The 72089-nt window shown below is 37.4% G+C and overlaps 1 protein-coding gene across 1 annotated transcript; it reads right to left on the bottom strand.

Annotated features, from left to right (window-relative positions):
* Positions 1 to 22145: 22145 nt before the first annotated feature.
* Positions 22146 to 48937, bottom strand: BPNT2 (3'(2'), 5'-bisphosphate nucleotidase 2). The gene is made up of 5 exons (XM_033126166.1): positions 48411 to 48937; positions 36095 to 36257; positions 34461 to 34556; positions 26845 to 27006; positions 22146 to 25368 (listed from the first exon to the last, which is right to left on the bottom strand). The coding sequence occupies exons 1-5, from the start codon at positions 48795 to 48797 to the stop codon at positions 25097 to 25099; spliced, it is 1080 nt and encodes a 359-aa protein (XP_032982057.1). The 5' UTR covers positions 48798 to 48937; the 3' UTR covers positions 22146 to 25096.
* Between the last annotated feature and the right edge of the window lie 23152 nt (positions 48938 to 72089).

Below are 72089 nucleotides of genomic sequence, written 5' to 3'. Positions count from 1 at the left end.
TCAGCCCCGTCCCAGACTTTACATACCAAAAGGCTGCATTTTAGCAAAATCCCCAGGTGATTCACATGCACTGTAATGTATGAGAACCAAGGGATGGAACAAATGAAATAGCCAAGACCCACCATCTGGGAAAGAGGTGCTGTGGTCAGAGAAAACTACCATGATTGTAATGTGAGCCCCAAACTAATAGTTAAAAAAAAAGGGGAGCATCCAACTGTAGGTGATGGTTGGTGATCGGTCTCCCAGAAACAGTGTGGTCACTTCCAGGGGGAACAAAAGCAGGCATTCATTTAGTTAGTGGTGATTATTAGTTTTTCGAGCTATCATACTCTGGCTAACTGGGTAGAAGTCACTGGAAGAATGGTGGTGGTAGAACACACTGGGAATACTGATGGTGATGGACGTGACACCTAGTGAGCAATTAGCATTTCTGAGCCTGTGCTGAGGACTTTACTTGCATTGTTTAATTGGACACTGGCAATAATTTTTAAGGTAGTGAAACTGGGGTATAGCCAGATGAGAACTGTACGCAAATCAAGGAAATATTAAATTGGTGCAAAAGTAATTGCGGTTTTTGCGTTTATCTTGAACCTTTTAAACCGCAATTACTTTGGCTCAACCTAATATAAAGTAGAGAAATCAGGATTGGAACCCAGATTCTTAGTCTAACATGGGATAAGGCAAATTAGTGCCAGAACATATATTAAGCTAGAAAAGCAGTTCTCAAACTTTTGTGTATATATGAAATATCCTTAGATGTTTGTTAAAATGCAGATTCCTGGGCCCCAATGCTAAATTTCTGAATCAGGGATTCAATCTACCGTAGGCCCACAAATCTGCTTCTTAACTGTTACCTCTAGGTGATTCTGAGGTAAGGGGTGCAAGGATCACATTCAAAGAAACACTGCCCCAGTGACAGTGGAGAATGTTGGCTTTAAACTGTTTTATAGATTGAGTTTACATGTGAGATATTATCTCAGCAAAAGACTGCAGCTAACAGATGTTTGAAAATCGGTCTGACACACTTCCCAGACCCACCTCCTGCCATGCTCAGCCTGGGACACAGAATTCCACAGGGTGGCTCTTCTTTTTACTGAGAGACCTGGGAAATGGGCAGGGACATTTGAAGATTTAATGATGCTCCATATCAGGATTTTTCTGTAGCTTCCTATTAACGGAGTCGTTAATAGTTGCTTTCTTTTATGGAACACTCACTACCATTTTTCAAATATTCAATTTCTAATTTTTAAATTAATTCATCTAAATATGCTCATACTATTTACATTAAAAAATACATCAAAGTATATGACTTTAACAAATTAGATATCTCAAAGCGTTTAAACACTAATCGAAAACTTAAACTTTTTCAGAAATCAAATATGTCAGTTGTTCTTAAATATTTTTAATCCCTTAAAAGGCAAATAAAACACTCATAAAGTATTACAATAATAAAAAAACTTTCTAGTGGCACTAAAAATGCTATTGCTCTGGATTTAAAAGTGCATCTTTCTAGTCTCGATTCCATTCTTACACTCATCCTATTTCTTCCTAGGGATATTCTTGCTAGTTGCATTGTCTTTCCCCCAAATTCCTGTGTTGAAATCCTAATCCCTAGTTCCTCAGAATGTGACCTTATTTTGAAATGAGGTGGTTGCAGGTATATTTAGTCAAGATGTGGTTATACTGGAGTAGAGTGGGCCGCTAATCCAGTGTGATTTGTGTTCTTATAAATGGAAAATTTGAACACACACAAGGAGAATACCATGGGAAGATCAAGGCAGAGATCAGGGTGACACTTCTACAAGCCAAGGGCTGCCAAAGTTTGCCAGCAAACTCCAGAAACTAGGCGAGAGGCATGGAATAGATTCATCCTCACAATTCTCAGGAGGAATCAACCCTAATACTTTGATTTGGGCCTTCTGGTTTCTGTGAAATAATCCATTTCTATCGTTGAAGATACTCCATCTGTAGTACTTGGTGATGGCAACGCAGGCAAACTAATGCAGGTATAATTTTACACGTTTTAGTCAGAGGAGTCAGGGCAAAACTCAGACCAACCAGGGTTGTGGGTACAGGTTGGCAATAGATGACTGAGTCCATGGAACTAGACAAAATATTTATTTCTAAGCAACAGAGAGTAAGGGGTACCTCCCTGGAATTTTTGGTTATAAATGTGAGACTCAACTTTATGATCTTAAAAATTGCTAATGCAGAAGTCAAGGATATTAAATAAATTCATCCAGGTTTTTAAACATATTTTTTTGTTTGTTTGTTCATTATAATATAGAATTTTTAGGATGTAGACCATTATTTTTTAAAAAACCACTTCTAAATGTTAGTCCTTTGAAAGCACAAAAAATTTTTTAAATGTCTTAATTACTCCAGGACTATTTTGTTCTTCCCTTTGAATTCTGTGGATGTCTCTAATCAAAAATATCATCTCTGTTTCCACAGAACTTCACCAGGGACTCAAGTCCCCCCAAAGGAGGGCTGGTGTTGACTCCAGGGTATTTCTGCCCTATTCTGTCCCCCATTGTTACAGGGCTCTTTGGTGCTTACACTTTGCCCATTAGATTAAGAATTGCCCTAATTATTAGCTCTGACAAATCAGGAGTATTTTGGTTTTTTACCACCTCAATCTTTCCTAGTAGTTAGTTAATCTGAGTGTCTCATCTTAGCGCCACATCTGCCATATGGACAGCCCACTATAGGACTTGGGGCCTCACATTCTCCTCTTGCCAGGGTGGAGCTGACCACTAGGGATAAGTAAGAAAGCCTGGGACCTGGGCCGTTGGGCGCCCAGTACTCAGCATACTCAAACCTACAATATTCACTGTTTCCCACTTGCAACTTACCTTGTCCACCTCCCGCCACACAGGTTCCTACAGGCCAGTAGGAGTACGGCCATCTGCTACTTGGACTAACAGTGATAATGGCTTTGCCTTGACTCCTGTAAGTCTACCTGTAAGTCTACAGAAGAAGAAGGATCAGGGAACTTGATAAGGATATATGTCCCTGTATTCTGAGCATAAAAACAAAGGCGCAATACAATCTTTTGATTGCTTGCCCCTCCCCAGCCCAACACTTCACAGAAGAGCAAGGCGCTAAAAAAGTGTTCTGTGTGGCCTTAGGCAATGGAGGAGGACGTCTGTGGCTGCAGAGCTGAGATGTTGAGACCTGGGCCTTCAGGCAGGAAAGAACAAGTGAGAAACCTGAGGAGACAATGGTTGTCAGCTGCTCTTGGCCTTGGGCACTGACTGGATATGGGTGGGCTCCCCTCACCTCATCCTCACAGATAAATAAATCCTTGTTGATTGGGTATTAGTAGCTGTTGTTTCCTTTGCCTGACTTTTCTTCTTTTCTTAACAGGCCCTGTCTTGTCCCATGAACAGGACAGTTCGTGACAGGTGAGGGCATATGTCCCAACCAAACCAACCACAATCCTCTCCAGGACTTTTCTGTAGAGTTGGTATAGAAAACTATTCCATACAGGTAGGGTCTGCTGGAAGAAGGTGGATCTGGGCTCACTGAGAGCCATATTCCCATCTTGTGGAGAAAGAGTCTTCACAGGGAGACTGGAAGGAGAGAATGAAGACAACATAAGAGCAGAAAGAAAGAGCCAAGGGAGAGAGAAAGAAGGAGGGAGAGAGATGACCACAGCATTTAAACAGTCGATCCTTAACCTCATCTTTCTTACACACTTGAGCCATTCTCTCCTTAAGTTAATTTGAATTAATTTCTGTCTCTAAAAAGCAAGAGAGCTCTGCCTAATAAATACAGCATGGGTCAAAGGCCTTTGGACCAGACAGGTGTTCAGAGGAGAGAGCGCACATCCTCTAGGACTGTGTGACTAAGATTGTTCCTTATTTTATCTCATTTCATCTTCATAACAGCCCTGTGGTTGGTGCTGCAGTTGTGCCGTTTACAGCTGAGTACCTTGCCCAAGACCATTGCAGCTAATAAGAGGTAAGGGGGTTATTCAAATGCAGACACTGCTGCCCCAGGGTCCTGATGGTGGACTTTTATACTCAACACCCATGTCTCTGGAAGCTCCCAACTCCTGTCCCTGACAAGGCTCAGTAATAAACCACTATTCTTGAACTGTTGAATTACACAACTACTGGGTTAGCAGATCCACCCTGTCACTCTCCAGGGGTCCAGGGCTATCACTATTGGCAATTCAGCTCTTACTGTTAGCAGCAGACCTTACACTTTTGCATGTTTCCTTTTGTTGAGATATTTAATCTGCTGAGGTTCCCAAGATGTATTTGGCTTGCAGTCCAAAACAACTGTTTGACACACTGAAGAATGTTTTATCACTTCTCCAGAGAATTAAAAAGTGTTTTTGAGAAAGAACATTTCCCTCCGGCCCCACGCCACTCCACTGCTTACCTACCAACAGCTGCTTTAGGCAAAATTACAGCCACTTTAAAAAATATTTTTCATGACAATGTTCTCTTTGAAAAATGAGGTCTGGTCCTCTGCCAATTGGAGATTTGATGTAACCAAAGATCTTAATCCAGCTAGAGAACGAAATTCACTGGGAACAGAAAGAAAAACTTTCACAAATGTGCTATTTGCATTCCTACTGTGAAATAAGATCTGACACAGCACATATCTGGGGAGAACTCCCACCAGAGCTGTGGAAATCTTGTTTCACGATCGGAAATCTGCTTTGGGAAAGAAACACTCTGCTCTCTGTCCAACAAGATGGAATCCTTTTTTCTTGATGTTCTCATGTTAATCCCCAAAGCAGGATTGGCTGGCAGACAGCGCTTGCTGGGAGGAAGGGATAAAGTTCTAGAGAGTAAAGGAAGACCACGGAAATGCTGCACATCAGTGGATTCACTGTGAATCGTGTTTCTTCTCCATTTGCTCCAAGCTTCTAACTGTTCAAGAAAACAAATTAAAATTTTTATAAGTGGCAAATGATAAAGAGAACAAGTATAATCCTTAAAATATCAGATGATAGTTGGCACTCACAGGGTCATCCCTCTTTTAGGAAAACTTGAATTCATGTTGAAGTGCTTTGAAAATTCTGCAGTGATAGTCCTGATAAGAGCCACCCACATCAGTTAAAAGGAAAAAGGAAATGGTTCTTGATGGTATTAAAGAGCTGAGACATTTAATATTTCTTTCTGTGCTTCCAAAATACTAAAATTTTAGAAGCCATTTTTGAAATCATGTAGTATAGAATTATCTATTATTTATTTATATATACAAATGGAAGCATTTGTAATTTAGTTATGATTTTGTTTACTTAAAATCCGTGACTTCTGCATCAGTCATTTCTACGATCATAAATCTCCAAAATGCAGAACCACATTGAGTTTCACGTCCATAACCAATAAGTTCTTGGAGGCATCTCTTATTATCTGTTGCTTAGAAAAAGTTTTTTTTTATTCAGTTGCAGAAATGTTTTTGTGGCTTCTTTTGTTCGATAATCTCAACCCGTGGAGACAGACTATTCATCTGACTTGATGAAATAGGTTTGGTATAGTGGCCATGAATTGTTGAGATGAAAATCCTCTAAATATTTTCTCTCTGACCCGTGGCATCCCCCTCAAATGTATATGTCTTAATTTAGAATTCCCTGTCCACCTGTAAAACACATATGTCTCCACCCTACAAGTTTTAAATCCCCTAGTTGACCTGCTACAGAAAAGGGGAGTTAGGGAGTAATCTCTGTTCACTATTTGAGTTAAATATTTGGTGCCACAATTTCTAGTGTGTATGGAAGAAGCAGGAATCATGATGCTCAGACAAATTACATGGGCATTATTCACCTGAGCACTGGAACGTGGACCCAGAGCTCAGTCTCATCTGGATACCAGCCCCCAGCACCCATGAGGCTGCCCCTGCTAATGGACATAGTAAGGAACTCATAAAACAAACATCTTATGAAATCCCACATGTTCAATTTATTTCTAATTTCATGGCAGTAATAGTAGCATTAAGAATAGTCTTACAAAGGCTACATCCATCAGGGGGAAAGACTATGCAATTAGAATCTTCATAAATGCTCGTGATATACTTGGTACTGAAAAATAATTCAGAATTACTAATGTGTATAAATATAGAATATTCACATGTAGATAAATTACACAAGGAAGGAGGAAACTTGCACCACAGAGTTCTAATATAAAACCAAATTAAAATAAATATGTATCAACTGATGAATGGATAAATAAAATGTGGTATATTCATAAAATCGAATATTATTCAGCTGTTAAAAAGGAATGAAGTACTGATATATCTACAACTTGGGTGAGTTTTGAACATGTTATGCTATATGCAAAAAAAGCTAATCATAAAAGATTATATATTGTATGGTCTCATTTATGTGAAATGTTCAGAAAAAGGAAATCTACAAAGAACAGATTAGTGATTTCCTAGAGCTTAAGGGCCAAGTGGTTGAAGGGAAAAGGGGAAGGGACTACTAACGGGCACAGGTTTCCTTAGGGGATGATGGTAATATTTTAAAAGTGATTGTGGTGATGGTTGCACAACTGTAGATACACTAAAATCCCCTGAATTATATACTATAAATGGGTGATCTGTTATGGTATGAGGTGTGATCAAAACATACGGTGAATGGTTAAGTTAAAAAAAAAAAATTATTACAGTAAAAGACACATTGCCATTAATCCCCCTCAAAATACTCCCCCTCACTTCAAACACACTTATCCCATCGTTCTTGCCACTTTCTGAAGCAGTTCTGGAAGTCCTCTTTCGTGAGTGTCTTTAGGTGTGCTGTCGTGGCTGCCTCGATGTCCTGAATCGATTCAAAACATTTACCTTTCATGGTCATTTTGACTTTGGGGAAGAGCCAGAAGTTGCATGGTGGCAGATTCAGTGAATAAGGTGGGTGAGGACACACCGTAATGTTTTTATTTGACAGAGATTGCCATACCAGAAGTGATGTGTGACACGGAGGCTTTTAGTTGTGATCAATACGGTGAATGCTGCTGCTGAGTGCCATCCAAAGGAAATGCAGAGATCTTCAATGCGGGAAGCAGCATGTCGAACTTCAGTAACAGTTTATGACAACTTTCAAGGTGTTTGGTGCAGTCAGTCTGGTGTGAGCTACGGTTAAGAGAAGGAGTGTTTAACATGTGCCGTAAATCATCCTCCATCATGACAATGCTCTGTGTCACACATCGCTTCTGGTATGGCAATTTCTGTCAAATAAAAACATTATGGTGTGTCCTCATCCACTTTATTCACCAGGTCTGACACCGTGTGACTTCTGGCTCTTCCCTAAAGTCAAAATGATTTAGTACATCGAGGCAGCCACGACAGTGCAACTGAAGACACTCACAAAAGAGGACTTCCAGAACAGCTTCAGAAAGTGGCAAGAACAATGGGATAAATGTATTTGAAGCAAGGGGGAGTACTTTGAGGGGAGATTAATGACAATGTGTTGTTTACTGTAATGCATTTCTTAAGTTTAAACTCACCATATTGTTTGACCATACCTCATATATGAATTATATCTCAATAAAGCTGTTATATTAAAAAGAAAAAAAAAGATGACTTAGGGATCTATACTTAACTTTGACTCCAACGTTCTCAAACATGAGCAAGCATCAGCACCACCTGGAAAATGTGTTCAAACACAAGTGGCTGGACCTCACCCTATTGCTTCTGAGTCAGTGGTTCTGGAGCAAGGCCTGAGAGTTTGCATACCTTAGTTCCCAGCTGACTCGATTGGGAGGGTCTGAGTGCTACACTTTGGAAACCACTGTTCTAAAACAACCAACTTTTGAAGTAGGAAAGGACTTGCCACAAGACAAGCCTGGCCTCCCACCTATGTCTGCAAGGCCCATTGATGTTCATAGGTTAATGCCTGAGAGGATAGAAGATCTTGCAGGGTATCAGACGCCAGCCAAATCAAATAATATTGTAGCAGGAAATAAAATCCATCTAGCCTCACACTGCAACATCACAACACACTATCAAGGACAAGGCTGGGCTTTGGGAGTTTTTTTATGAACAACAGTGGAATTGTTAGTCCCTATTATTGGAAGAACAAACAAAGCTTTTCAGGGAATAACATGTTCTCCTGTGACCCCTGACTAATAAGGGAAACCCCAGTTCTCTCATACATCATTTTTCTTTCAGGTCAGGGGTTAAGTCATATCTGCCTTGCACCCTTATTAGAGCCTTTATTTAATTAATATATTGCTTTTCATACTAAAAAGATATTCTTAGCTGAAAACAAATATATCATGATTTAAAAGATCAGCAGTTATTTTGATTATCTCTTTCCTTAATCTTTCCTCCCTTTCTGTGTCATGGTTCCAAACTTACCAGCTATGTGACTTTGACCTCAATTTTCTTATCTGTACAGTGGGGGTATGATACTACTTCTGAGGACTGTAAAGAAATTAAATGAGATGGAGAATGCCTAGTGCTTAGAATGGTGCCTGCCTCATAGCGATACTCAATATAGTGGCTTCTGGTTCTTGAATTTCCTCAAGTTCTCCAGATCATGGAGCTGCCATGCTGTATTTTAATACTCAGTTAGCATAACTGCATGCCCTAAAGTTTGTGCCTGTAAAATGTATCCAGTGGATAGTTCTGAGAATCTGAGGGCAGCATATATGTTCTCTAAATCAGTCTGTTTGTCACTTGCTATCTCTTGCTTCAGCCCAATAGACTTGTGTTTGGGTCACTTCTTTCTATATGTAGCTGTTTCTCCTTGAACTTAATTTCTTTGCCCAAGGTGCCTTTCTTCTCAGGATGTAACCTGGAAGACAGGAAGCCCCTTAGCAATTAATACCTGAGCCTGGCCTATTTGTCAGGGCCACAGAGTCCCTGAATGACAAATTAGCAATGGTTGAGGAAGAGTTTGATGAGGTCCTTAACTGAAAATAACTAAACTCACCTTACTTTGTTTCAACCTAAAAAGAATGTATTAAAGAAAAATAGGGAGCTCCCAGAATCTCAGGAAGGGCAGAGAATCAGGGTTGGAGGCTACACAGCCAGGAACAATGCCCAGATTATACTGTGGGACCTTCAGTAAAGACCCCAGAGCCACCATCACCGGGCACAGGCGACATAGCTCACTGCACACACAATTTGCCAGATGCTGCCTTTCAGAGCTTTGCCAGGACTGACTCTAAAAGCAGAATATTTCATTGTCACCCTCAATTTAATTATTTCACACTGTGCAGCCTTCTTCATGTCACTGCCCTCGAGGTTGGGACCACATGTGAAATTTGCAGAGTCTAAGTCATGTATCAGTGTCCTGGTGGCAAAGAAGACTGGAAGCAAGAGTTTCTCCTCTACCATGTGAAGGTGAAGCCACAAACAGAGGAAGTGGGATCCAAAATTTTGGGCAGCAAGGAATCAAAACAAATATCCATATAATGAAAGGTCCTGAGGACAGCCTTCTAGAGTCACTTGAATACCAGTAAGATGAGGAGAAAGACGCGGAGAGTCCCACATGACTCCAAGTGGGCACAGAAGGACTTACAGGGCGGGTGGACACACAGACTGATGACCAGAGTCCACAGTGGGATATCAGGACAGTTCAGACACAAAGACCAACACCCTCAGACCCTGTGTATGGTTGCCTCAGCAGAGACCAGAGGGTGGGAGAGAATTGTACTCAGAGCAGATGCCCATCCCCACTGCCAAGATGGTAATAGAAGCTTCTAGCAGCTTGTTCCACCATAAGGAAAGCCAAAAGCAGAAGGAGAAGGGAGAACTCTCAAGTGTGACAGCATATAGATCCCAGCAAGCCTCTGAAGTGACCGTGTTATCTTGATTTGGCAAGTGTGGAAATAAACGAAGACCAAGCAAATGCAAAAAGCACAGCAAAGGTCATTTATTCTGGCCACTGTCACTTGAGTTTGGAAGAGACTCAAAGACAGACAGAGGAGGGGGAAAGCTTTGTAGTAGAAAAAAGGAAGGCTTTAGATATGCCCCAATTGGAGGCTGTTGGCCTAGGGAAACTGTGGGCAGGCTGACTAGACACAGGGCATTCTAGTGATTGGGGAGGGGTGTGTATATTTGGCTTTTTCTGGTTTATCCTAATTGGAAGCAGAGACATAATTTAGGGAAGCTGTCAGTTATTAATGAAGTCCTGGTCATTTTGGGCTGATTGTTACAGAAATTATTGTTTAGCTTCCTGGATTGTCATTAGAGATAGCAAGCTGGCTTCCTGCAAGCCTGACTTACAAACACTGGCTTCCTGGGTTGTTTATTGTAGATAAGGGGTCAGTTTTCTGTGTAAGTTGCTGCAGGTTGTGGCTTCAAGTTCTATTTTCAAATAGGGTCAAATCATTGTCCATTTGTATACTCTGTTTCTCACAAGTTTAACTCCTTTCTCCATTAACCAGAAGAGGATATCCTTGAGCTCAGTTACAAAAATATTTACATGTTTGCACATCAGATTTATAATTGCAGATGCTAAGCCTCCTTGGGCACTATTGATATTCTCTGGCCTTGGTGAAGACTGCCTTGTATGTTATGACAGAGCCTTCATTCCGTTCCTCCCATTCCAGTAGCTCCTTGCAGGAAAGGAGTCTGCATAGGGAGGAGTCCCTTTAAAATGGCTTTCCCAAATAGAGGAGCAGTGTGGGCCAGGTAACTAGTACTAACTCCTCCAGGAGGACGCCCCTCCCCCAAAGACACTTTCCCCACACCATTTTTGAAAATAACATCATTATCATTGTCCCTAAAATCTCTCCTACTCCCAATGCCCCAAGAAATAAACATGTCAGGGCTGTTAAATAATTCCCTTTTAGCTTTCTTTATACTTTCAATACTCTATCTTAAACAAATTCTCCTCTCCTATCTTGTCTCAAAAGTATTTCCTCTCCTTTCATCAGTCAAAGCTACCTCATCTGTGCTACAGACAACTCCTTCTGCTTCTCTGTCATCTTACTTTTCAATTGTTTCCTCTTTCCTCCAGCTACCTCTTATTCTCTTTGTGGGTTATTTTAGGTCAAAAAATATTTTTCGGAACCCCTCTTCTGTGTCAGGCGCCATGCTGGTCCCTGGAATACCTTGCCCTCAGTGATCAGGTGTCCTTGCAGGGGAGAAGAGAAGGACTCCCCACTGGCTTCAAACATGCTGGGAGAGATGAGGACTGAGAGCTGTCGTCCCTATATGTCCTTGTTCCCACAACTAGTCCTCACCAGATAAAATCCAAATTGCAGTAACAATGGCCACACATCCACAAGGACAATTCCTTTCTCTTCAGAGAATCATCCTTGACTAATTACTTCCCAAACTAGCTAAACTTCTGCTGAACCCCTCCTTGGAAAATGTCTACCTTGTCCCCAAGTCAAACAGCTCCCTCAGATCCTCCTTGTATCTGGCTTTTTAAAACAGAAGCTTATGCTAATGGTGTTCTTGTTGATTTTCAGTTTTTGGTGCTGCAACTTGGAGAAGACTGGACCCTGCCGTTTAGCATTATAACAAAGAAAGCATCTTCAGACACTGCTTAACCGACTCTCACAATTACATAAGGTCAAATCCCTATAACAGCTCTTACTTTATATAGACTTACACATACATATACATATGCATGTACACATATAGGCATTGCTAGTGCTTCCGCTTCTCTGATTGAATGCAGACTGATGCAGAATTTGGTACCAAGAATGGTTCTAGAGGAACAGAATCTTAAAGGTGAGTTCACAGAATTGATTCTGGGTTATATGGAGTTGTTTTCTCAATTTGATTAGATTTAAAGGTATTAATGTCCCTTTACAATTAATTTCCAGTTGTAAAGGGACCACTTGTAGAAAATGGCAAACCAGCTATGAAAATTATTACCTGTATATACCTGTAATCAAGTCCCTATAGAAGACAGGTCTCTGGGTGATTAAGTATTTATCTAGAGCATTTTAGTTTTTAAAAGGAGAAAAATGAGGTTGATTGCTTCTAGTGTGCTGCAGGACTTTGGGGGGGAAAATAAGTTCGGGGCTTTAAATTCCCAGGTTAAGGTCCACATAAGGTACCTGAAAAGCTTCTGTGGCTCCCTTAAGAAAACAAGCAAACAAGTCTTTATCTCCTGTGACTACAGAACAGAAATTCTGAAAACTAAATTCAAAGTCTAATCCTGCAGGTGGCTGAATCACAAATTGGGCAAATTGAATACCCAGTCTTGCATGGTCTGTTTTGTGAAAGTTAGGGCATTGATTAAGAAGAAATAGCATCCCAAAACTTCGGATGGGATCATATGGACAGATTCTGACGAAGCCAGGGATTCTGCGGTCTACCAAGTCCACACCCCGCCTTTTCTGCCACTCCTGTCTGAGGAGGGTCATTCTCTTACTTGAGAACCTGTAAATACCTTCACTGAGTTAACTGGTTTGCAACGGACTGCTGATCCTCTCCAAGCTCTACTCCCAGGACTTCTCCTTGCTTCTAGAACTATAAAGAGATTCGAGTCTCAGAAACTCCCAGAGAGTGTGATACACAATGTGACCTGAAGGAGACGCATTACGTGACCCCCGCCCCCTCAAAAAATTGCATGATTTGCCAATTCATACGACAGAAATCTGGAGAATGTGTGTAGGAATTGACCTTAAGGGTGTGGGAATAGATAGGAGAGAATACAATGTTGAATCCACCTGAATTTACTGACTTAGGTTTAAGAAGTGGGTGTTCCAGACTCAGTGTGTTAGACAAAAGGGCTGGGGAGGGCTCTCACAGTTTATTTCATCGGGTGACTGAAATATGGAACCAAAATTGATCCTCACTAAATGGGGTTGAAATGCCAGGACGTCCTTGGTATACTGTAAGGAAGTTGTCCTAAGGCTTCGGGATATCGGAATGTTAGAGTGAATTTATCATGCAAAACTTACTTTCCTATCCCTTCACTCCGACCACGTGAGGGTCCAGAAGACATTCCCTTCACCAAAGGCCATGAGAAATAAATTCTGAGAGGGGCTCCAGCATCTTTCAAGAGCTGTGTTGACCTTCCTCTGTAGGTTACAAATTATGATGGAAACGGCTACCGTAAGTAGAAATGGAATCCCTACATTCATTGGGGATAATGGGACCCCAGGAATTCAGGGTCTAACTGGCAGCATTTAATAAGCAAATACAGGGTAGCCACGATTATTATAATGGGCAGCAGAGCCACAGCAGTAATCAGAATAGTCTGGTGCAATTGGCATGGTCTGGTTAACCACGGGGTTCCTAGAACTGAAATAAATGTAAAGCCTACTAAAGATTTTCTTGATGTATATAAGCAAAGAAAGCTAAGTCTAATAAACATAAGTATGACAAGAATCCTGTTTCCTCGAAAATAAGACCTAGCCAATCAGCTCTAATGTGTCTTTTGGAGCAAAAATTTATATAAGACCCGGTATTATATTATATTATATTATATTATATTATATTATATTACCTGGTATTATATTATATTATATTATAAGACATGGTCTTATATTAAAATAAGTCCCCTTTTCTGGAAGGAAAGCAGTACTTATGTTGTGTCTAGGAAGACTATGAAACAGAGAGATGGGTTATCATTTGTCAGACTTAAGCACATGTTAAAGTGAGTTTTCACTACATATTCATTCTCACATACTACTAAGATGGAGGCCTACCAAAACCATCTTGGCTTATCTTATGCAACTATGACAAAGTTTCATCTAAAAATCATAAAGTAAAATAAATAATAATAATAATAAAACCTGGGACAAATACTTAACCGAATGATTATTTCTCATGATTAACCTTATGGGGAAATATTTTCATTATCCTCATTTGCAAATAAGAAAATTAAGCCACATAGAAAATAAGTTATTTGTCCAAAGTCACCCAAGTAGGTGTGAATTTACCCCATCTGATCTCAAGGTCTGTGTTCACCACTGCACCACAGTGCCTCTCCAAAGAAGAAAAATCTCTCTGGCCTGCTGTACCTGTCATAAAGGTTTGTTGTTGTTTTAATTGTTCTTTGAGACATGGAATAACTAATTACAGTCAGAATCCTACCAAATAGCATTCATGATTGTTGTACATAGTTAACATATATTACCTAAAGCTTGTGAAGTTCTTGTTTTATAGGGTAGGGAAATTTTCCTTGGAAAGCTATTGTTTTCAAGAGTCCCAAACTGTCACTTCTAGTTATTGTTGAATATCAATATCTAGATGGTGCTCTTCTTATGAACATTTTGGAACAAATCCAGTGCTCAGAGGGATGATGAGCAGAAGGGAAAGGCCATAGCACACTTGGCTGGTGTCGCAAGAAATTGGCATGTGCTATTCTTTGTCTTGCTGCCCAGAAATCACTACATCTTGACCTTTTGTCGACTGTTACTTTAATATTTGTTGTCTAAACATCTTTTCTTGTGTCCAGTGAATTCAGGCTTTATTGATCTCTTTCCCCTTTTAAGCCAGGAAGTTTTTCCCAAGAAGTAGACCTGGAATCTTCTTGACTTACTCAGAGATTTTCTTTTCTCAAGACTTCGATAATTAAACTGCTAAAGTCATTAAATATTGTCCCTGAGTGAACTGAAGATGAAAAGTGGTGTTCATTTGGGGCAAAAATAAATTTATTTTTTTCTGGTTGGAAATACTCTTTATTGCCTTCACAAGTAATAGAGCTCAAGGACCAACTTCACTGTTATTCTGCTTATTACCATATAAGTGGCTTTTAAAATCAATATACTACCCAAATTCACACGAATTATAAAAATAGAGGAGGTTTATCTTCAGGAAACAAAAGTCTAGACTATAAAATTGCTTACTGTTTAAAATAGTTTAAATTATGTGTATCATAGTCACCCTGACATTTTGATTAGACTACATATATTTAATCTCAAAAGTGCATATTAATTCTCAAAACAAAGATCATAAAATTTGATTATTTATAAATATAATGATCATTATGATCTTTAAAAAAAAAAGTGAAGAGACTACCATAGTTTTAGACCATAGTTTTAGCTTTATTCTCTCATAATTTTCTGATATTTCTTAACAACCAAGTCATAAAATGTTGATATTAAACAAGATAATTAAAAACAATAGTAAAAATGTCTTCCAGAGGACGTATGCCCTCTTACACTAATTTAGGATTTTGCTGGAAAAAATCTTTCATTGCTCAAGATGCTTATTTCTTGAAATCAACAGGTTCTACACATACAAAGAATTAGGGGACATTAGACCATATTGGATAGTTTTTGTTAACAATGTGATTTATGGTGGGGCCTTTGGAACACATGGTATCAACCAGACCTATGCAGGGGTTGGAGACTAAAGTCAGCCATAAAGAGGTCAGTCATCCTTACATGACCAACCCCCAATAAAAACTCTGGACACCAAAGCTATGGTGAGCTTCCCCGGTTGGTATTAATACTTTGTGCATGTTGCCACACATGGTTGATGAAAGAAGTAAGCACTGTCTGCACAATTCCACTGGGAAGAGGACAATTGGAAGCTTGTCCCTGGAATCCTTTTGGCTCCTGCCCTTTGTGCCTTTTCCCATTATTGATGTTAATATGTATCCTTCTGCTGTAATAAACAATAACCGTGAGTACAACAGCTTACTGAGTTCTGAGTCCTTCTAGTGAATTATTGAAACTGATATAGATCTTGGAACCTCCCAAACTTGCAACCAATATGTTAATTGTGTTTGAATATGTGTGTGGGATTGTACCATTTTGGCTGATCCATAATTTTCTACAGTAAACATCTATTGCTGATTTAATGAGAATGCATCCATTGCTTATATCCTTTAAATGTGTACCATTTGATATAAAAGGAGTTAAGGAAGTAATCACATGGGTAATCATTGCAGTGTTATTTGTAATAACTAAAGTGGAAAATAATCTAAACATAAAATAGGGGATACCATAAGTAAATCATGTATACGTGTACATTTGTGCATTTGAATATGATAACTATTAAAACTTATGCTGTAAGAGTACTTACATGAAAAAATATCAAAGCTATATTGCTAAGTTGACAAAGCAGAGTAAAAAATAGGTAAATATATTTGTTAAAGTATGCATATATAATGTATATTTCCATGGGGGAAAAATACACACATAACTGTGTAAATCATGGGTAGCTTTCAGTGGAATTAGGATGGTTTTTTTAATTTGTGCTTATCTACGTTTTACTCATTTTCTTTGTAAGCATATGTTATGTCTATAATTTTTAAAAACTTACTTAAAAAAACGTATTTCTAGCCCCACTCCTATAATACATTTTAAAATCTCTTAAGCTAATTTAATGATAGAGTCTAAAATTGCTCAGTGGAAATGGGAAAAAAAGACAGATTCACAAGACATCTGGTAGGCATAATAACAAACACTCGAGATTGGGTGAAGACAGGGGCAGGCAACTAAAATGAGTTCATGAAAAGTTGATTTCTGTTCTTTAGTTTGTGAGAATTTGGGGACACTGATGTCCTTCCTTACTAAGGAGATTGCCAGAGGGTAGTTATATGAGGTCTGACAATTAAGTTTGTGAACTTGCTGTAACGATGTTGCTAAGCTTTTTCATATCAGAGGGATTATTTATTATGAATTTGTACAAACTGGACAAACAGTTAACCAAGTTTACTATTTGAAAGTGCTGAAAAGGCTGCATGAAAAAGTTAGACAAAAACAACCTGAACTTTTTGCCAACAATTCATGGCTCTTGCATCACGACAATGCATCAGCTCACACACACTGTCTGTGAGGGAGTTTTCAGCCAGTAAACAAATAACTGTACTGGAACACCATCCCTACTCACCTGATCTGGTCCCCAATGACTTCTTTATCTGAAGATAAAGGAAATATTGAAAGGAATACATTTTGATGACATTCAGGACATCAAGGGTAATACGACGACCTCTCTAATGGCTCTTTCAGAAAAAGTTCCCAAATTGCTTTGAAGGGTAGACTAGGTGCTGGCATCGGTGCACAGCTTCCCAAGGGGAGTACTTCGAAGGTGACTGTAGTGATACTCAGCAATGAGGTATGTAGCACTTTTTCTAGGATGATTTCGCGAACTTAATTGTCTGAACTCCTAAGAATACAATAGTTTAGATTTTAATATGCTTAAATTGAGGAGCATACAGGTTATTCAACTAAGGATAGGCTTTTTTGGAATACGAATCTAGAGCGTAGGAGAAATGGGTGATGTAGATCTGGGGTCAAAGGCGATAGGACATACGTGACAGTTTAAATTTGCCCTAGGAGAGTATGTCGAATATAATGAACAGCAGCTCAAAAACTGACCCTCTGGAACACAAACGTCGAAAGGATGAATAGTACAAAAGATCCAGGAAACAAACTGAAAAGAAGTAGTTAAAGAGGCAGAAGGAAAACAAGAAGAAAATAAGGTCACTGACATCAAAGGGGGAACAAGAGTTTCCAGGAAGTACTAATAAACCACAGCAAAATTCAAGTGCCAAAATTCAAAATGGCACTTGGCAATTTGCAACGTGGAATACCATCTCTAAAATGGGAATATATGCGTTCCCCAGGGGCTTTGAGATTGAAATTAAAAAAAATGTAAAAATACCACACAAACTTATTTAGCCATCAGATGCACATAACCTGATTTCCCACCCTTGCATGTGTATACATCACAGTTTCCTCAAATAATTGGTGAATATCCACTGTGCTGTTTTCTTTCTTTCTGTTTTAAATCACCTTACCTTCCTTGATTTTGACTTTTCTAGGGACTTTTCACAAAACCTGTTTCAATGCAAGATGCTTAACTCTAAGGAGTCTCTCCTTCTTTGGAGAAGAGAGCTATGGGAAATGATGCCGCTAGCATATGCTGCCTTTCAAAGAACATAGAAACAGAAATATCAAAAGAGGGCCACAGAGGTGATCCAACATTGCAGGAAATTAAAATGTACTATTAAGAAATAAATCATGGAAATTCTTGATATTTTTTGGTTAGATGGCATGAATTTGAAGTGGATGCCAGGGGTTTAAATTTCCTCCATCTCACCAGTGGTTAAATAAAAAGAGGGGGAGGGTAGCTAGATAAAAATAGAACACTCACACTGCCCTTTCCTGAGCTGAGCACTTATAATAATAAATACAATGATTAAGGTATATTTATGGAGTATCTAATACAAACCCAATACTGCAAATGACTCAACGTAAAACCAGGTATGCCAGATTTCTAAAACGCATCAATACAACATTTGCTTTTTCCAGTTGTCAAAACAGATATTTTCTGCCTCCTACATGTAACTGTGGCCTAGAGAGACCCGCTGAGGCTGGAGCTGGAAGGAGTAGTAGGAAATTCCAGAGTATCAACCACTTCGAAATTCACAGCCAGGACAGGGCTCACCAGCTTCAAGAGCAAGCCCATATAACTCTCCAACCTTGCCATGTTTTAAAAATTATAGTTGACATGTAAGGAATATAGTCAATATTGTAATAACTTTTTATGGTGACAGATGGTTACTAGACTTATGGTGATCACTTTGTAAGATATATAAATGGCAAATCATTATACACTTGAAACTAGTATGTCACTGCCATTTTTATACTCAACTTTGTCTAGGGGAAATGCTAATCTACAAAGCTGACAAATAATTTTTCAAGAAATACTCAGGAAACTTAAGTAAAATTTCAGAAAAATCATGTAGCATTTGACAATATGTCTATTTATATTATAAAAGTGTAGCTAACAAACTTAAAACAATGTAACAAAAAGTTATCAATAGCAGTAGAGATGTGGTTTGCCAGTGATAGAATGAAAGGCCTTATTCTTCTAAAGTTGCTTTATTTATCCTCAGAAGAAACCAAATTAAGAACTAAAACATCTTAAAGGAGATGGATGACCTCTTTTTATCATCTAAAAGACTTGAGGAAAACAAAAGCCTTGGATATCTTTCTCATCTTACTTTTTCTATGACCACCTTTCTACAATTTTGTTGTCTTCCTTTGCTCTCTCTCTTCTCCATCTTAGTTACTTTTAAAAAATCTAATAAAGGATTCAAGTTATACTTTTGTTATGTTTGTCATATACACTTTGTCAAGCAGATAACTTGCAAACATGAAAGACAGAAAATTCTATAAAACACAAGCATTCAAAAGCCGATGCATTCATAAGACACAAAGCAAGACAGTGACCAGGGGCTGGAGAGGGAATGGGGAGTGACCGTTTAACGGGTACAGTTTGGGATAATGAACAGGTTCTTCAGATGCACGTTGTGAATGTATTTAATGCCCCCTGAATTGCATATTTTAAAATAATTAAAAAGGCAAATTTGCTATAGATATTGTACCATAGTTAAAAAAAAAGGCGGGAAAAAAGCAGATGCGACACACCATTTCAGACATGACCAATTTATTCAGAAAATTCAAATTTCAGTTTGGCAAAGTATATCCAGGGGCGGAGTTTGGGATAATCATTTCATTGGAGGCAATCACAATTTCTAGAGCTGATGGGCCGTGGACTAGTATCGGAAGAAAGCAAAACTTATAAAAATAATTTAGTGTGTGTGTGGTGGGATAATAATCATAAATATTTACAGAGGAAACAGAACAAGCAATCAGCTCACATAACTTGAGGCATGAGAAATGCTAATGCTAATAGTAAACCTTTATTCGATTTAGTTCAACATAACATTAAGCACCTAATTTGTTCAAGACACTGGGCTAGCTGCCGGGGTTGAGGTGGAGGTGGAAACAAAAATCACCAAAACATAATCCCTGTCCTTCAGGAGTTTACAACAGCACATATAAAAATAAATGTTATAGGTAAAGAACAAAACACACACACACACACACAAAAACAAAAAACTGCTCTAAAAACCGGAAGGAGAGTTTACTTCTCAGTAGAAGTCTGAAGTTGGGACCCCCTTAAATTTGGTGGTGTGGGTGAGGCAGGGTGTAGCAGGCCAAGTAAATGAAACTCTGGCATCTCAGCTTGTCTTAGCAACAGGAAATGGTCTAGTTCCTCCACCGCTTTAAATGTATGAGAGGGAGGGGTATTCAAAGGTATTTTTATTTTAACCCCTTTCAGCAATAGTTTAATATACAGAAGAGATGGACTTAAGTGAGGATGATAAAAAACAAAGTTTGAAGAGGGGCATAGACTGGAAACATCATTTCACAGTTTCAGTGTAAACTCAACCCTTTGTGTATATACATCTAGTAGCTTAAGTAACACCATCAAATGGGGAAAAAAACCCCGCCCGCAGCGCCACAGTTCATCATGGCGGAACCTCTCTCCTGTTGGACTATAAAGCAGCTTCGGCCACTGCCAATGGTGGACGTGAGGGTAGAGGGAAATTGAAGTCCATATTTTACACAGAAATGAAAGTCCATTAACATTCCCCCTTTAACATAAATGAAGAAGAGATAACCTGGGGAGAGAGATGAAGTCTTTGTAGGCTAATTGATTTAATGATGAGTTGGTATGCTATATTTCCTATTTAAAAAAATTTCCTGAATAATTTACTAGGTGCATATCATACACTTCAAAAAGTATTTTAACGGAACATACTACTAATCAAACATCAGTTTCTGCTTTTGCAATTTACACAAATTACCTTAATTATAATACTTTAAGGAACCTTACAAACACAATATATAACAACTTTTTAAATATTATTCATCACTTTTAACTTCTGAGTTTGGCTTGTATTATCTCAAAGGAAAACTTGGTTTGTATTATCTCAAAGGAAAACTACTTATAAATTTCACAGAATTAACTCACCACCAAATTTTAAAAATAAGCAAAGGAAAAGCTTTCCTGTAAGCGTTTACCAATGGAAAATTTCAATGCAAACACCTGCCAGGTTTTGATGACATAAAAATCAACAATATACATAATCAGCACCTCAAAACCAAAACCTTCTTTTGAAGTACAAAATTCAATTCTTCTTGCCCTCTTAGTAACTGGCAATCAGAACCCCATGCAGTGTAGGAACTGTTCAGGTTTGTTAAGTAGTACAACATACATGATTTTTGAAACATTAATAAAGTATTGATATGGCACCATGAATAACTATTTTTTTTAAAACCAAAGTGACTCAGAGGGCTAGAACAGATATAATAGCACAGTGAAATCACTCAAAAGTAAAAAAAAAAAAAAAAAAAAAAAATGTAATCTATACTGGCCTACATTAATTTAAATTAAAACCCAAACAATAAGTATCATTTCAGACCTATGTACATCAAGATGCCAGTTATAAAAATGTATTTTAGCTGTAAATGCTAGATTATGCAAAAATAATTTTATATCAATTTTATTTAACTTTAATGAATTTCCCCAACTCTAATATTAAAAACATTAAAAGAACTTAAAATTTTAATGGCAAAAATTTCCTATTTTCCCCATCTGTTAAAAAAAAAAAAAAAGACAGACACATTTTGGTTTCCCTTAACGTACAATGCCCTATTGTTAAGGCACAACTTTTTTAGGATAGAAATGAAACCATAGATTAGGTTTATTTTACACAAGTTACTTTGTAGGCATATAGTGAAAATAATTAAATACATCTGAAATTTAACCAAGATCTAAAATGAAAAATCATTGTTTCTATCCAGCAGCAATCAACACATTAACCAAGATCAGTGGTTGCAGTTACAATAAAATCCAAATAGTTTACAACTTGCCAAAGATTATCTCCATAAGGCGATTTTCAAGATGTTATCAAGGAGAGGCAAGCTGGATATTTTCTTTTTTGAGTAGAGGGTGGCATTCTGGCTTTCTTTTATGCTTGAGCTATCAAGGATAGTTGTCACCGTCAAAGCCTGAGTGAAATCCAGTTTTTGAAATTAAATATCTGCGAGAAGGGCAGAGTTCCTGATCACAGGGGTCCAGGCAGGTGTTTGCTTTGCATCCTCCCTCTGCTCCTCTTCCCCTGAGCTTTCCTTTCCCAACCTTTAATTAGCCACCGCCCCTCCCTCACTTCCTCTGAGTTTCCACAATATTCAAAGGGAGCACCCAGCAACAGGAAGTTTGCACAATCATTACCTAAAACACATAAACTGAAACATTGTTACTTCATTATACAGCTATAAACAATTCACTTGAATATTGATTTAAAATCAAGAAAAAATCTCACTGAAATTGGGGGGAAGGGAACAATTGAATACCAAAGACAAATACAACCCATCTTGTAGGTCCTTGTAATCTCAACTGCAATAGGCATACACGTATGAAAACTAATAGGAAAAGCGAATTGTCTCAAACAGGCTTACATATCCAACTCTTTTGTATTTTCTGCATTTTCATTCTTTGAAGGATGGGTCGGAAAAAATGCTTTGTAAAGACAGAAGCACTGAATTAGACCTGACAGCTTAGAGCTTTGTGGTTTTGCAAGTGACTTTCCTTTCCTTTTTGCAGTTTTTGGAAAGTAATGGTCAAGTAGGATTCCTCCAGGACTGATCTCCCTCACTGGGAATTTTACTTGAGTCTCAGTTCTACTGTAAGTTATCAGCAGCCAATCTTGACCAAATAGGTCTAGGAAAGAATTCCTGGACAAGTGCTGGGAAAGAGTATACACGTTAAGAAAGAGGAGCAGAAATAAAAGAACATTATGGGTTAGAGAGATAGGGAACAAGGTAGAAATGAAGAGAGGCAGAGGGAGGGGACAGCTACTGTGATTACTGATGTCTCTGCTTTTACTCATTGTGTAAAACTCAATTTTAAGGGAAAATTATCCTCTAAATAAGGGCAAAGATGAGGGAAATGGAAAATCGGGAGTTGGGGAGCTAAGGGTCACTAAAAGTAAACTCTAGTGATTTTTCTACATTTTAGAAATTTTATTTATGTAATTCTGGGAGATGTTATATGCCTCACTTATTTATGAAGGTGTTTTACTGCTATGTTCTGGAATAATAATGTCTCACATAAATAAATATAAATACTGTTCTTTGTAGTTATATTAGTTCTGTAATGTATATTGACTTTTAGAAACAAAAATAATGTTTTTAATGGAACTTTCTATATAAACACTTAAAAATCATTAGTAACTAGACTATACCCAATAAATTATAAAAATAATGCATTTAACTGACAGCCAATGTTTGCACATAAGTCCTTCACAGTCATTATCTATATGCAGATCAATGAAATTAAAAATAAAACCAAAAGCAATCATGCTTGCTAAGATGAACTAGCTTCATTTCCATTAAATCATAAACTTTCCAATGTAATATTGGAGGAAAAAAATTCCATTTAAATCCCATTTCCCATTATGGCAGTCAGATTTCCCTAACTTTGACATGTTTACAATGACACAAATGCTTTTCTACTATAGGACTCAGGAAACAGCATATGCCTTTTGCCATCTCTCCTGAGACAAAAGGAATCCTTTATGTCATTGCACAGTAAAAAGATGAGGTCTTCAATATTGTTCAGGACGTAGAACTCCTAAGTCCTGTTTAAATGTCAAGTGTTCCTACTACCAAAACTTTGAACAAAAGCTTACCCACTGAGACCCACTACTCTGTAAGATTTGTGACCAGGTGCTAGAGATTGGATGGAAACGTGTGCATCATACTAGGCTTAATTCCCTAATGAAGAGTTAAAGGGCTTTGGACAGTGTAATGTGCAAACCTAAAGCTGGATGCACATTCCACCCGCTGAGGATGTCCACTCTTTGGTCAATTATACCTCCAAGATAAGAAAACAAATGGAAAGTTGCTTTACTGCTAAAAAGTTAAAAAAAAAAAAAAAAAGGAAGGAAGGAAAGTAAAGAAAGAAACCATGAGAAATCCCTCTCCTTATCAGTGTATTATGGAATACAAGGACATCAAAGTCCCATGAAATAAGGGTTTGTTTGTATACATGAAGCTTTCAGATACCACATGAGAGAAATCAGACATCCCAGTGATAGTTCACAAAAGAAAGAAGGTTCTAATTACAGTGACACAGCGAGTATGCCACAACCTTTCTTCCAACCAGATTCTGCATACTGAAGAGAAAAAATTTTTTTAATTCATCAAAAAGTAACTTTAACCTTCATTATTTGACTCTAAAGGGAAACTATAAATTATCTCAAAAGTTACTACTATGAGAGTTTGGTTAGGTTAGATCCATTTATTAATGGTAAAAGCAACCATGGCAAAAGCAACCATAACTCATTCTTGATAATGAGAGAATCCCTATACACAAACCTGGCAAAATTTTTAAAAAGTACTTAAACACATCTTTTGAAAATAATGAAAGCTAGCGCAATTCATACAGTCTCAAATAACTTTCAATTAATAATTGTTTATATTTCTGTAGTGCCTTACAGCATATTTTGTCCCTAATGAGAAAACGTACTATAATGCTAGTGCTAACCCTGAAATCTTAATCCAAACCTTACATGTTAAGGACTAATGCTGGCCAAGAGGAAAAGGATGGAATCATGCACTGTCCATAGGGCAAATGAAAATCAACAGCAAGATGGCAGAAAAGATGAACCCATGAGTACAAACACACTTTTCTTGTAGAAACAAAACACACACACACACACACACACATACACACACGCAAAAATTATAACGCAACCATCATATATCTGTATTCGCTATCAGTTGGTGAACCTGTTATTAAAATTTCAAAGAAATAAAAACAATTTAAGCTCTATTTTAATCCATAAGAAATCTTCATTAACAGATAAATAGAACATTTGTTGCATATTAATGAATGTGTGGCTTCTTGTGCTTTCCATCTGAATTAGGGGTAAAAACCCCCAATCACTTTATTTTAAATGAGATATTAAGCATAAAGTAACATTAAACATCTACACGAAATCTATACTTTCTTCAGCCCAATTCTATATGAAAGTACTAACAGTGAAGATTCATGATGTGTGGAAATGGTGACTCACAACAATATAGACTCAGCTATAGATTGTAATTCACAAATATATATATATGTATATATATATATGTACATATATATATATATATATATGCCTTGTGTATGACAACTGTACGAAAATAGTCTCAAAAATAAAGACAATACTTGAGACACGAAGCAACCCATCTTCCCTGATCTTGCATCCTATTACAGGGAAAATAAGTCTCTGATGCTTCATAAATACTTTAAAAAGTTCAGGATGGCCTTAACCATGCAGAGTCTCCACTGATCCTTTGAAGTCTCCAGCGTTTCAGGCTGACCATTCAGCTCTGGAAGAGCTCTGATCTGTAATCAGCTTTGCTCATTTATGTCCTGTCTTCTCCAGATCTGGGAGTTTTCGTACCAAAGCTTGGTGGTTCATTCTGATGCTGGCCAGGAGCCCACCTTCAATGCCGTCGGCACCGGTGTAACTGATTTCTTCACCACTCAGGGTGGTCATATGCCCCCCAAGGGCTTTTAAGATGGCATTGCCAGCACATATATCCCACTTTTTGATGTATGTCACATGAATATATAGATCAGCTTTTTCTTGACTCTTATCAGGCACATCCAAGAGTGCCAAAACTTTATAACCTAAAAGATAAAACACAGAATTTAGGTTACTGTTGGAAGGATTTAGAAAGCTGTTCAGGAGCTCTCTGTACTATCTTTGCAACTGCTAAGTCTAACATTTTAAAAGTTTTTTAAAAAGTTACAGCACAGACATTAAAACCAAATGAGCAAAAAATACACTGTAAAGTAACTTATTAAGGTATTCTCAAGTATAACCAAATACATGTCTATAATTTTTAAAATTTACATCTTTGTGGTTGTTTTCATGAAATGAAACATCCAGGATGTTTTCTATGGATATTATGCTGCAACTAACACCCACAGGCTTCACTTGAATATCTAGGAAGGTGGGATTTGAAAGAAATCAAAATAACACTATCTTACTTCCTCTTAATAAGGAGGCAAAGTTTAAAAATAAAATAACAAAACAACCACAGAAGAAACTGGGTCTAGAATCTGGTTTATCCCATTCCTACTGAGTATTCTGGCCATTACTTTTCATAATCGACCTAACAGAGAGTCTATAAGAAAATAACAAAGTGATATTAAGGAAGGCAGATATATGCAATCAGTAATCTAAAACTATTAGGCTTAAAAATTAATAAGCATTACTTTTCCCTTTATTATTGTGCTGAAAAGGTTTTTAAACACACATTTCTGACCATTATTTGCTATTTATTTGAAATAAAACACTTCTAAGACATTAAACAGCATTCAAAACTAGGGTAGGCAAATGACCCATGTGTCAAATCCAGGCCATAGCCTATTTTTACATAGCCCTCGAGGTATGAACACTTTTTATATTTTTAAAGGATGATTTAAAAAAACAGAACAAAACAAAACAAAGAATAATATGCAATAGAGACCATATGTGGCTCACAAGGCCTAAAATATAATATATACTTTCTGGCCTTTCAGAAAAAGTCAGCTGATCCTTGATCTATAACATAGGCAATACAATAGTACAGAATATACATTAAGCTAGCTATGTGGGCACTAGACTCTCTGGCTCATCCCAGACACGTAAGCTGAGGAGTTCAGGGGTGTTAAAAGTGACCCAGGGATTAGCCACTGTAATAACACGATGATTCTTGGCATCCTTCTGCCATATGAAGCATCGAATATACTTGGAACTTTTCTTCTCTCCCTGATATTCCCAGAGTTAAACTAGTAGGACAGTAATTTTGAAATCAGATCATATATAAAACAACCACTGATGGTACATCACTGGCAGGAAGATGCTTTTGTAGTATTCGAGGAATAGAAATCACTATTGTGAGGTTGTTCGTTTCCACTGGGAGATTGTTTCTAACAAGAAGGCATGTGTGACTGAAATCCCACCCTAGAAATAACCAAGATGAGACCACGCCTGTCTTGAAAGTCCACTGTCCATTCTCATTTTCTTCCCAAGTACGGCGCAACTACTTCTTCCTCCTAACAGAAGCCTTGACCATGCTGGGAACACTTTACAGGCATTGTAGGGGAGAAGGAACATACCAGCGCCACCAGCCGAGATAATTGTAGTCTGGTTTCCAAAAGTCTGAAGAGCAACCTGTTTGACCATTCCTGAATGGGAGCGAGATACAACAATCTTTGGAGTCTTCTCATCGTAGGAAGTGCGGGCTTTCACATTTGACCCACCATCTACCATTGCCCAAGCTGAAAAGCAAATACATAATAATATCCATTTAGAGTATTGAAGTTTGTAAAACTACAACTCAAAGTACAAAGAAAGACTGAAAAAAATCCTTTTCCACAGAATTACTTGTACATTTTTTCCAAAACAGAAAACTTTATTTTTTTTCTGAATACAGAGTAACATGGGTTTTTTTTTTACATTAAAATAGGCATGTGTTAAGACAAATCTAAAAAAAGACCATATAATCTTGCCCAGCCAGAGATAACAACTATTAAATACTTGGCTTAACAACTCCTAGGCTCCAGAGCCGCAGGTGGGGTGGTGGCTGAATCTTCATTGGAATCCCATTGCAACTTAACTTCTTCCTGTACCTAATCCAGTTTCCTTCCCTCCCTTTCACAAAAGTAATCCCAAGAGCGCCCCTAGTAAATAGCCCCTAGTAAATATCCCGCATGCTAATCTCCATACCAAAGTCTGATTCCTGGTGAACCCAACCTGGGACAACCTGGGACATAAGCACAGCTAGGTACCCTGGATAACTCAAATTTTAAAATTGTTAAAGAGGTAAGTTTACATATCTGCTCTATCAGACAGCATAAAAAGAAAAAAAGCTCTATCTAGATTTTAAAATAGAGTAGACGTTTTTAAGAAGGTGAGGAGACTCTAGAGATGGCTTGAAATGTTTTCCTTGATTTAGAAGTTTTCTTTACTGTCTACCAAACTACACAACAAAACCAACTTACTCAGAATTTTCCCAATTAGTGTTGTTCTAGCATTCACTCACAGTGGGGTAACTATAACCCACCATGGCTAGCAAGGAAAGCAGCTGCATTACTACTTATTCCTGGCTGCAGAAAAAAATAAAAACAATTAACTGAGTCTGGGTTTCTAAGTTCCCCAAGGATAATGGCAGTCTCTCAGACTTTTCTCACATTTCTTTCTAAAAACCCCACATTGCAACAAAGAGAGTAAACACAAACACCCTTAATCAATACCTGTAAGTAGAAGACAGAGGATAACTTAAACCCTAATTTATGAGAAAGAAGGGGAGTAAATACTCAAGATCAGCAGAGTAAGTGCTGCCACTGACTTCGGTGTGGGGAATATGGCGGGAGCTTCACAGAAGTGCCAAGAGGTCAGAAGACTATCTATGGTGGTAGAACTCAGATAACATCAGCCAGGATTTCTCCCCAGAAGGAAAAGGTCCCATGTAAAATGAGAAGTACTAAAAGCAGGCCAGGAACTTGACAATAGAGCAATGAGAAGAAGAGTCTTGGAGAAGACATGGAACCAAAAGTGAAGTCTTAATAACATACTGGAGGACATATGACATCTTTTAGATGTCTCTCCAAGAGAGACACAACTTGGAAGACAGAAAATAGAACTAAAGAGAAGGAATAGGTTGAAGATAAGGACCCTACTGGACCAACAAAAGATCAAACGAGAAAGAAGAAATGTGAAAACAAAAAAAGGTGCTTGAAATAAAGATAATGCCTTTTTCCGGCTAACAGAAAAGGAGGCTCCTTAATTGAAAATCATCACGCTCCAATGGATTCCATAGTAGCTGGCCCAAATATGATTAAGAAATGTAAAACTGCATGTCCATTGAAAAATCACAGAAGAAAACACAGAGAATGAAGATTAAAACATTTCAGACTAATTGAAAATTTCTACAAAGCAGGGGAAAACTATAACACAACATTACAGCATGAATAAAAAGCAACAAAAAAATAAAAAAGAATGCTATGACACAAAGAAAAAACAACTCAAGAAAAAATGAGCTAACAATAGGAAGATATGAAATAGGAACTTCCTATAATACAGGAAAGAAACTGAAAAAAAAAAAACACAAAAATCACTGAAGACTTTGCATTAAATCACAGAATACACAAAGAACTTGTCCAAAAGCACAGCAAGCAATGAGAAAAGCAAAAAATGAAAAAGTAAACAGATAAAAGGGACCAGAGAGAAAGGGACAGATATAGAAGCCAGTGAAAGAAGAGTCAGCAAACATATGTGAGGAGTCCCTGAAAAAGAAAAACAAATAATGAAACAGAACTAATCTTTAAAATGATAATTCAAGAAAATGTCCCTGAAATAAAAGACTACCTAAATGTCCACACTGACCGAGATACTACGTAGGTATCAGAATGCCAAGACCGAATCGGAGATACATCATCATTCTATTATTAAACTTTAAAGATAAACTTATTTGGCTCTCCAGGCAAAAAGACCAAGCCACTTAAAAGGAAAGAAAATCAGGTTATCATCCTTTTGCCAACAAGAATGAACATGTGCCCAGACAGCCATGACACCAGTTCAACAGTTTCTACCAGTTAACCAGGAAGAAAGGGAATATGGAGGGTTGAATAGTGTCTTACCACAAAATTCATATCTACCCAAAATTTTTAGAATGTGACCTCATTTTGAAATACAGTCTTTGTAGATGTAATTAAAGATGAGGTCACACTGGATTAGGGTGGGCCCTAAATTCACTGACTGGTGTTCTTACAAGCGGCGACACAGAAATACAAAGAAACGTGCAGACAGAGGCATGGACTGGAATGATGTGTCTACAAACCAAGGAACTCCAAGGATTCCCTGGCGCCACCAGAAGCTAGAAGAGGGAAGGAAGGATTCTCTCCTTGAGCTTTCAGTGGGAGCAGGACACTTCTGACAACTTGGTATCAGTCAGACTTCTGGCTTCCAGAATTTTGAGAGAGTAAGTTTCTGTAGTTTTTAAGCTGTGGTCTTTTGTTATGGCAGCCCTAGGAAATAAATACAGGATGAACCAAAGATTTTATAACTATCCAAGAGGTCTTTCAAGTATCACAGAATGTGAAAGATTTTACCATGTAAGAACTCAGGTAATACCATATCCATGAGCTAGTTCTCCGGAAGAAATCTATTTGAGAACAAGCTTTATCCAACCAAGAGATGACTGAGGAACTCTCAGTAAAAGCATTGCTTGTTAGCACTGAATTTAACTGTAGTTAAGAGGAAACAAAAGATATGAACAAAGGTGGGAGAATAAAGATGTGTAAATGTTATCTCATAGTTGATTGGTCAGAGTCAAAGGACACCATTTAAATCTGAAGAGCTAAATAGTAAAGAAATACACACATAAAAAAAGATATGATTTACTAAAATGGGATGGTGGTCAAGGAGGCTAAAATAAGTTGACTTAATTGTTTATATGAGAGAAACAACAGATAATAGGTAAAGAAAAGGACCATGAAGTGGTATATATTAAGGTGTTAGGAAAAGTGAGCAACAACAAAAAAACAAATTTAACTTAAAAAATAACTGTAGTTTGAATCACATCGAATACATAAAAATGTATGCAATCATAAAGTTATACCAAAACAAAAACAAAAACAAAACAAAATAAAAAAACCAAGAAAGCCTGCTCTCCCCCAACAAATAACATTTATTTTCACTGGAGATAGTTTTCACCCCAACTCCTTACTTGAAAACTGGTAAAGGAATGAGTTAAACATTTATCTTGTAAGAACGACATTTCAAGATAAACAAATAACTTCAGTTGATGGAGAAATTTCCTTTATAGAAGAATTCTAGCTAGTATATGCAGGGAAAAACCCCAGAATATCCCATTTTACATCTTTAATAGATCTTAAAATTATTATATGAAAGAATCTCAATTTCTGATAGTGTCAAAATCTCTCCAGATTACATGCTGGCAGCAAGAAAATCAAAATAATTTTATAACTGAGAGATCTGGGCATGACCACCATCAATAGTGAGATATTATATGTCACATAATATGATGTAGAGGGAAGTACATGAAGATCTATAATGTAGTCTTCACAAAAATGCTTAACCTAATCCAATCAAGACTCCAGAACTAATTTGCACTTCATAAGAAAAAGACATAAAAATAAGTTAAATGACAAATAGAAAACTGAGGAAATAGAAAACTTCAAAAGGCTGGACATTCTATGAAAACTGACGTGGTGTCCTCAAGGAGTCAACGTCATGGGGAAAAGGGGACTGAAGGTGGTTGTTCTAGATTAAAAGAATGCAACATAACAACCAAAAGAAATGCTTGTCTGCATCTTGGCTTGAAGTAACCAGTTTTAAAAATCCATTTTAGAAATAATTGAGAGAAATATGAATATTCAATCAATTAGGGAATAATTTTTAATTTTCTTTATAGTACTGTTTTTGTGTAGAAACAGTAGTCCCCCTTATCTGAGGGGAACACATTCCAAGACCCCCACTGGATGCCTGAAACCACAGATAGTACAGAACACTTTTTTATACTGTTTTTGTATGTGTACACGCATATCTATAATCATTTATAAATTAGGCACAGTAAGAGACTAACAACTAATAATAAAATAGAACAATTATAACAATAGACTGTAATAAAAGTTATGAGAAAGTAGTCTCTTTCTCTCTGGTAACCAAGAAAGTTACTCAGTGACCAATGGGTGGGAAGCATGAATAAAAGGAGGGACGAAAGGACGACTCACATCCTGGGTGGGATGGAGCAGGACGACACGACATGACGTCATACTACTCAAAAGGGAGAGCAATTCAAAACTTATGAATTGTTTATTTCTGAAATTTTCCATTTAAGATTTTTGGACTGTGGTTGATCTCGGTAAACTGAAACCACAGAACACAAAACTGCAATGAGGGGGGTACTACTGTATATGGTAATTTATTACAATTTTATGTTTGTTTGAAATTATTCATAATAAAAGTTTAAGAAAAAGAAATAGAAGGGAAAAATAAAAATCCTCTAAATGCTTTTTAGAAATGATCTAAAAAATATAGTATTACTAAGAAGTGAATTTACAGTGCTTTATCTCTAGAGGTCAGTATTGTGTAAGAAAATAAAGACAGTATATCTCAGTAGATAGTACCAGAATAATTTAGGTAAGAATTACTAATTTAATACTTTAAAAAATATATTTCATGTTCCATAAACTCAATACATTCAGTCACAACACTTACATGGACAAAATTATTTCAATCACCTTAAAAAATATAGTAGGTGCTTACGTAAATATTAATGACTGATGATGAGGTAATAGTTATCAGGTAACATAACAGCTAACAAATGTTTATTCTCTCTATATGCTAAAAAAAAAAAGTACAGTAGGAAATAAAAAGGGGTTGGTACTTTGTTACAGACTTCAGACGTTATAACTTATTTTTAATAGCTACAAATTTTCACTGAGTGGATATACTACACTTATACATTACTTCACTAAAATAGTGAAGCATCTCTTGCTTCTAAGAATTTTACACTCAGTGAATTCTAGTTAAATCTGACAAGAATTCTGATCAGCTTTGCTCTAACTGCTGCCAACAATAGTATCTAGCTCCCATTCATTAGTCAATTGCAGTTAAATTCTGGTAAACATACAATATTTGACAGGTGGTGCTCTGTCAACATCAATATACAGTCTGGATCTGAAAATAACAGTCCAAGAGGGCACAAGCCAAACAAACCTTTGATCCAGGAATAGAAGGTCAATCCACACCTAATTAAGGACTTATTGACTCTTGTGGAATGTTTGCTGACCAGCAAGCAAGCACCTTATGTTCCAGCATGCTGGGCAAGTCAGCTACATCAGAGAAGAACGTAACTTGTCCCCTTTCAGCTTTTTTATTCTAAGGGAGGTAAGCCTTATCATACATATTTTTATGGAATAAAGATTTTTTAAAATGAGCATTTTATTACCCCAATTTCCCTGGCTAAAAGGAACAGATATGGAAACTAGGGCCCAAAGAATGTGAATCTACTTGCCTATCAGATATCAATTTCCTCCACATTTTCTTTACAATGGTTCTAACTCTCTTTGGAGTAGTAGGCTCTGTTTGTAGCTAAGGGTGCCATGTGATATCTGGCCAAGGAAATGAAGCAGAGGGCTTCAAGATAATATAAAAAATAGCTGGAAATGATCTTTTTGTCTCTCTTCATTTTTCTTTCTTCCTGTCTAGAATAGACCCATGGTAACTGGATGCACCCATCTTTTTGAGCATGTAAACAAAAAGTCATCTTCTAAGAACAGAAAACAAAACGAGGAGTCAGGTGCTAAATGGTACCAAAGCCACCGAACAAACCCTATTCTTTGGACGTCTTGTTAGGTGAGAAAAATAAAGCCCTTACTTGTTTAACCACTGTAATCAGATTTACTTTATATGCAGCTAAATGCAATCCTAACTGGTATAGAAGAGGCAATGAGAGACACTGTCAAAAGAATGAGAGGGCATCAAAGACTAAAGCCCCATGCTTACTCAACTTTTATGCGTCCATGTTCTTTTTTATTTAAAAAATGACTATAATTCCTGTTTTATGTTCTTTCTAGAGTTGTTCTGAGGCTGAAGTGAATTTATGTAAGTACACTTCATAAACTGAAAATATTGAACAAATGTGAGATATGAAAAAGGAGTGGTTAGCTCTTACAGCAACATTTTGAAATGTATCGTTTTCATGGTAAGAACTGCTAAGCCCTTTTTATGATCAGTAAAAAAAGACAAAAACATTTTTCCTTGTCACACAGAGTTATCTACTGAAAGGTTCAAATGAGATGTTAAATATATTGCAAATTATTAAATACCATACAAATATTAGGAACCATGGAATTATAAAAGTAGTGCAATTTACTAATTAGCATAGAATTCCTGGGTTGACTTCTCCACTAATTTAGTTGGATGAGCATAAGGAATGTACTAAATTTCTGAGTCTCATTTTTTTCACCTGTAAGTGGGAATACTGATAGTAATTGTGTCTCTCCCTCCTGAGCTATAGTAAGTATAGCAGTATTGCTAAACTATACTCCAATATCTACTTTCCCTATTTCCCAAGTGACAGAATCCCTGAATTTTAGCTTGGATGGCCACTGAAAATAAAGACTACATTTCTTAGCCTCCCTTGTAGATGGGTTCTAGCTGTTTCGATCAATGGAATGTGAGCCCAAGTGACTTATGCAACTTATAGGTCAAACCCTTGGGGCGGTGTGGGTAGAAACCTTATGTCCAGCAACAGCATGAGAGAAACAGAGAGGACCTTAGCTGCTGGGGAGTCCGTAACCAGATGTATTCCTATACACTAAGAATCTCTCATCTTCATTAAACAGTCTCTATCCTCTAAACAAAGTTTAGAAAGCCCTGCTTTGTCATGTATTATGAGTACCAACAATAAATTCCTCACTGTAGCCAGTGAAGGGGTAAGGTAGGGTAGGGGACTGACTCTAATAATTACTGAGCTACAGCTGAGACTCTGACAGGATGGTAAGTAGTACCATGCTTCCCCGAAAATAAGACCGGATCTTTTATTACTTTTTGCTCCAAAAGACGCATTAGGGCTTATGTTCAGGGGAGTTCATCCTGAAAAATTATGCTAGGGCTTATTTTCCGGTTAGGTCTTATTTTTGGGGAAACACGGTACAGACAAATGATTTAATAACATTAATTCTTACTCTAACATATTTCTTACCTGTATATTCAGAAAATGGCTTATGTATTACTCCTAGCACAGGTTTACCGTTTACAGCCACACAAACCATAGTAGTGACATACTTTCGAAGATCCTCTGTGAAAAAAAAAAAACCAACCAATAAACAAAACACGCAACTGTCAAAGGAACATATATAAACTCAGGATACAATGCAACCCCCCCTCAAGCAACAGAGTCTGGCAATGAGAGCCAGTTTAAGGAAATAGTTGAGTTTTGGTTTTATAAATGAATTAGCTGGGTTATTTTTCTAGCCTACTGCTTTATTATCTGCATGTCTTTGGGAAAATTATTTAAATTGTTTCCTCATCTGTAAAATATGGACACTAATTAAGTACCCATCTTTAGGTATAAATTTAAATAATTTTTAATTTTAATATTAAATTTAAAAATCAAGTTAAATACTTAGAATAGTTCCTGCACAAGGGATGTGCTTACTAAGTATTATCACTATTATATGATCAGGCCAATCTCTGTTTAGGGAAAACTTTTTATAAACAAACTCCTCGATATTCTGTATTCCTATTATCTTAATAGAAAAAATATTGTTTTATAATTTCAGTTGCTATTATAACAGCTAGAATAGCACACTTAGTGTCTTCGTCCTGTTCTCCAAATAGTTATTACCTATTGTCTGTTAAGGGATAAGTTCAGTGCTTAAGCATTAGAACACAAAAGTGAAAAAGTAGAAGCCCCATACATTCAGAACTTACCATCTAGAAGCAAGCAAGTTTAACGTATATACCAAGAGAACAGAGGAAAGGCAAGCATTAGCTATCTCTAGGTAAGAAACAAGGCATGGGAGAGGGTCCACAGAAATTAAATCTGAGCTAGGACTAGGTAAAAAAGAATGAAAAAAGGGGATGGGGTGGTAATTCTGTTTTGCTACTTACTTGCTCTCTTGGTGTCTAGGGTTTAGTTTACTATTTTGAATTTCCATGATAGATTCATATGTAATAAAATTGAAATTCCCACTATCACAGGTATTGTATTCTGGCTACATAAAAACAAACACCTCAATAACACATTCCTCAATACACAGAGAGTGCCCAAAAATGTATACACATTATAAGAAAGAAAAAACTGTATTAAAATTATGCTGATGGTAACCACCACTTTGAACACCTCTTGTAATTGCAGAAGTCAAACATGACTTGTATTCATCTTTGGATATTGGTATTATATATATTGAGTATTACAATTTTAATACAGTTTTTTCCTTTCTTAAAATGTGTATACATTTTTTTTGGCACCCTCTGTATAAATGAACACCTGAATAAACAGGTGTCAAATAGGAACTATTTTGTTGTGACTACTAAAAACTTCCCTTCACACAAGAATCAATGACATAACATAGTAAGCCACTATCACTGAGTATGGCATAAATACAGTGGTTTTCTTTTTGTGGGGGGAACATTGATAATAACCTATCCTGTGTAAATGGTTCATATGACTCTGCATTAATCCAGCTCTCTGTCTTAAAAGAATCTAATTGGAAAAGATGTTTTAGCTTGGTAAAATACCTATCACCACATATATACTGCCTGCCTTAATTCTGGTTCTCTGATATATAATGGCAATCTAAAGTTTGAGATCAATTTTAATTTTAAAATTACCCGTATATTCCTGTGTAGCATCAAGTGGGTCGATCCAGACAGTAACACTTTCCGCTGGTACCTCTTTTGGGGTGGCTATTTCCTTCAGGATGTCCTCTGGAATTTTATGATCCCATAAGATAACCTCCTGATCAGTTGCATCCACATGTTCCTCCGTATTTATCTGCATTAAAAATAGCTGACAGTTAAAAAGTTTGAAGTAAAACAAAGTCACTAGCTGAAAAAGCAGAAAAGAAACACTTCAAACAAAAATCACATAAATTGAAAGTAGATAAACCAATTTTTTTTTGTTTATTTCAAGGCATTTCATTGCAAAATAAAACTACATGTAAAAGAAATTCCAGCAACATCTTGTCTTCAAGTACTTTCCAATCTAATGTTCAAGCTTAGCTTATTGTCTAAGCAAGACAAAGAATCCAAATATAGAGAAATATAGAGAAAGTAAGCATCAAAGAAACAAACAGGCTACTGTGCTTTCTGACAAGCTCCCTTTCCAGAGTAGATCAGTGTATTAATATTTATACTGAATGTGATACCATGCCCAGACCACATGCTACAGTGCCAGAGTAATTATAACACTGACAGAACATAAGCAAAAAGTCATTCAGGGTGAAAACCCTACAACTGTCAACAATCTCTGCAAAGGACCCCAAAATATCCCAAATTCTTATAGAAGAGGTTAAAAATAGTAATATTCTTGAAACACCAAGCCACTTAAGTAATGAAACATTTTAGTGCAGAGTATAGTAAACATCCAATTCATCCATTCACTTTTTCCTTTATTGATTTAGTAAATGTTTACTGATTGTTTACAATATGCCTGACACAGTGCCACGTCATAATGTAAAATGGTGATCAACGTGCGATAAAGATCTCTGCCCTTGTGGAGCTTAGATTCTAGTGAAGGAGGTAAGCAACCAACAAGATAACTAAACCCTGTGGTATGCTGGAGAGTGGCAAGGAGGAAAAAATAAAGTAGGGAAGAATAGGAAGTATATTGTAGGAGTAAAAGGATTATTCTTTAAGATAGGGTGACTAGGATCATTATTCATAATAGCCCCAAAGTGGAAACTACCAAATGTCCATCAACCGATGAATGGATTAACAAAATGTGGTACATCACACAATGGAATATTATTTAGCTATAAAAAGAAATGAAGTACTGATTCATACTACAGCATGGATGAACCAAAAAACATGCTAACTGAAAGCAGCAGACACAAGAGACTACACATTGGATGATTCCATTTATATGAAATGTCTAGAACAGGTATATCTATGGAGACAGTAGATCAGTGGTTGCCTGGGGCAGGGAGTAGAACACAGATTAGCAGTAAATGGGCACAGGGATATTAAGGTGATGAAATGTTCTAAAACTGACTAATGACAATGATTGCACAAGTCGGCAAATCTATAAAAAAACTACTGAATTGGATATTTGAAATGGGCAAATTATATAATATGTAAAACATATTGCACTAAAGTTGTTTATTTTTAAATGACAGGATAGGTAAGGAAGTCCACACTGAAAAGGTGATATTAGAGTGAAGATCTGAAAAAAGTGAGCCTGGCAGGCATCTAGAGAAAGCACAGTACAGCCCATGGAATAAAAAATGCTAAGGCCTTGAAGTAGGAGTGTGCCTGGTATATTTGGCGCACAGCAAGGAGGCAAGCGTGGCTAGAGCAAGTGAGCCAAGAAAGGAGCTGGAGATGAGGTCTGAGAGCCACATGGTAAAGGACCCTGCAGGCACGACAGAGCCAGTTACCCTCCATCATAACCACTGATACCAACGTGCAGAGTCCTAGCCACTGCAGAAAGCTAAAGAAGGGTGGGGGTGTGGGGCAAGGATTGGAAAGGAAGAAGCAAAATCCTAATATTATGCAATTGATGGCTGATTATTGAGAAAATCCAAAAGAACTTGTGGATAAATTACAGAATAATAACAGAATATAGCCAAGTTGCTAGATCAATAACTATCAAACAACTGCATTTTTATACACCAACAACAAATATCAAAAATATTTAACATAAAAAAAAGGAAACCTAACAACAAAAAATAAGTTACCTGGAAATAAACGTACCCAATATTTGCAAAAACGTTATCAAGAAATTAAAACTATATTTAAAAAACACTTAATAACTTTTAAAAAATGGTAAAGATGTCAATTCTCAGTAAACTACAAATTTAACGTAAGTCCAATCGAAACCCCTACAGGTTTTTTTTTACCCTTTCTTGGAAATAGGACAAGCCATTTAAAAAAAAATTTACACAGCAATTTAATAAAATGCAAGAGCAAAAAGCTAGAAAAAGTCATGATACTCTGGGGAGAAAAAGAGAAAAAAAGAGTATTATAGTGGGGTGACTTTCTTTACCCCACTATATATATCAGAGCTTATTTTAATGCTAGAATAATTAAGATGAGGCACTGGTGCCATATTTTAGCTCCTCCCCACCATGGCTTCACTGAGGTATAATTGACAAATAAAGTTGTACATTTAAAGTGTACAACATGATGATTTGATATGTGCATATACTGAAATGATTACAATGAAGCTAATTAATGCATCCATCACCTCACCAATTTACTTTTTTCCTTTGTGGTGAGACACTTGAGATCTACTCTTGAAGCAAATTTCAAGTATATAATACAGTGTTATTAACCATAGTCCCCTTGCTGTACGTTAGATCCTCAAAACTTACTCAGTTACAACTGAAAGTCTGTACACTTTGAGGAACATCTCCCCATTTCCCCCACCCCCTAGACTCTGGCAACCACCATTCTACACTCACTGTTTCTATGAGTTCAATTTTTTTTTTTAATTTCACACATAAGCGATACCATGCAATATCTGTCTTTCCCTGTTTGGCTTAATTCATTTAACATAATGCCCTCCAGATTCATCCATGTTATCCCAAATGGCAGGATTTTTAAATTTAATATTAAAACTAAAATAGCTAAATAACATTCCTCTGTGTGTGTGTGTGTGTGTGTGTGTGTGTGTGTGTACATCTTCTTTATCTACGTATTCATCTATCAATAGGCACTTACCATCCTGTTGTTTCCATATTTTGGCTATTGTGAACATTTCTATATTTCTATAATGAATATGGGAGTGCAGGTATCTTGAAATACTGATTTCACTTCATTCAGCTCTTTATCCAGAAGTGAGATTGCCGGATCACATGGTAGTTCTATGGTAGAAACTCCAGTTTTCCGTAATGGCTACACCAATTTAACAATCCCAACAACAATGTAAAAGGGTTCCCTTTTCTCCACATCCTTGTCAACACTTGTCTACTTGGTAACAGCCAACCTAAAAAGTGTGAAGTGATATCTCATTGTGGTTTTGGTTTGTATTTTCCTGTTAATTAGGGATGTTAAGCACCTTTTCATATAACTGAATGCCATTTGCATGTCTTCTTTGGAAAAACATCTATTCAGGTCCTTTGCCAATTTTTAAACCAGATTATGTATTCTTTTGCTATTTAGTTGAATGAGTTTCTTATGTATTTTAGATATTAGCCCTTTACCAAAGACTATATAGTTCGCAAATATTTTCTGCCATTCCATAGGTTGCCTTTTCATTTAGCTGTTCAGCTTTTTAGTTTGATGTTGTCCTACTTGTTTATTTTTGGTTTTGTTTTCTCTGCTTCTGGTGTAATATCCAAAAGAAAAAAAAAAGTAATAATTGTTTCGACAAACATCAAAGAGCTTTATGGTTTCATCTGTTACATTTAAATTTTTAATGCATTTTGAGTTAATTTCTGTTGAGTGGTGGAAGACAGGTCCAGTTTTATTCTTTTGCACATGGTTAACAAGTTTTTCCAGTACCGTTTATTGAAGAGACTATATTTTCTCAATGGTGTGCTATTGGTGCCTTGTCAGAGATTAGCTGAATGTATGTGTGGGTTTATTTCTAAACTCTATATTCGATTCCACTGGTTTATGTGTATTTTTTTTTATGCTAGTACAATGTTGTTTTGATTACTTAAGCTTTGTAATATAATTTGAAATCAGAAAGTGTGATGCCTCTGGCTTTGTTCTTCTTAAAATTGCTTTGGCTACTTGGATCTTTTGTGACTCCATACAATTTTTTAGGAGGGTTTGTTCTATTTCTTTGGAAAAAAAAATGCCACTGTAATTTTGATAGGGATTACACTGAATCTGCAGATTGCTTTGGGTAGTATGGACATTTTAACAATATTAATTCTTCTGATCAAAGCACATGCAATACCCTCGCATTTGTGTCTTCAATTTCTTTCATCAATTTCTTATAATTTTCGGTACACAGGTCTTTCAGTGACTTGGTTAAGTTTTTATTGTATTTTATTGTTTTTGCTGTTATCGTATGTGGAATTGTTTTCTTCTCTTTCAGCTACTATGGAATCCATTGTGTATTGAAACAGAACTGATTTTTGTATACTGATTTTGTATCCTGCAACTTTACTGAATCCACTTAATAGTTCTAACAGTACTTTGGTGGAATCTTTAGGGTTTTCTACATGTAAGATTACATCATCTGCAAACAGAGATAATTCTACTTCTTCCTTCCCAATTTGGATGCATTTTATTTCTATTACCTACCTAATTGCTCTGGCTAGGTCTTCCACTGGTATGTTCAATAGAATTGGTGAGAATATGCATCCTTGTCTTGTTCCTCATCTTAAAGGAAAAGCTTTTAGCTTTGCACCACTGAACATTTTAGCTGTGGGCTTGTCATACTTGACCTTTAATGTTACGGTATATTCTTTCTATACATAATTCGTTGAGGGTTTATAAAGGATGTTAAATTTTGTCAAATGCCTTTTCTACATCTATTGAGATGACCATACGATTTTTATCTTTCGTTCGTCCTTACATCCCAGGGATAAATTCCACTTGATCATGGTGTATGATCCTTTTAAGGTGCTGTTAAAGTCAGTTTGCTAGTATTTTGTTGAGAACTTTTGCATATATGTTCATCAGGGATATTGGCCTATAACTTTCTTTTCTTGCAGTGTCCTCGTCTGGCTTTGGTATCAAGGTAATGCTGGCAGCATAAATTAAGTTTGGAAGTGTTCCATCCTCTTCAATTTTTTGGGAGCATTTGAGAAGAATTGGTATTAATTATTCTTTAAATGTTTGGTAGAATTCACTCATAAAGCCATCTGGTCCTGGAGTTTTCCTTGTTGGGTGGGAGATTTTTAATGATTCAGTACCCTTACTTGTTACAGGCCTATTCAGATACTCTATTTCTTCATGATTCAGTCTCAGAGATTATATGTTTCTAGGAATTTATCTATTTCTTCTCAGTTTCATCCAGTTTATTGGCATATAATTGTTCATAATTGTGTCTTATGATCCTTTGTATTCTGCAGTATCAGGTGTAATATCTAGGCTTTAATTTTTGAATTTTATGTATCTGTTCTCTCTTTTTATCTTAGTCTAGCTACAGGTTTGTCAATTTTATCATTTAAAGAAACCAAATTAGTTGATATTTTCTATTGTCTTTCTAGTCTCTGTTTCATTTATTTCTGCTCTGATCTTTGTTTTTTCCTTCATTCTGCTCATTTTGGTTGTTCTTTTTCTAGTCCTTTGAGTTATAAGTTGGGTTTGTTTTTCATATTTTACATCTTTCTTTTTTCTTAATGTAGGCTTAATTTACCAATATGAACTTCCCTTTTAGAACTGCTTTAGCAGCATCCCAGAAGCTTTGCTATGTTGCGCTTCCATTTTTGTTCATTTCAAGATATTTTTTTCATTTCCCTTTGACCCATTAGTTGTTCAGTGGTATGTTGTATAATTTTTACATATTTGGAATTTTCTAAGCTTTCTTCCTGTTACTGACTTCTAGTTTTACACCATTGTGAGTAGAAAAGTGCTTTATATAATTGCATCCTTCCTCAATTTGTTAAGACTTGTTTTCTGTCCTAACATATGATCTATCTTGGAGAATGCTTTGTGTTCTTTGCAAGAATGTATATTCTACTGCTGCTGGGTGGAATAAGGTCTGTATATGTCTGTTAGATCTTGATGCTTTCAAAATTCTGTCTTGGATTTTTGAGTTTTAATATAATGTGTCTCAATAAAATCCTCTTTGAGTTGAATCTGTCTGTGGATCTATGAGCTTCACGAACCTGGATGTCCATATCTCTCCACAGATTTGGGGAGTTTTCAGCGATTATTCCTTTGAATAAACTAGCTGCTCTTTTCTCTCTCTTCTCCTTCTGGAATTCCCAAAATGTGAACAGTTTCACTTGGTGGTTCCCTATAATTCATATAGGCGTTCTTCATTCTTTTAGTTCTTTTTGTACTCCTTTGACTGAATAATTTCAAATGATCTGTTTTTGAGTTCACAGATCCTTTCTTCTGCTTGATAACGTGTTCTGCTGATTCTCTGCATTACATTTAAAGTTTTATTCACTGTATTCTTAAGCCCTAAAATTTCTATCTTTTTAATGACTTCCATCTCTCTGTAGAACCTCTCATTTTGTTCATGCATTATTTTCCTGATTTCTTTGAGTTGTCTATCTATGTTCTCACAGCTCATTGAACATCTTTAAAACAATTATTTTGAATTCTTTGTCAGGCAATTTGTAGATCTCCATTTGTTTCAGGTTGGTTACTGGGAAATCATCATGTTCCTTTGGTGGTGTCCTGTTTCCTTGATTTTTCTGTTTTCCTTGAAGTCTTGCATTGCTGTCTTCGCATCTGAAGAAGCAGTCACCTCCTACAGTCTTTGCTGAGTGACTTTGGGAGAGAACTACCTTCACCAGGTAGTCTGACTAGGGACTTTGAAGCTTTCTCAGACTTTTTATTTGGATGTGCTTTCCCCACACTTCTCAGTTCCTCTTGGAGGGTAACTGTAGGCCTTATCTCAATCCCACAAAAAGGCCAAGTGCTGAGAGCTTTTTGCTGGAGCTTCTCCACTGGACTCCCAGACTCTCACAGAGGTACTCTTGTTCATGGGTAATGGGCAAAATCTATGTTCTGTGAGGGAATGACAGTAGACAACTCATCTTCTGCCATCCTGAAGACGTCACTCTAAAGCATTTTGGCTTTAGAGTTTACACTCTTAATAACAATGCTAGGCTACCACAGATCAATGAATTTAAGAGTAACACCATGCAAAAATCACAAAATAAACTTAAAACAAAAATAAATCCCAGAAAATAAAACACACTCTCTGTGTCTCAGTCACTCCAGTTTACAAAAATGCAGTGCAAAGTCTGTGTGGCAACTACTGCATCTCATAATGAAGATTTCTGACTAGAATTCAAGTCAGCTTCTCCATATCCTTTCAACTGAGTATGAATTAAAAATTATGGAACTATATTTGAAAAGATCCTCTCTGAATGTCAGGTAAGGGAGAAAAAACTGAGAACAAGATCAGCAGCACAATTAGCTGATCTGCTTTTGTACAACTATTTATAATCTGCTACTACACCATTACACACCGACAAATTTAATAAATCCACTATCCACCATTGTAAATGGGCTTACAAACAGCTGCTAAGGTCAAAACATAAGTCTTCCTGAATTCTATCCCACATTCCACATTTAATCAGGCAGTAAAGTAAGTCCTAGAAATTCTACCTCCCAATTCTAAATACATGTCACTACGTACACTAAGAAATTCCTGGTTAAAACTGCCATCTACCCCTCATCTGGATTCCTAAAATAGTCTTTTATTGTCTTGCTTCCTATAGTGCATTCTCTGATTTATTCACTCATTCAACAACTCTTTAATGACTACATATCCTAAACTGTATGGGTACTGGGATATAATAATGATAAAAACAGACAAAACTCATTGCTTTTATGGAGCTTCTCTCCTCAACTCAGCAACCTGCCTCTTCCAAAATCAGACTGTGTCACTCCCTGCTTAAAACCTTCCAACAATTTCTCATTACACGAGATAAAATCCAGACTGCTTACCATCATCTGTAAGGCAAGGTTGGATGATCCGGCCCCAGTAAACTTTCTGTACTGGCACTTACTGGTACAGACTTATTCGTCTTCTGGTCTCATGGCCTCAGGACCTTTGTAACCTGTACTTGCACTCTTCTGCTCATATACCCTTTCCCCAAATCTCTGCATGATAGTCTGCTTTTTATCATTTAGCTCTCAGCTCAAATGATAGTTCCTTAAAGTGGCTTTCCCTGGCTACCATGGCCAAAGCAGGATTCCCCCAGTCACTTTTTCCATATGTTCTTATTGTTTCTTCTTCAAAGCCAGTATCAAGATGAAATCAACTCATTTGTTTACAATCTATCAACTCATTTGTTTACAATCTATCTATCTTAACCTACTATAACAGGGGTGTCCAAACTGCGGCCCTCGGGCCAAGTGCAGCCCGCAATCCATTGTTAATTGGCCTACAGCAAATTCCAAAAATATATTTAGTTTACTTAAATAAACCAGGTGAGGCAATACGTACTTCACACTTCACCTCGAGTGAGTGGCCCGGCTGTTTGTGTATTTTACGGCATATGGCCCTTGGTAAAAAACGTTGAAAAATGTTTGGACACCCCGTACTAGAACATAAGTTCTGTGAGTTCAAAGACAGTTTCCTTCATTACTGTAGCCTCATTCCCACTGCCTAAACCAATGCCTTAACAATAGATGCTAAATAAATACTTCTTGACTGACAATATTATTCTTCACTAATATAGTTTCATTTCTTCTCCACAATCCCTTTCCACTCAATCTACTCTCCCTTCTGCATTGCTACTGCCTATCTGTCCCACTTCTCAACAGGGAATTAAAGAATAAGAAATCAAGACCCCAAAACACAATTAATGCTATTCACATGACAGTTCAGTTACTTTGGGGTAAAAGAGGCTTTTGGTTAATGCCTTAAGAAGGTACTATTTACTACACTTCTCCGTAAATCATTAAATCCTAATAAATTTTTGGGTATAATGGCTCACACTGTGCCTATAACACAGCAGTTATTCAATAACTATTTTCTAAATGGATAAACATTGTTTTGTCTTATTCTCCTTCTACTTTTTCAGAAGGCTTTCAGTATCAACTAACTACTATTTCTCAAATATATCTCTATAAATAATTAAACATGCTCTCGTGTCTCACATCTTAAAAACACACCAAAAACAAACAACGCCCCCCTATAGAACCTTCTTGTAGTCTCATGTAACACCCCAGCCAAGTTCCTCAGAGCCCAATTTTTTGAAAGACCTGTCCTTACTCACTGTCTCCATTTCTTTACCTCTCATCGTTTTCAATTTTGCTTTGTTCCCCGTAAGCAAGCACTCACAAAGTTTACCGATGACCTACATACAGAACCATTATTAAGAGTATGTGTTCTATCATAGGAATTCCAGCACCTTGATTTATTGGGTATGTGACTTACCTAGGCTAGTCACTTAATCTTTCTGAGCTGCAGTTACTCATTACTAAAAAGTGGATGATATATCTCTGTAGAGACTTCTTTGGATGAATCAATAAAATAGAAAAGGTAAAAACAAACAGTACAGCGCTTAACACACAATAAGTACTTAATAAAAGTTGGCTGCTACTGTTCTTATTAAATGGTATTTTCAGTCTGTTATCCTTGGCCCTAGGCCCTCACCTTACCCTTTCACACAATATTTTTTCACTAAGCAATCCTGTCCACAACTGGTTTCCATTAATATCACAATACTCACTGATGGCTTACAAACTTGTATTTCTAGTTCAGATGTCTCTTCAAAGTTTCAGAGCCATATATTAAACTACCTCCTTAACATGTCTCCTTGAACATATCAAAAGCATCTCCAAGTTTAAGATGGCACTCATAATCTTCCTCCTGTACTTGTCATCCCCCACTCCACTTCACCACCAGCAAAACACCAAGTGTGCAAGTCCCAGAAACAGAGGAGTCATTTTTGACACATCCCTTGAAATTCTCATATCCTTCCACATCTATCTTGTCCACAACCATAACTCCAATTCAAATATCATCTCTCACTTGAAAAAGTCTCCTAACTGGTCTACCCCATCTAAACTATTCTCTAAGCATCTACCCTGAGCCCTTCCAATCATTCCAAACATTGTAGTTAATAGTATCTCCTATAGTTATACCTCCTATACTACCTTACATAGAGAATTAGACAGACCTGAAATGATTCTCAGACCATTAAATGAATCTCTGTGAGTCAAAGATTTTCTAGCAACATTTGGCCTCTAGTCTAACAACATAGTGACAAAAGGAGATAGCTCAACATGACACCATCCTATTTTACCATTATATAAATGAACATAACCCACTCTATTCCACCAATCACCATCCAACGTGAACACTAAAGATGTACGTGCAAACATTCAGTCACAAGGAAAAAAAAGCTATTTTATATAAAGGAAGAGATTTCAACATCTGCAATTTCAAAATCTTAGCTTTTGTGTTTAATAAAATGCAGCTCACTATCCTTGGCAGCTATTCCCTTAGTGTTTGCTAATGAGTGAGAAAGCAAACTCAGAATCCTGTGGAATTTACCCAAGGCAAAAGGTTTGGCAGGGATGGCGTGGGATGGAGTTTGCATGTGAACATACATGCATACAGATACATGTTTTCAATATTTAAGACTATTTTTGTCTCTACTCTAAAAAAAAAAATTCAACTCTGCTTACTATATTTCACTATTATTGCTTTTAAGTTTCTACATTTTTTGTTTTAACAAGTCTCCTAAAAATCTAGCTAAAAAAAAGAGTTAGATATTTGATATAAACGGTGTAGTAAATTGTCCTTAGCCTCAGATTTTCCATCTCTAAAGTGGGCATAAACAAAATTTACTTCTTAAAGTTGCTGTTGAGGATCAAATGAAGTTTTGTGTCGCCAGTATCCGGACACCTAAAATACACTTAATAAATTATTACTATTACTACTGTTATAACTATTATACATCAACTTCTCTGAAAACTCCTGTTATCTTCCACAAACTCTAAAGAAGAACACTGCATTTTGCAGGAGAGAAAAATATATTTTATAAGCACGTCTCACATCTAGATGCCAACACATATAAGTATTATCTGTGATGACAACAGGGTGGGGCAAAAGAAAAAGTTAAAATGTGAGTTTTGTTTGAGAATTCTTGTGTCAATTATATCTGGTATTCAGTAACTCATATTATGAAAGTCAATGTTCCTTCCTGCTGCAAAAACAATTTTTTTAAAGGAAAGGAAAAGAGAGTAAGAAAAAAAGACAGGTGGAAAGAAAAAGAAAATCACAGCAATAACATGACAGACTAAAGGGAGGATCACACAAGACATATACTTAATTCTACAAAGACAATCCTCTCCTAACTCTTTCAAGAACAGTAAAAGGTTAGACCTTTCAAAGAAGCCAGGGTAGATTTCACTGTTTATCTAATTAATTAAATTCCACTAGAAACAATTTTTCTTCCCAGTAGCCAAAACCTACTGTTAGGTAAGTTAAGACATGCATTTATAAAGTACTGCTACACTATGTAGAGCTCTTCCTCTGGAATTTGTAATACGTTTTAAAAAGCTTTATTCATTCAATAGCAGCTCCACTGAAATGAAGTATTAACAGCAAATACAAAATGTCTGGATTCCCCTAAGAAAATATCAATTCCTTACCAGAAACCTACCGAAAGAAAAGGCAAACGCTCTTAAATTCTTGTTTTCTGTTGTAAATAAGGGATAGGCGGTTGAAAGGAAGTTGCTGGAAAATACATTTTCAGCAACTTCCTTTCCTTAAAGGGCCCTCAAAATATATGCCATTAAGAGGGTCCTGATAACACTACAGCTAAAGTAAATCATGAGCACACCCCCACAAACGCCTTGCATACAGCAAACAGCTCCACAGCAACAGTTCCACAGTTCTTGGCCTTCAGCTGACTCCTAGCAGGTCGGCCAGAAAACCGGTATTCTAGTCACGACTCTTCCAGTAATTAAATCAAGGAAGGCTAGAGGGCCTTGTGGGTTCTAGCCCAACTCTTTCATTTTACAGAAAAGCCTGAGGCAGGGAGCGGTTAACTTTCTCAGCCTTTCGACATGAAAGCCCACCCAGAACCCTGAGCTCCTGATCCCGGGTCTAAAGTCGCACAGACACCTGGGAAGGGGACAGAGGGGCATGGGCCCTGAGTCAGACTGCCTGCAATTTCATCCAGCTCTTCTACGAACTGTTTGTATGACCTTGAGCACCTAAAGTTCTGCGTCTCAATCTCCATCCACATCTGTAAAATGGGAACCAAAGCCCCACAACCTGAGGCTGTTGGGAGGAGTCTGCGTGCTGGGACACGTTCCACGGCGCCCCTGCCCCCTGGCACGAGCTCTCCGCCCGTCCGTTCCCGCCGCTCGCGGCACCCACCTGCACGTTAGGGAAGGCAGTCTTCAGCAGGTAGAACATCTTGCGGTTGGACAGTACGTCCCCACTGGTCATCTTGTCGTCCGCTCCCTCGCGCGTCTTCCCCTTGGATTTCTCGTGGAGGACGTTGCTCTCGCGAACACGCCTCACTTCGTCGCCACCGCGGACGGCGGCCAGCACCGACACAGCCAGCATCTCGCGCAGGTCCACGGTGCCCCCGTCCGCCGCGGCCACCGGCCCCGCCGCGCCGCCGCCGGGCTCGCCGCCCAGGCCGAAGAGGCTGAAGCGGCCGGCCAGGAAGCCCGAGTAGAGGTGGTACAGCACGCCGAGCCCCAGCAAACAAAACACGGCCACCCCCAGCGGGGAAAGGCGGATGCCCATGGGGGCCATGACGCCGGAGGCCGGGTGCTCGGGGCAGGGGCCCTTACAGGCCTCCGGGCGCCCACCGCCGCCGCGCTCCCAGTCCAGGCGCCGCGAGTACTACACCGGCGCCCGCTCCCCGGCGCCCGCGCGCCCCATCGCTCCTTCCTGGGAAAGGCGGAGCCGTGCCGGCAAGGACACAGTCGTCCTCCGCGTGCCCAACTCCCCGGGGCCGCGCGGCCCCAGCTCCTCAGCCGGCCAACGAGCCTCACGTCCACGTTAGCCAACTGCCGGGAGGTGAAAGGGTAGCGTGGGTATGTATCCGGGTTACGCGAGGGGCGGGGCGAGATGGGCTCCTCCCTCGGGGCGGGACGATGATGGGGCGAGGCGGCCGGCCAAGTGCTCCGGGAGGTCCTGGACTGCGCTGCCTCCTTTTGTTGGGGTCCCGCAGCATTTGGGTTTTCACACCCCTCCTGGATGTGGCGAAGCTACTTTCTACGCAGGGAAGGATACTGAGTGCCTTGTGAAAATTTAATCTCCCTTTTAACACCGGTATATGGCTGAAATAAAGCCATAATGACAGTCCTGACTTCCCATCACTCAGATTATTGAGGAACCAAGGAAAATACAAGTCATTTTAATAGAGATCAGTATGCGTTTTCCTTCAGCACTTGTGTAGACAGAGCCTGGAGCTTTAAATCGCCTCTCCGCGCTCTTCCAGGCAGAGCGGGAGGTAAGCGGTGACAGGAGGAATTTTACTTGGCTCTTCATTCTGTTGGCCTCTCTTGTCGTGATCTAAATGTTTATGCATTTGTATCTGTATGTATATAGAAATTTTTCCCGTTACCTCCACTCTGAGCTGCTGAAAAGCATACTTACGTACTGAAATCCTACGCTTTCATAATGAAAAAACACTCCAGACTTCTCTCCCTTCGAAGGATACTTTACCCATACCTTCCTCTCAGATGTTGAGCAGGAAGAGGAATGGCCTGAGAAAGTCCACTTGATATAAAGGTCCTTCCATGATGGTCAGTCAATCTAGAATATATAATCTTTGAGACAATGTACGCCCTCCAAATGTACTTACAGAAGCATTTAACAAAAATGACTGCCTTCTACTATGCATTGGTCTTAGCAAGAGTAGTGAATACTTAACTAAATTTTAATCAGTATTAAAATAAGTATTAATAAGTTTATCTTCCATCTTAAAAGTGAATATTAAGATGTGCAGTATCATTCTTAAATGTTAGAATATTTACATAAAATCAACTTAAAATGCATCCTATTTTACTAGTCATAGCCAAAAGTCATTGGTTTTAAGTGGGCTTTAATACTATTGACCTTAAAAACTGTAAAGGTACAGAATGGATTCTGAACATCCATTGCTAAGCAAGTCATTAGAGACAGCCTGACCTTTACCACTTCCTTAGAGTTCAGGGCCGCTGTAGAATCTGCAAATGGTTATACAGATACAATAAACAAAGACTACTGATTGCTTGGTTTCCCTGCCAGCAGTCTGTAAGTAGCTTAAAAATAATCAGCACAAAATCAAGTACAAATACAAATCAATGAAAGAACAGTTCCTGGAGTGTTGACAGCAACAGATCTTAAGGAACTGGCACTGTCCTTGCCAGCTTTTGGGACCATCTTTGAAATTAAGCAAAGCTCCTTTCAAAAGAAATCTGAAAGTGAAGGTCACTAAATTCAGGGATGAATATAAGGGATCAAAGATTGAAGTATAAAGGCATAAAATGAACAGAACCACCTGAAACTGCACTATGAAATCAACAAAATGTATGAGTTGGGTAGTAGTTATGAAAATATTAAAAGCATCACTGGAAAGCCTGGGTGATGTTTGTAAAAATAAACTGAATATTATTTTCCAAGGATATTGGAAAGGAGTATCGGGCCATGGTCACTGTGACACTTACGCAAACCATCAATGATGAGACAACTAGAGAGATACTAAAAGCTCCAGAGCATTTACGCTGCAGGAAAGGGATTTAAAAATTGAGGGGAAAAATGCCAAGGGATGTGAAAAAAAGTAAGAGTTTTTTTCCAAGAGGTGCTTAGTTCCAAGAGGTGCTTGAGTAGTCAAGACACAATTGATAATAAATATTAATAAAAGAAAACGTGTAATCATTAAGAGAAATTTAGGACAAGAAGAAAAAGTTTAGTTAATTACATGTGGGACAGTTATGTTTTCTTAGAACCTTCATAGCGATTTGTTTAAAAGGAACTTACTTTCTCAATAATAAGTTGTTTGAACCTTTTAAAAATGCATATATAAAAAAGAAAAATATACGAAACTAAATGTAAAATGGTGAATTTATGGTTTGTGTGTGAAATAAATAATACCCATTTGTGAAACATTATTAACCTCTTAAATGACAAAGATATTTTGTTTTGCATGAATGACTCCTGACCTCAAAATTTACCTTGGAGAAACTGTGTGTGGGGGGGAGGGGCGGGGGGAGAGAAGAGGGATAGGGAGAAATCTCTGCCAGTTAGTTTCCTTGTATTTTTCTTTTTTCTTTTAAAAGTGTGTTTTAGGGGACAATATAATTAATTAAAAATTTAGGCAAGTTGGACCCTACATAGAAGTGCTTTCAGTATCTTTTCTGAGAAAGCAAAACAAAACAATGAACTGATGACATTTCTTCATGTTTAAAATACCAAATTTCCAAGAACAGTATTATTTGGATAGTCTTCCCTTACTTAAGTAATTCAATCCTACAAAAACAATAATCCTATTTTGTAATAAATATCTCAAGTGATATGGTGTTTGGTTCTGCCATTATAGTTCTATCTTTGACAGCATATGCAATTCTTGCGACAGTGGCTTTCATATGTTAAGATTGTGGATGGTCTATTTCTAATACATGATCTACATCCATTCTTAAAACTGTTTTACCCTGAGATTTAGAGTTACTTAACTAAATGAGTAACTTTTTCAATTAATATAAAATAATTATGTTAGCATTATAATTTTCTACTGTGACCCTAATTTTAGAAACAATAATAGAAATATTTATTAAATACAGGCAATGTTATAGATACATACAATGGAAAACTACATATAATTTTTACCCTTTGAAATTATAATCACTCTAATCCATATGAACAACATGAAGTCAGGCAGGTATTTTACATATTTTTATATCCTTTTACCTAACTCAGATTCTTTCCATTTCCAAACTTAGTAAAGATTTATGAAAATGAACTTTTAAAAGCTAATTTTAACAAAATTTTGTCTACTGTGCAAAGGATTTTAAAAAATGTTGAATTTAATAAATACATTACCGATCCAACATTTGTCTGTTTAAAACATTTGTTTCACAAGCATACTTTGTTTCACAAGTAAGCTGAAATAAATATTTCCTTTGGATCTGTTAAGGTGTTAAATATTTGTTAATTTTTGTGTGTTCTCTTTATTAAATTTAGTGCTTGGCAAAGTATCACTTCAGTTAGCAATGTAAAATTTCCCACATCATATTTATTCTCTAAGTGATCTGAACTCATGTTACACATTTTGCCCACTATCTACCTGAACCCTGAGGTAAAATCATCCTCTATTTTTCCTTCTAAAAAAATGTGCATTAAACTATAGTTAACATACAATATTATCTTAGTTTCATTTACTCAACATTTATATACCTAAAGAAGTAATCAACATAAGCCTAGTAACTATGTGACGCTGTATAACATTATTGCAATATTGACTATACTCCCTATACTGTACTTTACATCCCATGACTATTTTGTAATTACCAATTTGTGCTTCCTAATTTCTTCACCTTTTTCACCCAGCCCCCCCAACGCACCTCCCCTCTGGCAACCATCAGTTTTGTTCTCTATATCTATGAGTTGGTTTCTGTTTTGTTTGTTCATTTATTTTGTTCTTTAGATTCCACATATAAGTGAGACTATATAGTATTTGTCTTTCTCTATCTGACTTATTTCACTTAGCATAATACCCTCTAGGTCCATCCATGTTTTCATAAATGGTAAGATTTCATTCTTTTTTATGACTAAGTAATATTCCATTATATATATGTACAACATCTTCTTTATCCAATCATCTATTGACGGGCACTTAGACTGCTTCCAAAATCATCTTCTTAACTCCATTTAGCTAAAAAAATATAATGTGGTATTTAAATTTTTATAGTCTGCAAAAAATAGTTTTTGAATGGGTTCATCAATCATGAGTAGAATATATAGTCTATGGAATTGTATTCATAAATTACAGTGACCCTTGAACAACATGGGTTTGAAAAGCACAGTTCTACTTATTTAGATTGTTTTTCCAATAAATATATTGGAAACATTTTTGGAGATTTGTGACAAAAAAAAAAAAACTGGAAGACAAATCTTATGCTTTTCTTAATAACATTTTCTTTACTCTGGCTTAATTTATTATAAGAATACAGTATTAATACATATAACACAAAAAACATGTGTTAATCAACTGTTTATGTTATCAGTAAGACTTCTGGTGAATAGGAGGCTATTAGTTAAGTTTTTGGGGAGTAAAAAGTTATGCAAAGCCATAAAGAAGAATGAAATTTTACCATTTGCAATGATATGGATGGACCTAGAGAACATTATGTTAAGTGAAATAAGTCAGACAGAGAAAGACAAATACCATATGATCTCACTTATATGTGGAATCTAAAGAATAGAATAAATGAACAAACTAATCAGAAACAGTGTCAGAGATACAGAGGAAAAACTGAGGATTGATAGATGGGAGAGGGGTGGAGATGAGGGAGAAGGTGAGGGGGTGAAAGCACCATCAATACCCACAAGATTGCCTTGGGGATATGAAAGACAGTTTGGGGAATATAATCAATAATGTAAAGATTTTGTAGGGTATCCAATGAACACTTGTCTTATTAGGGAGACAACTTCAGGGTGCTTTAGATGCCTGATCACTGCGCTGTACATCTGAAGCTGAAGCTGAATAACAATGTATGTCAATTATGATTTTATATATATATATATATGTATATATATATGTATATATACATATACATATATGTATATATGTAGTCACAAGAAGTGGAGTACAGCATAAGGAATAGAGGCAGTGGAAATGTAATGGCTATATGCGATGTCAGAGGGGTAGTAGATTGGGGGAGGGGGGTTATCACTTTTTGAGGAGTATAAATGATAAATGTCTAACTATTACAGTGTTTTGTACACATGAAACTAATAAAATAAATTAATTAATTAATAAATAAAAGTTATGTGTGGATTTTTGACTACATGGTGGTTGGTGCTTATAATCCCCACATTGTTCAAGGGTCAACTCTATATTACAGAAGAACACCAACAGAATACATATTGCTATTGCACAGATTTGGGTATTATGCAAGCCAAGTCATGTCACCCAGAATGTAAGAACTCAATATATTTAATATTATCTTCGCCAATGTGTCTCAAATTTTTGCCTTTGAAAAAAAGATAAAAAAATTTTTTTTTACATGTAGATATAACAAAGAAAAGCTTCACTAAAAAATGCTTACTCTTACTACTTGAAATATTCTTTTATTTTTTTTTAAACCCTCTAAATTGATTTCAATTAATGGATCACTGTTAGGAAAGAGTTTGTGAGTCTCTGCTTCTGCTATCTTTCCAGCAGGGGCACTTACTCCCTTGTCAAGGATTTTATATTTTCAAGAATGCTTGTACAGCAAACATCCTTGAACGACAGAGATGGTATTTCCCTTCAGAGCAATGTACAAGTTTGTTTCCTGTATATTATAACAAAGATAATGGCAGGCAGACTTACTGCCAGTCATAAAAGATTCAGGGTCCCTAAGCTCAAAGATTCTTTCATGTAATGCAACCCACTGTGTGTGCAGGAGTCTCAACACTTTTAATGTCACCCTGTGGGAATTGGGGCTTCAGAACAAGTGCAAATGTCACACCCTGAATGCCACAATTGCTTTGTCTCTGAGCCAGGAATCTCTTGTCTTCTGTCAGCCTCCATGAAACTGGCAGGCTAACTTGTTAGCTGCAAGAAGGGTGAAATCTCAGACCCTTCATAGCTTTTGACAGTTACAATTTCCATGTCATCAATTAAATCATAAAGCCAACTTTCCCAATTTATTTCTTTATCTTTGTTGCAAAGCAAATTAAAAAAACTATATTTTTGCAACCATCAACTTACTAGTACTGTGTCTTCCAGGTACCTTCCAGAAGCATCTATTCTTTTAAGCAGTACTAAGTGTCTTACTCATCTGTTTTTACCCATGAGCCTCATTCGGTCTGAGTGCCTCCTGCCTGTGCTGATAAAACAAGATGCACCCAGATTACTTTAGGTAATGAGGGTTTATAAAAGAATATCTGCAGCATTGAGGAATCCCAGGAACATTACCCAGAAACTTAGAGTCATTCTGTGTTTCAGTGCTTCTAAAACTGTAATGTTCAGCAGATTACAAAGTGCTTCCACAATGATTCATAGTTATGTAGAATACAAAGCAGCACCAGTGACCCACTTTTTCTTCATGCATCATGTTCACACCACCACAAGGAGCTCTGATTCGGTCACTCATACTGGCACTGTTTCACCCCAAGTTACTTGTCTCATGCTGTAGTTTTCACATACATCTATGTGGGTGTGTTGGCTCTGGTAAAGTTGTTTCAGTCAGAGTAGCAGGGTTACTTTCATTGACATTTGTACACATGGCAAAAGTCATAGCTACTTGAAGAGGAATAGCCTGATGTTGCTTTTCTTTGTAGAGGGCCAGGGCAGATAGAACCATCGTTGCCCATCTGTTACAGTCCCTCAAGTAACATCTTAACATTCTTACATGTCATAACAAACAACTGCAAGGTGGATATCAAATCAGAACATTCTAGAGGTTTAGGCACTAGAGGGAAAATTTAGTTTCATCTCTTGGCTTTATAGGTGAATAAACTGAGTTCCCCAAAGCCATATTGGGAACCCTGGTCTCCCAATTCTGGTTCCTCATGATTCCCACCACATGCTCAGGTATGCAGAGCAAGAGCGCTGGCCTGGGCTTTCAGCTCCTGCTACAGTGTCTGCTCCATGGGTGGCACATTCTTATTCTCTCTCTCTCTCCCTCTCTCTCTCTCTCTTCAAATTCAAATGAATCACTTTAGATTTGCATATGATCTGATTCAGATTGCATTTTTAGTTTTCTCACATCTTGGGTGCTTCTGAATGATACCACTTAATTTTAAATATCTTTTGATTTTTATTTCATGAATCACTTATTAGCATGAACAACCCCAAAAAACAAATTTCAGGTTTTCACTCCACGTATTTTTCAAGCCTGGTCTCAGATATCACAGTCTCCAGGAGGCTTTCCTGACAAAGAATAGACTTCATACTTTTTGTGCGTACTCCCATACAAACAGTGTTGCTCTGTCAGTGCATGTATCCCATGGTACCGTCATTGCCTCATTACCTGGCTGCCTCCCCTACTGGACTTGTGGGCAAGACCCGCAGTGTATTCTGGTGTGGTGTCCCAGAACCCAGCACCGTGCCTGATGCATGCCCATTAGGTGGTTTATAATGCATTTTGCTTAGCCCACCACATTTAAACTGCCACTGCCTGTCCCCAGATACCTTTCTGAAACTCATTCATCATTTCTTATCTCTTCCTATTCCCATACGTTAGTAGAATAAAGGTAATAGTCTCTCAGACACAAAACCGTATCAAAATCTAGGCCAAGGGCAACGGGAAGAAAGGAAGAGATTACTACATTTAATTTCAAATGTGCATCTCTTTCTCTTTAAGCTCAGACTCTGTCTTTCAGACTCTGAAGAGATGTCAATGATAGTGACATATCTTTGGAAATATGGAGTAAACATATATTTGATATACATGGAACAAGTCAACAAAGATGGTGAATCCAGCTGGTGCCACCTAATAAGTGTGCAGAAAGGTAGACAGATTTTACTGGTTCTTTTTTTTTCCTTTTTATTATTAGTTTCTGGTGTACAAAACAATGTAATAGTTAGACACTTACACCCCCCACAAAGTGATAGCCTCCCTCCCCCAATCTACTACCTCTTTGACATCGCACACAGCTGTTCATTTCCACTGTCTCTATTCCTTATGCTGTACTCCACTTCTTGTATATATATGTATATATATGTATGTATATATATATATATTAAATTATAGTTGACATTCATTATTATTCAGCTTCAGCTTCAGGTGTACAGTGCAGTGATCAGGCATCTACACCGTCCCTGAAGTGGTCTCCCTAATAAGACAAGTGTCCATCAGATTTCCCTACAAAATCTTTACCACATTATTGATTATATTCCCCAAACTGTCTTTCATATCCCCATGGCAATCTTGTGGTTACCAATGATGCTTTCTAATCCCCTTACCTTTTCTCTTGTCCCTACCCCACCCCTTTCTAGCAACCCTCAGTTTTTCCTCTATATCTCTGACACTGTTTCTGATTAGTTTGTTCATTTATTCTATTCTTTAGATTCCACATATAAGTGACATCATATGGTATTTGTCTTTCTCTGTCTGATTTATTTTGCTTAGCATAATGTTCTCTAGATCCATCCATATCGTTTCAAATGGTAAGATTTCCTTCTTCTCTATGGCCGAGTAATACTCCATTGTATAAATGTATCACAGTTTCTTGATCCGGTCATCTACCGACGGGCATTTCGGTTATTTCATGTCTTGGCTATTGTAAATCATGCTACAATAAACATAAGGGTGCATACATTTTTTCAAATTAATGTTTTGGATTTCTCTGGATAGATACCCAGGAGTGGAATTGCTGGGTCATAAGGTAATTCCATTTACAGTTTTTTGAGATAACCCCAGACTGATTTCCACAGTGTCTGCAGCAATCTGCAATCCTACCAGCAGTGCACGAGGGATCCCTTTTCTCCACATCCTCGCCAGCACTTATTGTTTGTTGATTTATTGATGATAGCCATTTTGACTGGGGTGAGGTGGTATCTCATTGTGGTTTTTATTTGCATTTCTCTGATGATTAGTGATGTTGAGCATTTTTTCACATATCTGTTTACCATCTGAACATCCTCTTTAGAAAAATGTCTCTTCATGTCCTCTCCCATTTCTTAATTGGGTTGATTGCTTTTTTGGTATTGAGTTGAATGAGTTTTTTAAAATAAATTTTGGATATTAACTCCTTATTAGATATATCATTGACAAATACCTTCTCCCATTCAGTTGGATATCTTTTTGTTTTATGGATGGTTTCCTTTGCTGTGAAAAACTTTTTTTGACGTAGTCCCATATGTTTATTTTTTTCTCTTACTTCCCTTCCCCGAGGGGATGTATCAGTAAAAAAATATTCTAAGGGTAATGCCTGCAAACTTTCTTCCTATATTTTCTTCTAGCAGTTTTTTGGTTTCAAATCTTACATTTAAGTCTTTAATCAATTTTGAATTTATTCTTGTATTTGGTGTAAGGAGGTGGTCCAGCTTCATTTTTTGGCATGTGTCTGTCCAGATTTCCCAGCACGATTTATTGAATAGACTGTCTTTACCCCAGTGTAAATTCTTGCTTCCACTGTCATAGATTAAATGACCATATAAGCATGGATTTATTTCTAAGATCTCTATTCTGTTCCATTGATTCATGTGTCTGTTTTTATGCCAGTACCATGCTGTTTTGATTACAATAGACTTGTACTATAATTTGATGTCAGGTATCATGACACCTCCCACTTTGTTCTTGTTTCTCAAGATTGCCGAGGCTATACAGGGTCTCTTATGGTTCCATATAAATTATAGGATTATATGTTCTATTTCTGTGAAAAGTGTCCTTGTAGTTTGATAGGAATTGCGTTGAATCTGTATATTGCCTTAGGCAGTACAGACATTTTAACTATATTAATTCTTCCTATCCATGAGCACGGTATGTGTTTCCATCTATCTGTATCTTCTTTAATTTCTTTCTTCAGTGTCTTACAATTTTCTGAGTACAGGTCTTTTACTTCTTTGGTTAAATTTATTCCTAAGTATTTTATAGGCTTTGAAGCAATTGTAAATGGGACGGTTTTCTTAATTTCTCCTTCTGATAGTTTATTATTAGTATATACAAGTGCAACTGATTTCTGAATATTAGTTTTTATCCTGCTACTTTATCAAATCTTTTATCGGTTTTAATAGTTTTTGAGTGGAGTCTTTGGGGTTCTCTCTATATAATATCATGTCATCTACATATAATGACAATTTTACTTCCTCCTTACCAATTTGGATGCCTTTTATTTCTTTTTCTTGTCTGATTGCTGTGGCTAGAACTTCCAGAACTATGTTGAATCAAAGTGGAGAAAGTGGGCAACCTTGCCTTGTTCCTGATCTTAAGGGGAATCGTTTTAGCTTTTCCCCATTTAGTACGATGTTAGCTGTGGGTTTGTCATATATGGCCTTTAATATGTTGAAATATGGTCCCTCTATTCCCACTTTCTTAAAAGTTTTCATCATAAATCACTCCTGGATTTTGTCAAATTATTTTTCTGCATCTATTGATATAATCATATGATTTTTAGTTTTCATTTTGTTAATGTGGTGTATCACATCAATTGATTTGCAGATATTGAACCAAACTTGCATACCAGGAACGAATCCTACTTGATTGTGGTGTATGATCTGTTTAATGTGTTGCTGAATTCTGTTTGGTAATATTTTGTTGAGGATTTTTGCATCTATGTTCATAAGGGATAACGGTCTACTGTTTTGTAATGTCTTTGTATTATTTTGGGATCAGGGTAATAATGGCCTCATAAAAGGTGTTTGGGAGCCTTCCCTCCTTCTGGATTTTTTGGAAAGTTTGAGGAGAATAGGGGATAATTCTTTTTTGAATGTTTTGTAAAATTCAACTATAAAGCCATCCGGTCCAGGGCTTTTGTTTACTGGGAGCTTGTTGATTAGTGATTCAATTTCCCTGGTAGTAATCAGTCTATTCAGGTTTTCTGTTTCTTCTTGAGTTAGCCTTGGAAGGATGTATGCTTCTAGAAAATTATCCATTTCTTCCAGATTGTCTAATTTGTTGGTGTATAGTTGCCCATAGTAATTCTTAAAATTTTTTTTTTATTTTTCTGTGGTGTCTGTTGTCACTTCTTCTCTTTTTTTCTGATTTTATTAATTTGGGTCTTCTCTCTCTTTTTTTGATTAGTCTGGCTAATGGTTTGTCGATTTTGTTTATCTTCTCAAAAAACCAGCTCTTGGTTTCATTGATCTTTTGTATTGTTTTTTTGGTCTCTATTTCATTTATTTCCACTCTGATCTTTATTATCTCCTTCCTTGTACTCCCTTTGGGCTTATTTTGCTATTCTTTTTCCAGATCCCTTAAGTATAAGGATAAACTGTTGATTAGGGATTTTTCTTGTCTCTTTAGGTATGTCTGCATTGCTATGAATTTCCCTCATAGGACTGCTTTTGCTGCATCCCATAGATTTTTAGATCATTGTGTTTTCATTTTTGTTTAGTCTCGAGATACCTTTTGATTTCTTCCTTCATCTCATTGTTGACCCATTCATTATTTAGTATCTTATTATTCAGTTTCCATGTATTTGTGTATCTTCCAGTTTTTTCTTGTAATTGATTTCTAATTTCATATCACAGTGGTCAGAGAAGACACTTGGATTTTAGTGATTCTTGATTCTTCAGGATACCTATTAGGAAATGATTATCAAAGTGCAATTACTGTAGATTAAGAACAAGCTTCAGGGGATATTTATATGACTATGCTTACATCCCCCTTCATATTGAAGACAGGAAGCAAATGTGCCAGGGGTAGGGCTAAGAGGAGGGAGTTGATTGTTAGAAATTCTGTGAGAATATATGGAGTGACAGAAGTTGTCCTATCATATGATTTCGGGAGTGCTTACCTGACTCTATACATTTGTCAAAATTCAGCAAATCAAACTGAAAGGTGGTGAAATTTGTTGTGTATAAATTAGACCTTAAAAAAACTGATTTTTCAGAAGGAGGGAAGGAAAGAAGGAAGGAAGGAAGGAAAGAAGGAAGGAAAGAAGGAAGGAAGGAAGGAAGGAAGGAAGGAAGGAAGGAAGGAAGGAAGAAAGGCAAGAGGGAAGGAGAGGGGGAAGGAAAGAAGGATAGGAGGTAGGAAGGACAGACCAAGGCAAGAAACAGATCCTGCATGTAAAGTTAAAGTAACTCTTTGGAGACAAAACAGTATAGATGGGTGGAACTGACATCTGCTTTTCTGCCATGATCATGTGAACTGCACATGCCAAGAAGTTTATTCTAGTGTGATGTTTTTTAAAAGTAAGAAATGTCTTCTATCCCTGTCTAGCACAATCTGCAAACTCACTCTCCCCAGTGACTTGAGAAGGTAGATATAAACATAAAATATGTGAGGGAAAGATGAACCTTCCATACGTCAAACTAGAATGTAGATGTCTAGGAAACAGGCAAATTGATGTTTCTTGTGAAGGGCACATGGTAAATGAATATAAATCATGAGGGTAAATTAAGTTCCCAGTCTGGCTGGATTTGTGACCTAAGGTCCTTTGAAGATCGACCTGGATAAGAAAAACTAGGGCAATGTTCAAATGTGAAGTCACATGTCGACATCAATCACAGCAAGGCTACAGCCAAATAGAAGGAGGGCATAAATGCACACGAAAGAATTTAGAAAGGCACTCACTTCCTTCCTAACTAGAGCATTTAGGGCAAACTTCAGCCAAAGCTTGAATGTCCAGGAAAGGACACCCGAGGCTGAGACTCAAGAGAGAACAAAGATGCAAAAGAAAAGCCAATTGTTTGGTTATCCTTCTTTCCTTATTTTCCTTATTAATAACAGTATAAGATTTTAAACAATGGGTGTTTCTTTTGGTTGCTGAAGCTGCTTTCCCTTCTTCCATGCACACTCCTGCCCTTCTTTGCCTAACCAAGTCTAAAGAACTTTGAGTCCATGGAGTTGGCCCTCTTCCAACTCCAGCCTATTTTCTGAATTTCTATTGTGCTCCTAACCTTTACCATTCAGTTTACTACTGCATTGTCTTCCTAATTATTTATGCACAATATTCATTACACTCCACCAACACAATCTAGTCTCATGCAATCAAAGAAACACATTCCAACAACCAAAAGATTGTTTCCCTCAAATGCTCATTCTCTATTTGCATTTCTCATACACTGTGAATGCCACATTTTTCTATCCACTTTCTTCAGGTACTTGGTACATATTGACTTCCCTAGGATTTTTCTGGTTGAGGAAGTCTCTCCCCTGAGGACAAGGACTCTGGGTCAGGCTGATGTGACCTATTGGCCCCTGAACAGGCTGAGATGGGGAGGCATACTCCAGGTTATCCTGCGGGACAGGGCAGGCTACCTTTGTTCATGCCCCCCCCTTTCCAAGACTCTTGCCTTTGACCTCTGGGCCACTGCCCTGTGGTTGTTGAGGAATCCTTGATAACCTAGGATAACATCTCCTACCACTCCTCTTCAGGGGCTCTGGCCTCAAAGGAAGTTCCCCTACCCGTTTTCATGTGCCTGGTCTGACCAGCCTAGCAAGGCTGTGCCAGCTGGCACAGGTCTGCTGTAGATTCAGTGTGTTTTATATTAAAGCCATTTGTTTTATTTATTGGGATGATTTGTTAGTTCTCAAAGGCTTGTAGTCTAGTTTTCCTTTATAACCTCCTCAGTACCTGGCACCGACCTGGCCAGATGGAATTGTTGATTGATTACATGATGCCTTGTGCCTGGGGAAAAAGAGGGGGGCAGTGCCTAGTTGAATTAACCGTATGCAACAGGATATTAGATGCAAGTTTTCTTATTTTCTTGGCTGAGTTTTGGCTGGGATTCAAAAGCTGAGAACAGGAGGAATGGAGAACCCACATATTCTCAAGAGAGTCGCTTACCACTTCATCAACCCAGACTTACTGTCAGGATCCCCAAAGGAACCCACCCAATTGCTCCCTGCCACCTACACATAGACCAGGAGCATGATCAGTGGAGAGGAGTGAGTGAGGGGTCCTTTAAAGCCACTTGCTGGATGCTGTTCTTACCACCACCATCCCCCCATCTCCATCTTACACAGAATGATAGGGATTCAGATGGAACCGCTTGGGGAAAAAAAACCCATGTGCCCTAGAATGTGAGGGTAATGGTGAGAGGTTGGTGGGCAATACAAGGCCTGCATGGAACAGCCTGGGCTCATAAAGTTAGGCAAGACAAAGGGCCAGGTTTTCTGTCCTAGACAAAGAGGTTACCCAGAAAGTACCCAGCTAAGGCTCTCTTGAGATGATACTGTACATGAGGAGTGCCTACTTGCCAGGCCAAGGTGACTGTGACAAAAGGCCTCCAGGAGATGAAGCTTCCAAGACAGTGACTGGAGACCATGTCACCAATCGCAGAGAACTGGGGTCGAAGATCCCTGACAGGAAAGTGAAGATGATAACCAACTAAAGTGCCCCAGGAGAGAAAGAGTCAGAATTTGGTCTTCCACCACACAGAAGGCGGCCTTACCAGATCAAGACAACACCATATAAACCCTTCTGAATGTCACTGCTTTTCCTCCCTCTGCCCTGAGCCGGTGTTGGAGAATGAGAACCAGCAGGTGTCTGGGCCTGAGGCTGGCCTCAAAGGTGGGCACTAGAGAAGTTAAACTAAATGTAAGAAGTGCTTTCTTTGACACACATGTTCTAGTTTGTCCACATATCAAGTAGATATTTAGCAGGCATGTATTTCAAACATTTAAAAATTATAAAATACCATATGTATAATGTGCTCTGATGTACAATGCACACCCACGTTATTGGTCCAAACTTTCAGGGAGAAAAAAATCTTTGGTTTTAATTTTTAATTCAAATTTTTATTTGTTTATATTTAGGTACTTGTTTTTTATATTATAAAGGTATTTTAGCATTTATTTATTTATTTTATATAAAGTTTATTGGGGTGACAATTGTTAGTAAAATTACATAGATTTCAGGTGTAGAATTCTGTATTACATCATCTATAAATCCCATTGTGTGTTCACCACCCAGAGTCAGTTTTCCTTCCATCACCATATCCTTGATCCTCTTTACCCTCGTTTACCACCCGCTCTCTCCTTACCCTCTAGTAATCACTAAACTATTGTCTGTGTCTATGAGTTTTTGTTTCTCATTTGTTTGTCTTGTTCTTTTGTTGTTTCTGATTTATATACCATATATCAATGAAATCATATGCTTTTTTTTCTCTGCTTTTTCTGTCTGACTTCTTTCGCTTATCATTATAATCTCAAGATCCATCCATGTTGTCACAAATGGTCCTATTTCATCTTTTCTTACCGCCGAATAGTATTCCATTGTGTATATATACCACAACTTCTTTATCCATTCATCTATCGAAGGACGTTTTGGTTGTTTCCATGTCTTGGCCAAAGTAAATAAAGATGCAATGAACCTTGCAGCACACTTGTCTTTATGTATAAATCTTTTCAGATTTTTTTGGGTAGTTACCCAAGAGAGGGATTGCTCGGTCATATGGCAATTCTATTTGTAATTTTTTGAGGAAACTCCACACTGTCTTCCATAACGTCTGCACCAGTCTGCATTCCCACCAACAGTGTATGAGGGTTCCTTTTTCTCCACAGCCTCTCCAACACTTGTTACTATTTGTCTTGTTGATGATAGCCATTCTAACTGGGGTGAGGTGATATCTCATTGTGGTTTTTATTTGCATTTCTCTGATGATTAGTGATATCGAGCATTTTTTCATATGTCTATTTTCCATTTGTATGTCCTCTTTGGAGAAATGTCTCTTCAGGTCCTCTGCCCATTTTTCAATAGGTTTGTTTGTTTGTTGTTGAGTTGCATGAGTTCCTTGTATATTTTGGATATTAGCCTCTTATCAGAGGTACTGTTTGCAAAAATCTTCTCCCATTCAGTTGGTTGCCTCTTTATTTTGTTGATGGTATCTTTTGCTGTGCAGAAGCTTTTAAGTTTGATATAGTACCATTCATTTATTTCAGCATTTACTTCCCTTGCCTTTGGAATCAAATTCATAAAATGCTCTTTGAACCCAAGGTCCATAAGTTTAGTACCTATGTTTTCTTCAATGCTATTTATTGTTTCAAGTCTTATGTTTAAGTCTTTGATCCATTTTGAATTAATTTTGGTACATGGTGACAGACAGCAGTCCAGTTTCATTCTTTTCCACGTGGCTATCCAGTTCTGCCAGCACCATTTATTGAAGAGGTGGTCTTTTCTCCATTGTATGCTTTTTGCTTCTTTGTCAAAAATTATCTGTCTGTATTTATGTGGTTTTATTTCTGGGTTCTCAATTCTATTCCATTGGTCTATGTGTCTGTTTTTCTGCCAATACCATGCTGTTTTGATTACTGTTGCCCTGTAGTACAAGCTAAAGTCAGGGAGTGTGATAATTCCAGCATTGTTCTTTTTTTTCTTAAGATTGCTTTGGCTATTTGGGGTCTTTTGTGGTTCCAAACAAATTTGATGATTTTTTTTTTGTTCTATTTCTTTAAAAAATGCCATTGGGATTTTGATGGGGATTACATAAAATCTGTATATTGCTTTGGGTAATATGGCCATTTTAACTATGTTGTTTCTTCCAATCCATTAGCATGAAATGTCTTTCCATTTCTTTGTGTCTTCTTCAATTTCTTTAAAAAATATCTTATAGTTTTCAGCATATAGGTCTTTCACATCCTTGGTTAAGTTTATTCCTCGGTTGCTGGAATTGTTTTTTAAATTTCTTTTTCTGAGATTGTATTCTTAGTATATAGGACGCAATGGACTTTTGTACGTTTATTTTCTAGCCAGCAACTTTACTGTATTCGTTGATTGCTTCTAATAGCTTTTTGGTGGAGTCTTTAGGGTTTTCTATATATAGCATCATGTCATCTGCAAAGAGTGACAATTTAACTTCTTCATTCCCAATGTGGATGCCTTTTATTTCTTTCTCTTGCCTGATTGCTCTGCCGAGGACTTCCATCACTATGTTGAAAAGCAGAGGTGATAGGGGACAGCCCTGTCGTGTTCCTGAATGTAAAGCAAAGGTCTTCAGTTTTTCACGTTAATTATGAGATTAGCTGAGGGTTTGTCATATATGGTATTTATTATGTTAAGGTATTTTGCTTCCATACCTATTTTATTAAGTATTTTAATCATAAATGATGTTTTATCTTGTCAAATCCTTTGTCTGAATCAACTGATATAATCATATGATTTTTGTCCTTTATTTTGATTATGTGATGTATCACATTGATGGATTTGCGTATGTTGAACCATCCTTGTGCCCCTGGGATGAACCCCACTTGGTCGTGATGAATAATCATTTTAATGCATTGTTGCATTCGATTTGCTAGAATTTTGTTTAGGATTTTTGCATCTGTATTCATCAGAGATATTGGTCTGCAGTTTTCTGTTTTTGTGTTGTCTTTACCAGGTTTTGGTATCAGGGTAATGTTGGCCTCATAAAATGAGTTAGGGAGTACTGTCTCTTCTTCAATTTTTTGGAAGAGTTTGAGCAGGATTTGTATTAGATCCTCTTTGAACGTTTGGTAGAATTCACTAGTGAAGCCATCTGGTCCCGGACTTTTGCTTTTGGGAAGGTTTTGGATGACTGATTCAATTTCGTTACTGGTGATCGGTCTGTTTGGGTTTTCCAATTCTTCATGGTTCAGCCTAGGAAGGCTATACGTTTCTAAGAACTTGTCCATTTCTTCTAAGTTATTGAATTTGGTGGCATATAGTCCTTCATAGTATTCTTGGATGATCCTTTGCATTTCTGTGGCATCCGTGATAACTTCCTCTTTTTCATTTCTGATTTTGTTAGCGTCTTCTCTCTTTTTATCTTAATGAGTCTAGCCATGGTTTGTCACTTTTCTTAACCTTTTCAAGAAATAGCTCTTTGTCACATTATTTTTTTCTATGGTCTTTTTGTGCTCCATTTCATTTAGCTCTGCTCTGATTTTTATTATTTCCTTTCTTCTGCTGACCTTGGGTTTCATTTGTTCTTCTTTTTCTAGTTCTTGAAGGTGTAACATGACGTTATTTATTTGGGATTTTTCTTGTTTCTTGAGATAGGCCTGTAATGATATAAATTTCCTTCTTAAAACTGCTTTCGCTGCATCCCAAAAATTTTGGTAGCATGTATTTTCATTCTCATTTGTTTCTATGTATCTTTAGATCGCTCCTCTCATTTCTTCTTTGACCCGGTCGTTCTTTAAAAGTATGTTGTTTAATCTCCATGTATTTGTAGTTTTCCTTGCTTTCTTTTTGTAGTTGATATCCAATTTCAAAGCCTTGTGATCATAGAATATGCTTCGTATGATTTCAGTCTTCTTAAATTTGCTGAGGCTAGTTTTATGTCCCAATATATGGTCTACCCTTCAGAACGTTCTATGCACACTAGAAAAAATGTGTGGTCTGATGTTTTAAGATGAAGTGCTCTATAAATGTTAATTATGTCCATTTCATCTACTGTGTTAATTAGCGCTGCTCTTTCGTTATTTGTTTTCTGTTTGGATGACCTATCCATAGCTGTCAATGATGTATTTAAATCCCCTAGTATAATTGTTTTAGTCAGTTTCTCCCTTTAGTTCTGTTAGTAGTTGCTTGGTATATTTCGGTGCTCCCTGATTGGGGGCATAAATATTGATGACTGTTATGTCTTCTTGCTGTATAGTCCCCTTTATCATCACAAAATGTCCATCTTTGTGTCTTGTTACCTTTTTTATCCTGAAGTCTGTTTCATCTGATATCTGTATGGCTACACCTGGTTTTCTCTGGATACCGTTTGCTTGGAGTGTCAATTTCCACCTTTTCACTTTGGGTCTATACTTGTCTTTGTAACTGAGATGTGTCTCTTGGAGACAGCATATGGTTGGTTTTAGTTTTTTGATCCATTCTGCTACTCTGTGCCTTTTTATTGGTGAGTTCAGTCCATTTACATTTAGGGTGATTATTGATATGTGACGATTTCCATTCTATCTTTAATTTTCTGGTAAGACTATGTCTCCATTGTTTCTTTGCCTTTTTGTTGTTGTCTATTATTTCTGTGTGGTGGTATTTTATGATTTTCCCCTGTTTCTTCTTTTATTACAGTATATATTTCAGTTCTGGATTTTTTTGAGTGGTTACCATTAAGTTTATGTAAAAGAAAGTTTGATATTTAGAGTATTTCATTTTCTTCAACATGCTTACTTTCTCCATTTCCATATCCTGGTTCAGGCCTTTACTCTCTCCATTTTTATGTTCTGGCTGCCACAAATTGACCCTGTTGATGGTGGCCGAATAGCCTCCTTTAGTATTTCTTGTAGTGCTGGTCGTGTGTTAGAAAATTCCCTCAGCTTCTGTATGTCTGGAAAGGTCTTTATTCCTCCTTCATATCTAAAGGATATCTTTGTTGGGTATATTATTCTTGGCTCACAATTTTCTTTTTCAATAGTTTGAGTATTTGGTTCCACTCCCTCCTGGCTTGTAAAGTTTCTGGTGAAAAATCTGATGATAATCCAATGGGCTTTCCTTTGTAGGTTACCGTCTTCTTTTCCCTGGCTTCCTTGAGGATTCTTTCTTTGTCATTAATTTTTGACAGCTTCAACACAATGTGCTTTGGAGAAGGCCTGTTGGGGTTGAGGTAATTAGGTGTCCTATTTGCTTCTTGGATTTGAGGATCCAGTTCTTTCCACAAGTTTGGGAAGTTCTCATTGATTGTTTGAATGTACTCTCTGTTCCCTTCTCTCTTTCTTCTCCTTCTGGTATGCCCATTATTCTTATATTGCTCTTTCTGATGGAGTCAGAAAGTTCTCGTAGAGATCTTTCATTTCTTTTAAGTCTCAATTCTCTTTCTTCTTCCATCTTTGTCATTTCCAGGTTTCTATCTTCAATGTCACTGATTCTTTCCTCCATCTGGTGAACTCTGCTACCTAAGCTGGCTATTTCATTCTTCATTTCTTTGATTGAGTTCTTATTCTCCAGAAATTCTATTTGGGTCTTTTTAAAAATTTCCATCTCTTTGGTAAAATGTTCATGTTGTTCTTTGATTGTGTTTCTGAGTTCATTAAACAGCCTTCCTGTGTTTTCTAGCATCTTGTTGATTTTTTTCAGAACTGCAATCTTGAATTCTCTGTCATTTAAGTCACATATTTCTATATCTTTAAGTTCATTTTCTGGAGACTTTTCACTTTCTTTCTGAGCTGTCTTGTTGCCTTGGTTATTCAGGACAATTAATGATTTTTTCTTTTCCTAGACATCTACAGGAGTGACTTCTGCAACAGGTTGATAGGAAGAGGTTTTTCTTTTGTTTTCCAGTACATGTTGGTAGAATGTTTTATTTTCTCTCTGACTGCAGCCTTTTTTTCTCTCTCACACTATAGTGTTAGGTTTTCCCTGCACTACTCCAGCTTCTCACACAATGGGGGGATTCCCTGGAAGGTAGGCTTCTTCTCTGTTAACAGTTTTTCTGTGTCATAGGGCACAGCATCCATTTGGGGATGCAGAGAGCTGTCGAAGTTCCAAAGGTCTTCCTGCACCAGATTTAGAGCCCGTGTGTTTCAGCAGTTCTGTTTACTCCTGCAAGGATCCACCCAGATAGATGGCGACAGGGGCAGGGTGGGTTGTGAGAGGTGGCCCAGAGCAATGGCGACGACCACCAGCACAGCCGGTCCTGCTTCCACAGCTGCCTCCCCTTTGCTAGAACTAGTTGGGCTGCGAATCTATGTCTGTGGGCCACAGTTCTCAGAGCTGCAAATGTTCTGTTCTTTTGATCTGACACTGCTACTGTTTCGCTTTTCGTACTGGGCAGCTGGGTGCGGGTCAAGCTCTGTGAGGGTAGGTAGGGGGTGGCTACTCTCAATGCCTAAGGCTTCCATTTTCTGTGGCAGTGAGGGCTTACACCACCATTTTCAGCCTTCTTCCCTTAGTCTTGGCTCCGAGGTCTTACCGTGAGCGTTGGGTTAGCTGTGTTATATGCTGTCCCCTCAGCCCTGTGGGCTATCACATGGGAGCCCTAGCCGTCAGAGTTCTTCCCTCTCCAGCAGCTGCGGTAGTTCTGGGATGCAGCGAGCTTGGAGCACTGAGCTAGGTCTGTGTCCTGCACTCGCCCAGCCCTGTCTCCGCACTTCTCCCTTCCCCTCCCCTGCTTGCACACTTTGCCCACCTTCAGGTAAATTCAGTAGTGAGCTTCTTTGTCTTGCCTCTCTGCTGTGCAGGGAGTCCTTTGTGGAGTTATAGTTGTTCAATTTGTTTAAATTCCAGGGGAGATTTCCAGAGGCTAACTTCATGCCACCATTTTGATGACCACATTTATTTTTTTAACAGATTATGGTACAAATAATTTTATGTACTGGTAAGAAATTTACTATACTTAGTCATCATAGAAGGACAAGAACTCTTCATTGTTGCAAGTTTGTGTCATAAGTTCAACAAAACCAATTATATTCCAGGGTATTATTTTGCGTACGGATATCACTATTAATTTCTAGAGTTACACTTTTAACTCATAAGCATAAACAAAAGAAATTAAAACCATTTATATAGCTACGGAATTAGCACTACCCATGTATAATCTGCATCCTTACTTTTCCCTCACAATTTTGGGCAAAAAAGTGCACATTGTACACAGCAAACATGATATATTTTATTTATATAGACTATATGAAGAACAGAAAGAGAAGCAAAGGTGAATAAGAGAGGAAGAAAGAGAAACTGAGATGGGTAGGAAGGTGAGAGTTATGACTCACTATTTATTACAGTGATACTTCCCAGAAGACTGACTGAACATGATTGTAACTGAACATGGCAGAATCTAACTGTAATCTTTACCAAAGTCAGTTATTACTCTGTGGACCTCGTTTTGCAATTTTTAAACATACTGCTTTGGTGAATGTAAATATTTTACCTCAATAGTGGAAGACATTTTGAGAGGCATACTAAGTCTTAATCTATAACACCAGAACTCCATGAAAGAAATGTGTTGTCCCCTGGCTGTGAGGTGAGATAGTTGAAACAAGAAAGAGACTAGGTGGGCATGGCAGGTCCAGGTCATCAAGGAAAAGTAAAAATATTTTTACTTTTTAAAATAGTGCAGAGTTCAGGACTTGTTTCTTTTTCTTCTGGATAGTCCACTACTAATCATAAGATTAATAAACACACTATAAGATTACAAAACACAAAATAAAAATGGTGAAAGGATTAGCAATGGCAAACAAAAGTAAAAAGCCTGATTAGCACATACGAAGTGTCATCAAACAATATGGTGAATGTTTAAAGAAAAAAATTATTACAATAAAAGACATATTGCCATTAATCCCTCTCAAAATACTTGCCCTTGCTTCAAACTTATCCCATCATTCTTGCCATTTTCTGAAGCAGTTCTGGAAGTCGTCTTTTGTGAGTGTCTTTAGTTGTGTTGTTGTGGCTGCCTAGATGTCCTAATCGATTCAAAACCTTAACCTCTTATGGTCATTTTGACTTTGGAGAAGAGCCAGAAGTCACCTGATGTCAGATCTGGTGAATAAGGTGGATGAGGACATGCCATTACGTTTTTATTTGACAGAGAGTGCCATACCAGAAGCGATATGTGACACAGAACCTTTCCATTGTGATCACAAAATACAGTGAATACTGCAATCAAGTGTCATCCAACAGAAAGGCAGGGACCTTCAATAGAGGAAGTGGTGCGTTGACCCTTAGTAACAGTGTGTGTGACAAGTTTCAACTTGTTCGGTGCAGTCAGGTGTGCACTACAGTTGAGAGAAGGTGTGTTTTAAAGTGTGCCATAAATCATCCTCCATCATGACAATGCTCCGTCCACACATCACTTCTGGTACGGCAATTTCTGTCAAATAAAACATTATGGTGCATCTTATCCACTTTATTCACTGGATCTGGAAATGTGCGAGTTCTGGCTCTTTCCAAAAGTGAAAATGACTGTGATAGGTAAACATTTTGAATCGATTCAGGATATCGAGGCAGCCATAGCGCAACTAAAGACACTCACGAAAGAGGACTTCCAGAACTACTTCAGAAAATGGCAAGAATGATGAGATAAGTGTGTTCAAAGTGAGGGGGTGTATTTTGAGGGGGATTAATGGCAATGTGTTTTTTCCTGTAATAAAATTTTTCGTTTAAACATTCACTGTATTTGTTTGATCACACCCTGTTAACCTTTTATGTGGAGAACAGTTTGTCTTCTTCATGGCTTAGAGATATGCCCTTTCAAGGTCCTGTCATCATCTTTTTGTTTATTGGAGTATACATTTAAAAAAAAAAAAAAACTTCTAAAATTTTCAGGTGGATTTACCTATTTTAAAAATGTATTTATTTTTAATGTAGGAACATTTTCTTGACACCATGTTTGCTTTG

The sequence above is a fragment of the Rhinolophus ferrumequinum genome, chromosome 14, assembly GCF_004115265.2.
Source record: "Rhinolophus ferrumequinum isolate MPI-CBG mRhiFer1 chromosome 14, mRhiFer1_v1.p, whole genome shotgun sequence".
Lineage (NCBI taxonomy): Eukaryota > Metazoa > Chordata > Mammalia > Chiroptera > Rhinolophidae > Rhinolophus > Rhinolophus ferrumequinum.
The sequence above is the reverse complement of the archived record's forward strand: the minus strand, read 5'-3'. Positions and strand labels throughout refer to the sequence as shown.

Excerpts from the sequence above, each read along its gene's own strand:
- BPNT2 (XM_033126166.1), bottom strand. The coding sequence starts at position 48,797 with ATGGCCCCCATGGGCATCCGCCTTTCCCCGCTGGGGGTGGCCGTGTTT. Across the intron at positions 36,258-48,410 it reads CTGCCTTCCCTAACGTGCAG|ATAAATACGGAGGAACATGT; the intron begins GTGGGTGCCGCG and ends TTTTTAATGCAG. Across the intron at positions 25,369-26,844 it reads TATCTCGGCTGGTGGCGCTG|GTTATAAAGTTTTGGCACTC; the intron begins GTATGTTCCTTC and ends TTTATCTTTTAG.